The 72,089-nt window shown below is 48.4% G+C and overlaps 2 protein-coding genes across 2 annotated transcripts in view; both read left to right on the plus strand.

Annotated features, from left to right (window-relative positions):
- The first annotated feature begins 4,331 nt into the window (after window positions 1–4,331).
- Window positions 4,332–38,120, plus strand: LOC139233033 (uncharacterized). Its single transcript, XM_070863551.1, has 5 exons — window positions 4,332–4,367; window positions 26,825–27,132; window positions 28,187–28,231; window positions 31,414–31,461; window positions 35,300–38,120. Exons 2-5 carry the CDS (start codon window positions 26,829–26,831, stop codon window positions 36,946–36,948), a joined length of 2,046 nt encoding a protein of 681 aa, XP_070719652.1. The 5' UTR covers window positions 4,332–4,367; window positions 26,825–26,828; the 3' UTR covers window positions 36,949–38,120.
- A 21,129-nt stretch (window positions 38,121–59,249) lies between these two features.
- LOC139233034 (programmed cell death protein 10-like) overlaps window positions 59,250–72,089 on the plus strand; it is a 17,303-nt gene continuing 4,463 nt past the window's right edge. Inside the window, exons 1-6 of the mRNA XM_070863552.1 lie at window positions 59,250–59,338; window positions 62,229–62,444; window positions 67,989–68,042; window positions 68,700–68,823; window positions 70,350–70,479; window positions 71,495–71,573. Coding sequence (XP_070719653.1) covers window positions 62,361–62,444; window positions 67,989–68,042; window positions 68,700–68,823; window positions 70,350–70,479; window positions 71,495–71,573 — 471 coding nt within the window. The 5' untranslated portion in view covers window positions 59,250–59,338; window positions 62,229–62,360. The remainder of the gene's footprint in view (window positions 59,339–62,228; window positions 62,445–67,988; window positions 68,043–68,699; window positions 68,824–70,349; window positions 70,480–71,494; window positions 71,574–72,089) is intronic.

Consider the following 72,089-nt stretch of genomic DNA (forward strand, 5'->3'; position numbering starts at 1 on the left):
TGTTAACTGCCTCGCATTAACAGATGATGGCAGACTCTGGGTCAATTGAGGTCGGGCCACAACAGCCGGCATGTATGTTCTGCCATGTACATTTCTGCTCAAAACCGACTTAGCTTTATGCACAGTACTGGCCGAAACTTCCTTGTTCTGCGAAATCTGCTTGGTGTTGTCGCTGGTGGACATAAATGACTGGGCTATCGTTATGGCTTTACTCAGAGTTGGAATTTCTATGGTCAATAGTTTGCGAAGGATTGTCTCATGTCCGATGCCCAGTACAAAAAAAGTCTCTGAGCATTTGTTCTAGGAATCCCTCAAACTCACAATGTCCTGCGAGGCACCTTAGTTCGGCATCATAGCTCGCCATTTCCTGGCCCTCCGATCGTTGACACATGTAGAACCGATATCTCGCCATCAAAACGCTTTCCTTATGATTTAGATGCTTCTAGACCAGCGTACACAATTCTTCGTAGGATTTCTTTGTTGGTTTTGCCGGGGCCAAGAGATTCTTCATGAGGCCATAGGTTGTTGCCCCACAGACAGTTAGGAGGATCGCCCTTCGTTTGGTGGCATTCTCGTCCCCTTCTAGCTTGTTGGCCACAAAGTATTGGTCGAGTCTCTCCACGAAGGCCTCCCAATCATCCCCTTATGAGAACTTCTCCAGGACGACAGTTCTTTGCATTTTCGCATCGTTACCTTGTCGCCAATTGTTACACTCATAATAAATGGTGAGACTGATTACTATGTGTAATGAGCAAGTGTGACCTTAGCTCCTTTATTACGATTCCAGTAGGTGCCCTGCTTATCTGCTGGGATCCCTTGGGACACCAACAGGTGGGCCCTCTGGTGGTCAGGTGTGATGCAGGTTACAAAGGGTTAAATACGTAACACAGTCGAGCTGAAATCTAGGGGAGATGGCTGCTGCACCAATTCGCAGGCTAATAAATCAGGATTCACCAATGCTGCGCCACAGGAATGTCAAAAGCAGCAAGGAATGTTGGGGCCAGTGCATTTGGCTTTCGGATATCACCAGCTCCGAATGCATGGATCACATGCAGCCAACAGCACAAGAACAGCATCAAAACAGCGCAAGTGCGAAGTTCAATGAAAACTACTTTCTTTTCTTCATTCAGGTAAAGTAAACAGTTGACATGGTGCCACTACTAATAAGTCTCCGCAAGATCCTGCAAATCCCCTGGGAGGACAGGCGCACTAACGTCAGTGTCCTCGCCCAGGCTAACATCCCCAGTATTGAAGCACTGACCGCACTCGATCAGCTTCGCTGGGCAGGGCCACATTGTTCGCATGCCAGACACGAGACTCCCTAAGCAAATGCTCTACTCGGAGCTCCTTCATGACAAACGAGCCAAAGGTGGGCAGCGCAAACGTTACAAGGACACCCTCAAAGCCTCTCTGGTAAAGTGCGACATCACCACTGACACCTGGGAAACCCTGGCCGAGGACCGCCCTAAGTGGAGAAAGTGCATCCGGGAGGGCGTTGAGCTCTTCGAGGCTCAACACCGAGAGCGTGAAGAGGTCAAGCGCAGGCAGCGGAAGGAGCGTGTGGCAAACCTGTCCCACCCATCCTTTCCCTCGACAAATGTCTGTCCCACCTGTGACAGAGTCTGTGGCTCTCGTGTTGGACTGTTCAGCCACTAAAGAACTCACTTTAGGAGTGGAAGCAAGTTTTCCTCGACTCCGAGGGGCTGCCTATGATTGATTGACTACAAAATATACAACAGGACAATATTTCTGTAGGTTTTACAATTGCAATATACTGGCCACGGATTTCAAAAAGTTTGAATTTTCTTGGAATTTACAAAATATGAACCTTTCCCTCAGCAGCTTGTTAGGTCTTGTCATCCGTCCATGTCAGCGTTTCCAAACCATCTTTAAACATAGAAACAGAAAATAGGAGCATTTGTAGGCCATTCGGCCCTTCGAGTCTGCACCATTCAATATGATCATGGCTGATCCTCTATCTCAACACCATATTCCCACTTTCTCCCCATACCCCTTGATGCCTTGTTTCTAGAAATCTATCTATCTCCCTCTTAAATATATTCAGTGACTTGGCCTCCACAGCCTTCTGTGGTAGAGAATCCCACAGGTTCACCACCCTCTGAGTGAAAACATTTCTCCTCATCTCGCTCCGAAATTTCCGACCCCGTATCCTGAGACTGTGACCCCTTGTTCTAGACTTCCCAGCCCCGGGGAAACATCCTCCCCACATCCAGTCTGTCCAACACCGTCAGACCGGTTAGCCTGACATCAATAGTGGGGAAAATGTTGGAATCAATCATTAAAGATGAAATAGCAGCGCATTTGGAAAGCAGTGACAGGATCAGACCAAGTCAGCATGGATTTATGAAAGGGAAATCATATTTGACAAATCTTCCGGAATTTTTTGAGGATGTAACTAGTAGAGTGGACAAGGGAGAACCAGTGGATGTGGTGTATTTAGACTTTCAAAAGGCTTTTGACAAGGTCCCGCACAAGAGATTGGTGTGTAAAATCAAAGCACATGGTATTGGGGATAATGTACTGACGTGGATAGAGAACTGGTTGGCAGACAGGAAGCAGAGAGTCGGGATAAACGGGTCCTTTTCAGAATGGCAGGCAGTGACTAGTGGGGTGCCGCAGGGTTCAGTGCTGGGACTCCAGCTCTTTACAATATACATTAATGATTTGGATGAAGGAATTGAGTGTAATATCTCCAAGTTTGCAGATGACACTAGGTAAACTGGGTGGCGGCGTGAGCTGTGAGGGGGACGCTAAGAGGCTGCAGCGTGACTTGGACAGGTTAGGTGAGTGGGCAAATACATGGCAGATGCAGTATAATGTGGATAAATGTGAGGTTATCCACTTTGGGGGCAAAAACATGAAGGCAGATTATTATCTGAATGACGGCAGATTAGGAAAAGGGGAGGTGCAACGAGACCTGGGTGTCATGGTACATCAGTCATTGAAAGTTGGCATACAGGTACAGCAGGCGGTGAAGAAGGCAAATGGTATATTGGCCTTCATAGCGAGGGGATTTGAGTATAGGAGCAGGGAGGTCTTACTGCAGTTGTACAGGGTCTTGTTGAGGCCTCACCTGGAATATTGTGTTCAGTTTTGGTCTAATCTGAGGAAGGACATTCTTGCTATTGAGGGAGTGCAGCGAAGGTTCACCAGACTGATTCCCGGGATGGCTGGACTGACATATGAGGAGAGACTGGATTGACTGGGCCTGTATTCACTGGAGTTTAGACGGATGAGAGGGGATCACATAGAAACGTATAAGATTCTGACGGGACTGGACAGGTTAGATGCAGGAAGAATGTTCCGGATGTTGGGGAGGTCCAGAACCAGGGGACATAGTCTAAGGATAAGGGGTAAGCCATTTAGACCGAGATGAGGAGAAACTTCTTCACCCAGAGAGTTGTGAACCTGTGGAATTCTCTACCAGAGAGTTATTGAGGCCAGTTCATTGGATATAGAAACATAGAAAATAGGTGCAGGAGTAGGCCATTCAACCCTTCTAGCCTGCACCGCCAATGAGTTCATGGCTGAACATGCAACTTCAGTACCCCCTTCCTGCTTTCTCCCCATACCCCTTGATCCCCCGAGTAGTAAGGACTACATCTAACTCCTTTTTGAATATATTCAAGAGGGAGTTAGATGTGGCCCTTACGGCTAAAGGGATCAAGGGGTATGGAGAGAAAGCAGGAAAGGGGGTACTGAGGGAGTGATCAGCCATGATCTTATTGAATGGTGGTGCAGGCTCGAAGGGCCGAATGGCCTCCTCCTGCACCTATTTTCTATGTTCCTGTGCCATGTGCCTTCACCGCCTGCTGTACCTGCACCCCAACCTTCAATGACTGATGTACCACGGCAAGTTCCAATGCTGTTTGAATTTCAGGAATCATTTCTTGTGCTGTAACTTTGCCGGGCAGTGCAGCCAGGCTGTGTGTGTGTATAATGAACATACAGGATGTGTTATCCCACACCCGACTCCTGTCTCTGTTTATACACCACTCGCTCTCGCACTCACCAATCTGTGACGATGCCGGGAGCCGGTGTGTGTCCGTCCTGAAGCCGCAGGGACTTTGCACCGGTGGGGGGGGGGGGGGGGGGCTCGAGAAATGTTAAGCCAGAGCCGTGCTAACCGGGTCCGAGGATCGGGCCGGGCCGGGCCGACCGCCGCGGAGCCCGATGTTTGGGCAAGCTGAGGAAAGCCGCGGCGCTCGCGCCCTCCCGTCACTTTCAAGGATTGGCGCCCAGTCCCGGGAAAGGGATTGGCCCGGCTCGGTCACGTGGGGCGTGAATGATTGACAGGCGCGGGAGGGGCGGGGCCAAAACAACCATCCGCGGCGGCAACGGGAAAGGTGAGTGAGAAACACCTGGAAATGTGGGGTAAATACACCGGGAAATGTGAGGTAAAAACACCGGGAAACGTGAGGTAAAAACACCGGGAAACGTGAGGTAAAAACACCGGGAAATGTGAGTGAGAAACACCGGGAAACGTGAGGTAAAAACACCGGGAAATGCGAGGTAAAAACACCGGGAAATGTGAGTTAAAACACCGGGAAATGTGAGGTAAAAACACCTGGAAACGAGGTAAAAACAAACACCGGGAAATGTGAGGTAAAAAACCGGGAAATGTGAGGGAAAAACACCGGGAAATGTGAGGGAAAAACACCGGGAAATGTGAGTGAGAAACACCGGGAAATGTGAGGTAAAAACACCTTGAAATGTGAGGTAAAAACACCGGGAAATGTGAGGTAAAAACACCTTGAAATGTGAGGGAAAAACACTGGGAAATGTGAGGGAAAAACAGCGGGAAATGTGAGTGAGAAACACCGGGAAACGTGAGGTAAAAACACCGGGAAACGTGAGGTAAAAACACCGGGAAACGTGAGGTAAAAACACCGGGAAATGTGAGTTAAAACACCTGAAAATGTGAGGTAAAAACAAGGGAAATGTGAGTTAAAACACCGGGAAATGTGAGGTAAAAACACCGGGAAATGTGAGTTAAAACACCGGGAAATGTGAGGTAAAAACACCAGGAAACGTGAGGTAAAAACAAACACCGGGAAATGTGAGGTAAAAAAACGGGAAATGTGAGGCGAAAACACCGGGAAATGTGAGGGGAAAACACCGGGAAATGTGAGGGAAAAACACCGGGAAATGTGAGTGAGAAACACCGGGAAATGTGAGGGAAAAACACTGGGAAATGTGAGGGAAAAACACCGGGAAATGTGAGGGAAAAACACCTTGAAATGTGAGGTAAAAACACCTTGAAATGTGAGTGAGAAACACCGGGAAATGTGAGGTAAAAACACCTTGAAATGTGAGGTAAAAACACCGGGAAATGTGAGGTAAATACTCCGGGAAATGTGGGGTAAAAACACCGGGAAATGTGAGTGAAAAACACCGGGAAATGTGAGTTAGAAACACCGGAAAATATGAGGGGAAAACACCTGGAAATGTGAGGGAAAAACAAACACCGGGAAATGTGAGGTAAATACACCAGGAAATGTGAGGGAAAATACCGGGAAATGTGAGGGAAAAACACCGGGAAATGTGAGGGAAAAACGCTGGGAAATGTAAGGTAAAAACACCAGGAAATGTGAGGGGAAAACACCGGGAAATGTGAGGTAAATACACCGGGAAATGTGAGGTAAATACACCGGGAAATGTGAGGGAGAAACACCGGGAAATGTGAGGTAAAACACCGGGAAACGTGAGGTAAATACACCGGGAAATGTGAGGTAAATACACCGGGAAATGTGAGGGAGAAACACCGGGAAATGTGAGGTAAAACACCGGGAAACGTGAGGTAAAAACACCGGGAAATGTGGGGTAAAAACACCGGGAAATGTGAGGGGAAAACACCGGGAAATGTGAGTGAAAAACACCGGGAAATGTGAGGTAAAAATGCCGGGAAACGTGAGGTAAAAACAAACACCGGGAAATGTGAGGTAAAACACCGGGAAATGTGAGGTAAAAACACCGGGAAATATGAGGGAAAAACACTGGGAAATGTGAGGTAAAAACACCGGGAAATGTGAGTGAGAAACACCGGGAAATGTGAGGTAAAAACACCGGGAAATGTGAGGGAAAAAAATACCGGAAAATGTGAGGTAAAAACACTGGGAAATGTGAGGTAAAAACACCGGGAAATGTGAGGGAAAAAATACTGGAAAATGTGAGGGGAAAAACACTGCGAAATGTGAGGTAAAAACACTGGGAAATTTGAGGGAAAAACACCAGGAAATGTGAGGTAAAAACACTGGGAAATGTGAGGGAAAAACACCGGGAAATGTGAGGGAAAAACGCCGGGAAATGTGAGGGAAAAACACCGGGAAATGTGAGGTAAAAACACCGGGAAATTTGAGGGAAAAACACCAGGAAATGTGAGGGAAAAACACCGGGAAATGTGAGGGAAAAATGCCGGGAAATGTGAGTGAGAAACACCGGGAAATGTGAGGTAAAAACACCGGGAAATGTGAGGGGAAAACACCGGGAAATGTGAGGGGAAAACACCGGGAAATGTGAGGTAAAAACACCGGGAAATGTGAGGTAAATTCTCCGGGAAATGTGGGGTAAAAACACTGGGAAATGTGAGGGAAAAACACCGGGAAATGTGAGGTAAAAACACCGGGAAATGTGAGGCGAAAACACCGGGAAATGTGAGGTAAAAACACCGGGAAATGTGAGGTAAAAACACCGGGAAATGTGAGTGAGAAACACCGGGAAATGTGAGGTAAAAACACCGGGAAATATGAGGTAAAAACACCAGGAAATGTGAGGTAAAAACACCGGGAAACGTGAGGTAAAAACACCGGGAAATGTGGGGTAAAAACACCGGGAAATGTGAGGGAAAAACACCGGGAAATGTGAGGTAAATACTCCGGGAAATGTGAGGGAAAAACACCGGGAAATGTGAGGTAAAAATGCCGGGAAACGTGAGGTAAAAACAAACACCGGGAAATGTGAGGTAAAACACCGGGAAATGTGAGGTAAAAACACCGGGAAATATGAGGGAAAAACACTGGGAAATGTGAGATAAAAACACCGGGAAATGTGAGTGAGAAACACCGGGAAATGTGAGGTAAAAACACCGGGAAATGTGAGGGAAAAAAATACCGGAAAATGTGAGGTAAAAACACTGGGTAATGTGAGGTAAAAACACCGGGAAATGTGAGGGAAAAAAATACCGGAAAATGTGAGTGAAATACACCAGGAAATGTGAGGTAAAAACACCGATAATGTGAGGGAAAAAATACTGGAAAATGTGAGGGGAAAAACACTGCGAAATGTGAGGTAAAAACACTGGGAAATTTGAGGGAAAAACACCAGGAAATGTGAGGTAAAAACACTGGGAAATGTGAGGGAAAAACACCGGGAAATGTGAGGGGAAAAACGCCGGGAAATGTGAGGGAAAAACACCGGGAAATGTGAGGTAAAAACACCGGGAAATTTGAGGGAAAAACACCAGGAAATGTGAGGGAAAAACACCAGGAAATGTGAGGTAAAAACACTGGAAAATGTGAGGTAAAAACACTGGGAAATGTGAGGGAAAAACACTGGGAAATGTGAGGGAAAAACACCGGGAAATGTGAGGGAAAAACGCCGGGAAATGTGAGGTGAAAAACACCGGGAAATGTGAGGGGAAAACACCGGGAAATGTGAGGGGAAAACACCGGGAAATGTGAGGGGAAAACACCGGGAAATGTGAGGTAAAAACACCGGGAAATGTGAGGTAAAAACACCGGGAAATGTGAGTGAGAAACACCGGGAAATGTGAGGTAAAAACACCAGGAATTGTGAGGTAAAAACACCGGGAAATGTGAGGTCAAAACACCAGGAAATGTGAGGTAAAAACACCGGGAAATATGAGGTAAAAACACCAGGAAATGTGAGGTAAAAACACCGGAAATGTGAGGTAAAAAACCGAGAAATGTGAGGAAAAAACACCTTGAAATGTGAGGGAAAAACACCGGGAAATGTGAGGGAAAAACACCGGGAAATGTGAGTGAGAAACACCGGGAAATGTGAGGTAAAAACACCTTGAAATGTGAGGTAAAAACACCGGGAAATGTGAGGTAAATACTCCGGGAAATGTGGGGTAAAAACACCGGGAAATGTGAGTGAAAAACACCGGGAAATGTGAGGGAAAAACAAACACCAGGAAATGTGAGGGAAAACACCGGGAAATGTGAAGGAAAAACACCGGGAAATGTGAGGGAAAAACGCCGGGAAATGTAAGGTAAAAACACCAGGAAATGTGAGGGGAATACACCGGGAAATGTGAGGTAAATACACCGGGAAATGTGAGGTAAATACTCCGGGAAATGTGGGGTAAAAACACCGGGAAATGTGAGGTAAAAACACCGGGAAATGTGGGGTAAATACACCGGGAAATGTGGGGTAAAAACACCTTGAAATGTGAGGTAAAAACACCGGGAAATGTGAGGTAAAAACACCTTGAAATGTGAGGTAAATACACCGGGAAATGTGAGGTAAATACACCGGGAAATGTGAGGTAAAAACACCGGGAAATGTGAGGTAAAAACACCTTGAAATGTGAGGTAAAAACACCTTGAAATGTGAGGTAAAAACACCGGGAAATGTGAGGTAAAAACACCGGGAAATGTGAGGTAAATACTCCGGGAAATGTGGGGTAAAAACACCTTGAAATGTGAGGTAAAAACACCGGGAAATGTGAGGTAAAAACACCTTGAAATGTGAGGTAAAAACACCGGGAAATGTGGGGTAAATACACCGGGAAATGTGAGTGAGAAACACCGGGAAATGTGGGGTAAAAACACTGGGAAACGTGAGGTAAAAACACCGGGAAATGTGAGGTAAATACTCCGGGAAATGTGAGGTAAAAACACCTTGAAATGTGAGGTAAAAACACCGGGAAATGTGAGGTAAAAACACCGGGAAATGTGAGGGAAAAACACCGGGAAATGTGAGGTAAAAACACCGGGAAATGTGAGGTAAAAACACCGGGAAATGTGAGGTAAAAACACCGGGAAATGTGAGGTAAAAACACCGGGAAATGTGAGGTAAAAACACCGGGAAATGTGAGGGGAAAACACCGGGAAACGTGAGGTAAAAACACCTTGAAATGTGAGGTAAAAACACCGGGAAATGTGAGGGGAAAACACCGGGAAATGTGAGGTAAAAACACCTTGAAATGTGAGGGAAAAACACCGGGAAATGTGAGGGGAAAACATCGGGAAATGTGAGGTAAAAACACCGGGAAATGTGAGGTAAATACTCCGGGAAATGTGAGGTAAAAACACTGGGAAATGTGAGGTAAAAAACCGGGAAATGTGAGGGAAAAACACCGGGAAATGTGAGGTAAAAATGCCGGGAAACGTGAGGTAAAAACAAACACCGGGAAATGTGAGGTAAAACACCGGGAAATGTGAGGTAAAAACACCGGGAAATATGAGGGAAAAACACTGGGAAATGTGAGGTAAAAACACCGGGAAATGTGAGTGAGAAACACCGGGAAATGTGAGGTAAAAACACCGGGAAATGTGAGGGAAAAAAATACCGGAAAATGTGAGGTAAAAACACTGGGTAATGTGAGGTAAAAACACCGGGAAATGTGAGGGAAAAAAATACCGGAAAATGTGAGTGAAATACACCAGGAAATGTGAGGTAAAAACACCGGGAAATGTGAGGGAAAAAATACTGGAAAATGTGAGGGGAAAAACACTGCGAAATGTGAGGTAAAAACACTGGGAAATTTGAGGGAAAAACACCAGGAAATGTGAGGTAAAAACACTGGGAAATGTGAGGGAAAAACACCGGGAAATGTGAGGGGAAAAACGCCGGGAAATGTGAGGGAAAAACACCGGGAAATGTGAGGTAAAAACACCGGGAAATTTGAGGGAAAAACACCAGGAAATGTGAGGGAAAAACACCAGGAAATGTGAGGTAAAAACACTGGAAAATGTGAGGTAAAAACACTGGGAAATGTGAGGGAAAAACACTGGGAAATGTGAGGGAAAAACACCGGGAAATGTGAGGGAAAAACGCCGGGAAATGTGAGGTGAAAAACACCGGGAAATGTGAGGGGAAAACACCGGGAAATGTGAGGGGAAAACACCGGGAAATGTGAGGGGAAAACACCGGGAAATGTGAGGGGAAAACACCGGGAAATGTGAGGTAAAAACACCGGGAAATGTGAGGTAAAAACACCGGGAAATGTGAGTGAGAAACACCGGGAAATGTGAGGTAAAAACACCAGGAATTGTGAGGTAAAAACACCGGGAAATGTGAGGTCAAAACACCAGGAAATGTGAGGTAAAAACACCGGGAAATATGAGGTAAAAACACCAGGAAATGTGAGGTAAAAAACCGAGAAATGTGAGGAAAAAACACCTTGAAATGTGAGGGAAAAACACCGGGAAATGTGAGGGAAAAACACCGGGAAATGTGAGTGAGAAACACCGGGAAATGTGAGGTAAAAACACCTTGAAATGTGAGGTAAAAACACCGGGAAATGTGAGGTAAATACTCCGGGAAATGTGGGGTAAAAACACCGGGAAATGTGAGTGAAAAACACCGGGAAATGTGAGGGAAAAACAAACACCGGGAAATGTGAGGGAAAAACACTGGGAAATGTGAGGTAAATACACCAGGAAATGTGAGGGAAAACACCGGGAAATGTGAAGGAAAAACACCGGGAAAAACGCCGGGAAATGTAAGGTAAAAACACCAGGAAATGTGAGGGGAATACACCGGGAAATGTGAGGTAAATACACCGGGAAATGTGAGGTAAATACTCCGGGAAATGTGGGGTAAAAACACCTTGAAATGTGAGGTAAAAACACCGGGAAATGTGAGGTAAAAACACCGGGAAATGTGGGGTAAAAACACCGGGAAATGTGAGGTAAATACTCCGGGAAATGTGAGGTAAAAACACCTTGAAATGTGAGGTAAAAACACCGGGAAATGTGAGGTAAAAACACCGGGAAATGTGAGGTAAATACTCCGGGAAATGTGAGGTAAAAACACCTTGAAATGTGAGGTAAAAACACCGGGAAATGTGAGGTAAAAACACCGGGAAATGTGAGGGAAAAACACCGGGAAATGTGAGGTAAAAACACCGGGAAATGTGAGGTAAAAACACCGGGAAATGTGAGGTAAAAACACCGGGAAATGTGAGGGAAAAACACCGGGAAATGTGAGGTAAAAACACCGGGAAATGTGAGGGGAAAACACCGGGAAACGTGAGGTAAAAACACCTTGAAATGTGAGGTAAAAACACCGGGAAATGTGAGGGGAAAACACCGGGAAATGTGAGGTAAAAACACCTTGAAATGTGAGGGAAAAACACCGGGAAATGTGAGGGGAAAACATCGGGAAATGTGAGGTAAAAACACCGGGAAATGTGAGGTAAATACTCCGGGAAATGTGAGGTAAAAACACTGGGAAATGTGAGGTAAAAAACCGGGAAATGTGAGGGAAAAACACCGGGAAATGTGAGGGGAAAAAAATACCGGAAAATGTGAGGTAAAAACACTGGGTAATGTGAGGTAAAAACACCGGGAAATGTGAGGGAAAAAAATACCGGAAAATGTGAGTGAAATACACCAGGAAATGTGAGGTAAAAACACCGGGAAATGTGAGGGAAAAAATACTGGAAAATGTGAGGGGAAAAACACTGCGAAATGTGAGGTAAAAACACTGGGAAATTTGAGGGAAAAACACCAGGAAATGTGAGGTAAAAACACTGGGAAATGTGAGGGAAAAACACCGGGAAATGTGAGGGGAAAAACGCCGGGAAATGTGAGGGAAAAACACCGGGAAATGTGAGGTAAAAACACCGGGAAATTTGAGGGAAAAACACCAGGAAATGTGAGGGAAAAACACCAGGAAATGTGAGGTAAAAACACTGGAAAATGTGAGGTAAAAACACTGGGAAATGTGAGGGAAAAACACTGGGAAATGTGAGGGAAAAACACCGGGAAATGTGAGGGAAAAACGCCGGGAAATGTGAGGTGAAAAACACCGGGAAATGTGAGGGGAAAACACCGGGAAATGTGAGGGGAAAACACCGGGAAATGTGAGGGGAAAACACCGGGAAATGTGAGGGGAAAACACCGGGAAATGTGAGGTAAAAACACCGGGAAATGTGAGGTAAAAACACCGGGAAATGTGAGTGAGAAACACCGGGAAATGTGAGGTAAAAACACCAGGAATTGTGAGGTAAAAACACCGGGAAATGTGAGGTCAAAACACCAGGAAATGTGAGGTAAAAACACCGGGAAATATGAGGTAAAAACACCAGGAAATGTGAGGTAAAAAACCGAGAAATGTGAGGAAAAAACACCTTGAAATGTGAGGGAAAAACACCGGGAAATGTGAGGGAAAAACACCGGGAAATGTGAGTGAGAAACACCGGGAAATGTGAGGTAAAAACACCTTGAAATGTGAGGTAAAAACACCGGGAAATGTGAGGTAAATACTCCGGGAAATGTGGGGTAAAAACACCGGGAAATGTGAGTGAAAAACACCGGGAAATGTGAGGGAAAAACAAACACCGGGAAATGTGAGGGAAAAACACTGGGAAATGTGAGGTAAATACACCAGGAAATGTGAGGGAAAACACCGGGAAATGTGAAGGAAAAACACCGGGAAAAACGCCGGGAAATGTAAGGTAAAAACACCAGGAAATGTGAGGGGAATACACCGGGAAATGTGAGGTAAATACACCGGGAAATGTGAGGTAAATACTCCGGGAAATGTGGGGTAAAAACACCTTGAAATGTGAGGTAAAAACACCGGGAAATGTGAGGTAAAAACACCGGGAAATGTGGGGTAAATACACCGGGAAATGTGGGGTAAAAACACCTTGAAATGTGAGGTAAAAACACCGGGAAATGTGAGGTAAAAACACCTTGAAATGTGAGGTAAAAACACCGGGAAATGTGAGGTAAATACACCGGGAAATGTGAGGTAAAAACACCGGGAAATGTGAGGTAAATACTCCGGGAAATGTGAGGTAAAAACACCTTGAAATGTGAGGTAAAAACACCGGGAAATGTGAGGTAAAAACACCGGGAAATGTGAGGTAAATACTCCGGGAAATGTGGGGTAAAAACACCTTGAAATGTGAGGTAAAAACACCGGGAAATGTGAGGTAAAAACACCTTGAAATGTGAGGTAAAAACACCGGGAAATGTGGGGTAAATACACCGGGAAATGTGAGTGAGAAACACCGGGAAATGTGGGGTAAAAACACTGGGAAACGTGAGGTAAAAACACCGGGAAATGTGAGGTAAATACTCCGGGAAATGTGAGGTAAAAACACCTTGAAATGTGAGGTAAAAACACCGGGAAATGTGAGGTAAAAACACCGGGAAATGTGAGGTAAAAACACCGGGAAATGTGAGGTAAAAACACCGGGAAATGTGAGGTAAAAACACCGGGAAATGTGAGGTAAAAACACCGGGAAATGTGAGGGAAAAACACCGGGAAATGTGAGGTAAAAACACCGGGAAATGTGAGGGGAAAACACCGGGAAACGTGAGGTAAAAACACCTTGAAATGTGAGGTAAAAACACCGGGAAATGTGAGGGGAAAACACCGGGAAATGTGAGGTAAAAACACCTTGAAATGTGAGGGAAAAACACCGGGAAATGTGAGGGGAAAACATCGGGAAATGTGAGGTAAAAACACCGGGAAATGTGAGGTAAATACTCCGGGAAATGTGAGGTAAAAACACTGGGAAATGTGAGGTAAAAAACCGGGAAATGTGAGGGAAAAACACCGGGAAATGTGAGGGAAAAACACCTTGAAATGTGAGTGAGAAACACCGGGAAATGTGAGGTAAAAACACCTTGAAATGTGAGGGAAAAACAAACACCGGGAAATGTGAGGGAAAAACACCGGGAAATGTGAAGGAAAAACGCCGGGAAATGTAAGGTAAAAACACCAGGAAATGTGAGGGGAAAACACCGGGAAATGTGAGGTAAATACACTGGGAAATGTGAGGTAAATACACCGGGAAATGTGAGGGAGAAACACCGGGAAATGTGAGGGAAAAACACCGGAAAATGTGAGGGAAAAACACCAGGAAATGTGAGGTAAATACTCCGGGAAATGTGAGGGAAAAAATACTGGAAAATGTGAGGGAAAAACACCGCGAAATGTGAGGTAAATACACCGGGAAATGTGAGGTTAAAAACACCGGGAAATGTGAGGGAAAAACACCAGGAAATGTGAGGTAAAAACACCAGGAAATGTGAGGGGAAAACACCGGGAAACGTGAGGTAAAAACACCGGGAAATGTGAGGTAAAAACACCGGGAAATGTGAGGGAGAAACACCGGGAAATGTGAGGTAAAACACCGGGAAACGTGAGGTAAAAACACCGGGAAATGTGAGGGAAAAAATACCGGAAAATGTGAGTGAAAAACACCGGGAAATGTGAGGTAAATACACCGGAAATGTGAGGTAAAAACACTGGGAAATGTGAGGGAAAAAGTACCGGAAAATGTGAGGTAAAAACACCGGGAAATGTGAGGTAAAAACACTGCGAAATGTGAGGTAAAAACACCGGGAAATGTGAGGTAAAAACACTGGGAAATGTGAGGGAAAAAGTACCGGAAAATGTGAGGTAAAAACACCGGGAAATGTGAGGTAAAAACACTGCGAAATGTGAGGTAAATACATCGGGAAATGTGAGGTTAAAAACACCGGGAAATGTGAGGGAAAAATGCAGGGAAATGTGATGCCGGGAAATGTGAGGGAAAAACACCGGGAAATGTGAGGGAAAAACACCGGGAAATGTGAGGGAAAAACACCGAAAAATGTGAGGTAAAAACGCCGGGAAATGTGAGGGAAAAACACCGGGAAATGTGAGGGGAAAACACCGGGAAATGTGAGGTAAAAACACCTTGAAATATGAGGTAAAAACACCTTGAAATGTGAGGTAAAAACACCTTGAAATGTGAGGTAAAAACACCGGGAAATGTGAGGTAAAAACACCGGGAAATGTGAGGTAAAAACACCGGGAAATGTGAGGTAAAAACACCGGGAAATGTGAGGTAAATACTCCGGGAAACGTGAGGTAAAAACACCTTGAAATGTGAGGTAAAAATGCCGGGAAACGTGAGGTAAAAACACCTTGAAATGTGAGGTAAAAACGCCGGGAAACGTGAGGTAAAAACACTGGGAAATGTGAGGGAAAAAGTACCGGAAAATGTGAGTGAAAAACACCGGGAAATGTGAGGTAAAAACACTGCGAAATGTGAGGTAAATACATCAGGAAATGTGAGGTTAAAAACACCGGGAAATGTGAGGGAAAAACACCGGGAAATGTGAGGGAAAAACACCGGGAAATGTGAGGGAAAAACACCGAAAAATGTGAGGTAAAAACGCCGGGAAATGTGAGGGAAAAACACCGGGAAATGTGAGGGAAAAACACCGAAAAATGTGAGGTAAAAACGCCGGGAAATGTGAGGGAAAAACACCGGGAAATGTGAGGGGAAAACACCGGGAAATGTGAGGTAAAAACACCTTGAAATATGAGGTAAAAACACCGGGAAATGTGAGGTAAAAACGCCGGGAAATGTGAGGTAAAAACACCTTGAAATGTGAGGTAAAAACACCGGGAAATGTGAGGTAAATACACCGGGAAATGTGAGGTAAAAACACCGGGAAATGTGAGGTAAAAACACCGGGAAACGTGAGGTAAAAACACCGGGAAACGTGAGATAAAAACACCGGGAAATGTGAGGTAAATACTCCGGGAAACGTGAGGTAAAAACACCTTGAAATGTGAGGTAAATACACCGGGAAATGTGAGGTAAAAACACCTTGAAATGTGAGGTAAAAACACCGGGAAATGTGAGGTAAAAACGCCGGGAAATGTGAGGTAAAAACACCGGGAAATGTGAGGTAAAAACACCGGGAAATGTGAGGTAAAAACGCCGGGAAATGTGAGGTAAAAACGCCGGGAAATGTGAGGTAAAAACACCTTGAAATGTGAGGTAAAAACGCCGGGAAATGTGAGGTAAAAACACCGGGAAATGTGAGGTAAATACTCCGGGAAATGTGGGGTAAAAACACCAGGAAATGTGAGGGAAAAACACCGGGAAATGTGAGGGGAAAACACCTGGAAATGTGAGGGAAAAACAAACACCGGGAAATGTGAGGTAAATTCTCCGGGAAATGTGAGGGTGAAAAATACTGGAAAATGTGAGGTTAAAAACACCGGGAAATGTGAGGTTAAAAACACCGGGAAATGTGAGGGAAAAACACCGGGAAATGTGAGGGAAAAACACCGGGAAATGTGAGGGAAAAACACCGGGAAATGTGAGGGGAAAACACCGGGAAATGTGAGGTAAATACTCCGGGAAATGTGGGGTAAAAACACCGGGAAATGTGAGTGAAAAACACCGGGAAATGTGAGGGGAAAACACCTGGAAATGTGAGGGAAAAACAAACACCGGGAAATGTGAGGTAAATACACCAGGAAATGTGAGGTAAAAACACCGGGAAATGTGAGGTAAAAACACCGGGAAATGTGAGGGAAAAGCACCGGGAAATGTGAGGGAAAAGCACCGGGAAATGTGAGGGAAAAACACCGGGAAATGTGAGGGGAAAACACCGGGAAATGTGAGGTAAAAACACCGGGAAATGTGAGTGAGAAACACCGGGAAATGTGAGGTAAAAACACCGGGAAATTGCAGATTGGCGAATGATACTTAAGGGGTTGACAGTGGATGGGCAATGGCAGACATTTAGAGACCGCATGGATGAACTACAACAATTGTACATCCCTGTCTGGCATAAAAATAAAAAAGGGAAGGTGGCTCAACCGTGGCTATCAAGGGAAATCAGGGATAGTATTAAAGCCAAGGAAGTGGCATACAAATTGGCCAGAAATAGCAGTGAACCTGGGGACTGGGAGAAATTTAGAACTCAGCAGAGGAGGACAAAGGGTTTGATTAGGGCAGGGAAAATAGAGTACGAGAAGAAGCTTGCAGGGAACATTAAGACGGATTGCAAAAGTTTCTATAGATATGTAAAGAGAAAAAGGTTAGTAAAGACAAACGTAGGTCCCCTGCAGTCAGAATCAGGGGAAGTCATAACGGGGAACAAAGAAATGGCGGACCAATTGAACAAGTACTTTGGTTCGGTATTCACTAAGGAGGACACAAACAACCTTCCGGATATAAAAGGGGTCAGAGGGTCTAGTAAGGGGAGGAACTGAGGGAAATCCTCATTAGTCGGGAAATTGTGTTGGGGAAATTGATGGGATTGAAGGCCGATAAATCCCCAGGGCCTGATGGACTGCATCCCAGAGTACTTAAGGAGGTGGCCTTGGAAATAGCGGATGCATTGACAGTCATTTTCCAACATTCCATTGACTCTGGATCAGTTCCTATCGAGTGGAGGGTAGCCAATGTAACCCCACTTTTTAAAAAAGGAGGGAGAGAGAAAACAGGGAATTATAGACCGGTCAGCCTGACATCGGTAGTGGGTAAAATGATGGAATCAATTATTAAGGATGTCACAGCAGCGCATTTGGAAAGAGGTGACATGATAGGTCCAAGTTAGCATGGATTTGTGAAAGGGAAATCATGCTTGACAAATCTGGAATTTTTTTAGGATGTTTCCAGTAGAGTGGACAAGGGAGAACCAGTTGATGTGGTGTATTTCGACTTTCAGAAGGCTTTCGACAAGGTCCCACACAAGAGATTAATGTGCAAAGTTAAAGCACATGGGATTGGGGGTAGTGTGCTGACATGGATTGAGAACTGGTTGTCAGACAGGAAGCAAAGAGTAGGAGTAAATGGGTACTTTTCAGAATGGCAGGCAGTGACTAGTGGGGTACCGCAAGGTTCTGTGCTGGGGCCCCAGCTGTTTACATTGTACATTAATGATTTTGACGAGGTGATTAAATGTAGTATCTCCAAATTTGCGGATGACACTAAGTTGGGTGGCAGTGTGAGCTGCGAGGAGGATTTTATGATGCTGCAGAGTGACTTGGATAGGTTAGGTGAGTGGGCAAATGCGTGGCAGATGAAGTATAATGGTGAGCTTATCCACTTTGGTGGTAAAAACAGAGAGACAGACTATTATCTGAATGGTGACAGATTAGGAAAAGGGGAGGTGCAACGAGACCTGGGTGTCATGGTACATCAGTCATTGAAGATTGGCATGCAGGTACAGCAGGCGGTTAAGAAAGCAAATGGCATGTTGGCCTTCATAGCGAGGGGATTTGAGTACAGGGGCAGGGAGGTGTTACTACAGTTGTACAGGGCCTTGGTGAGGTCTCCTAACCTGAGGAAGGACATTCTTGCTATTGAGGGAGTGCAGCAAAGGTTCACCAGACTGATTCCCGGGATGGCGGGACTGACATATCAAGAAAGACTGGATCAACTGGGCTTGTATTCACTAGAGTTCAGAAGAATGAGAGGGGACTTCATCGAAACGTTGAAAATTCTGACGGGTTTAGACAGGTTATGTGGTGGTCTGGTGTAAATCTAACTGCTGTGACCTTCGTCCTTTATTGTTCAGCTCCAGAGTGCCTCTCAGATGTGGTGGTCAGCCTTATATAGTGCCTGTTCTAGGTACTTCCAGGTTTCCCACCACAACGCCCTCTGTGGTGTGGCATAGTGCTTACATTACATTTAAGGTACCAGGACGATACACACATCATTACATAACATCACCTTCACCCCCCCACCAGCACGCAGGACAACGATACATCATTACATAACATCACACTTGTCCGACGGAAGGCAGGTAGGCATAGACAGTGCGCTAGTATGGTATATATTATCTGGTACATTAACTAGTTATTGACTGGTAACGGATCCTTGATTTCCTTGTAGACCTTATCATTAATTGTACTTCATCCATTATTTTACACAAATACAGTGGCCATTCAGCATAAAAAAATTAATTCTTCTTATAAATTCGCCATCTCACATTAACAGCTCATTTTAGACTCGCTCTGCCTTACAGAAGTCCTTTGTGGGGACCACCTCATTGTAAGGCCCTTTTAAGACTCCCGGGTGAATTTCCTTTTTAAGGCGCCATCTTTGATGCAGGAGGATTCCACGAGGCTTCTCCTTGGGCGCCGCCATCTTTGATGCTCTGCTGCTCAACACGATGCCGCCGCCATCTTGCTCTCCGCCGCTCCGGATGCCCTCTGCCGCCGCAGCCTCCGCTCCCCTCCGCTGCCATCTGACTTGCCGCCTCTCCTGCGGCTGTCGTGGCCTCTCCAGCGGCCGCACTTGCACCTCCCCCATGGCCTCCGTAGCGGCCTCCCATGCAGCCGCCGACCTCCAGCTGCTGCTGCTGCCCGACACTAACAGCTCCTCGGCAGGGCCCGCCCAACAGCAACTTCCTCGGCGGGGCCCGCACAACGGCAACTTCCTTGGTGGGGCCCGCCCAACGGCAACTTCCTCGGCAAGGCCCACCCAACGGCAACTTCCTCGGCGAGGCCCGCCCGACGGCAACTTCCTCGGCGGGGCCCGCCCAGCGGAAACTTGCTCGGCGAGGCCCGCCCAACAGCAGGTTCCTCGGCGAGTCCCGCCCAACGGCAACTTCCTCGGCGGGGCTCTTCCGATCCGCCAGCCACCCTGGATCCCTCGCACCCCGCCGGCTCACCCCCGCCCCCTCCCCCCAGGCCCCTCTATGCAGGGCTGCTTGCCTGTGGGGGCTGAGGCTGCAGGATCTCTGTGGCTTGAGGTCCAGGCCTGGGGTTTGCCCGTGGGTGGATTGAGGCTGCAGCTCCAGCTCGGTCGGCGCTGCTCTCTGGGGACCCGGGGCACGGCAGCACCCCGGGGAGCAGCAGCCTGTGGAGTGATGAAGTCTTCCCAGTTCCCACGGACCGTCCCCATCCAACTCCGGCCGAGGAGTGTCGGCCCATCGCCTGCAATGACCCACAAAGGTAAATCGTGCATCTCGTCTCCGTGGGATACCTGCACCATCGCTCTGCCAAGAACAGGTATCAGTTCCCTGATGTAGGTACGCAGCTTCACCGGGACCAGCTTGGGTCATGCAGCTGGGTTAATCCACAGTTTATCAAAAGTTCTCTGACTCATCAACGACGGACCCGAGCCCGTGTCCACTTCCATACTCACTGGGACTCCATTGATTTTTACTTCCCTTATCACTGGGGGCGAATCGTCAGTGCATGTATACAGTCCAAACACCTCATCTTCTATCTGCTCCTCGCTGAACAGTAGATCATCCCCCATCTCCTCAGCCACATGGTGTGTCCGATTTCTTTTACACATACGCTGAAGGTGGCCTTTAACATGGCAGGTATTGCACATGTACTCCGCAAACCTGCACCGGTGAGCCCCATGGCTTCCTCCACAACGCCAGCATGGTGCTGCTTGATTGGCCCCCCTCAGCGGACTCTGAATTCCAGGATCCCGAGGTCCGTGCTCTCTGCCCCGGGCAGAGCCACGTTCTGCCGTGATGGGCGCTATCCTGTGGACAGTGCCTGCCGGGTTCGAGACTGTGGATTATTTGCTTGGTGCTGCAAGTCGAGGTCATATATGCCTGGCTGATGGTGATGGCCTTTGTCAGGGTGACTGTGAGTTCCATGGCTAGTAGCTTGTGAAGGAGGCACTCGTGGCCAATCCCCATAATGAAAACGTCCCGTAACGCCTTGTCAAGGTGTGCCCCAAAATCACACGGCGTCGCGAGTCTCCTGAGGTCCGCAGCATATTTGGTGATATCCTGGCCCTCGGGTCTGCAGTGATGGTAAAATTTGTATCTGGCCGTGAGGATGCTCTCCTTCGGTTTCAACTGGTCACGAATGAGTTCAGTCAGCTCCTCGTATGACTTGTCCCTGGCACTCCCGGGTGCCAGCAAATCCCTGACGAGACAGTAAACCTCACCTCCACAACTGGAGAGCAATATCGCTGTACGCTTATCTCTCATTGCGTCCGTGTCCTCCGTCAGGTCGTTTGCTGTGAAGTAGTACTCGAGCCTTTCCGTAAAGGCCTCCCAATCATTGCCCATGGTAAAATCCTTTAGCGAGCCCAGAGTAGCCATGGTTGCGTGGAGTTCGTCCGCTTCCTCATTGCCAATGTGGTGTATGTAGCACACAAATCACCGACTCCACACGGTCTGGTGTAAATCTAACTGCTGTGACCTTCATCCTTTATTGTTCAGCTCCAGAGTGCCTCTCAGGTGTGGCATAGTGCTTACATTACATTTAAGGTACCAGGACGATACACACATCATTACATAACAGGTTAGATGCAGGAAGAATGTTCCCAATGTTGGGGAAGTCCAGAACGAGGGGTCACAGTCTAAGGATAAGGGGTAAGCCATTTAGGACCGAGACGAGGAGAAACTTCTTCACCCAGAGAGTGATGAACCTGTGGAATTCTCTACCACAGAAAGTTGTTGAGGCCAATTCACTAAATATATTCAAAAAGGAGATAGATTTAGTCCTTACTACTGGGGGGGATCAAGGGGTATGGCGAGAAAGCAGGAATGGGGTACTGAAGTTGCATGTTCAGCCATGAACTCATTGAATGGCGGTGCAGGATCGAAGGGCCGTATGGCCTACTCCTGCACCTATTTTCTATGTTTGTATGAAATGTGGGGAAACAGCGGGAATTGTGAGAGGAAACTCCAGGAAATCTGAGGAAAACAGCGGGAAATGTGATGATAAACACTGAACCAGCAGCCCAGGAGCCAAATCCATAAGAAAACACCTGCATTGGACCGGTCAAACTAACCAAAATGGTTTTCTATAATAGGGCCAGATATAAATAGAGACTGGGGACACTATGTGAGCGTCTGTAGCGCACTGTGCTGTAACGTTGCCGTGCAGTGCAGCCATGCTGTGTGTGTATGATGAACATACAGGATGTGTTATCCCACACCCGACTCCTGTCTCTGTTTATACACCACTCGTTTTCGCACTCACCAAACTGTGAAAATGCCGGGAGCCGGTGTGTGTCCGTCCCGAAACCGCAGGGACTTTGCACCGGTGGGGGGGGGGGGGGGGGCTCGGCAAATGTCAGGCCAGAGCCGGGCTAACCGGGACAGAGGATGGGACCGGGCCTACCGCCACACTGATGTTTCGGGGCAGCGGACAGCATTGGAAGCTGAAGCAAATCTGCAGCGCTCCCGATCTCCGGTCAATTTAAATTACTCGCGCTCCCTCAGTACTGCCCCTCCGACAGTGCAGCACTCCCTCAGTACTGCCCTTCCGACAGTGCGACGCTCCCTCAGTACTGCCCCTCCAAAAGTGCGGCGCTCCCTCAGTACTGCCCCTCCGACAGTGCGGCGCTCCCTCAGTACTGCCCCTCCGACAGTGCAGCGCTCCCTCAGTACTGCCCCTCCGACAGTGCGGCGCTCCCTCAGTACTGCCCGTCCGACAGTGCAGCCCTCCCTCAGTACTGCCCCTCCGACAGTGCGGCACTCCCTCAGTACTGCCCCTCCGACAGTGCGGCGCTGCCTCAGTACTGCCCCTCCGACAGTGTGGCGCTCCCTCAGTACTGCCCGTCCGACAGTGCAGCCCTCCCTCAGTGCTGCTCCTCCGACAGTGCAGCGCTCCCTCAGTACTGCCCCTCCGACAGTACGGCGCTCCCTCAGTACTGCCCGTCTGACAGTGCAGCCCTCCCTCAGTACTGCTCCTCCGACAGTGCAGCGCTCCCTCAGTACTGCCCCTCCGACAGTACGGCGCTCCCTCAGTACTGCCCCTCCAACAGTGCGGCACTCCCTCAGTACTGCCCCTCCGACAGTGCGGCACTCCCTCAGTACTGCCCCTATACTGCCCTGGAGTGTCAGTCTAGATTCATGTGCTCAAGTTTCTGGAGTGGGACTTGAACCCACAACCTTCTGTCTCTGAGGCCAGAGTGCTGCCCACAGATCTGTGGTGAGGGAAGAGGTTGCAGAGAAGAGGGGTTTAAGGAGGCTGTGGGGAAAGGTATTAATGGACAAATGCTGTACCTTCGATACCATTCACCTCTCCGCTGTTGTAATGTATGGGTTAACTCCGACATTAATATAAGGTTTGGACGAATGGTGTTGGAGACATGTTAAGCATCCGTCTGTTAATATAGCTAAATTATATTCAGGCTTCTCTGTAGACACAAGAGTTCAACAATGCCATCAACCGGTTCCAAATTTCTTTTTAATTTATTTTCTTACAAAGTTCTCAGTCATAAGAACAGGAGAAGGCCATTCAGCCCCTCCAGCCTGTTCCGCCATTCAATTAGATCGTGGCTGACCTGTATCGTACAGCGAGTGAGGGATTTCAGCTACGTGAAGAGACTGGAGAAGCTGGGGTTGTTCTCCTTGGAGCAGAGAACGTTGAGAAGAGATTTGATCGAAGTGTTCATGATCATGAGGGGTCTGGACAGAGTCGATAGAGGGAAACTGTTCCCATTGGCAGAAGGGTCGAGAACTAGAGGACACAGATTTAAGGTGATTGGCAGAAGAACCAAAGGCAACATGAGGAAAAACCTTTTCACGCAGTGAGTGGTTAGGATCTGGAATGCGCTGCCTGAGGGGATGATGGAGGCAGATTCAATCGTGGCTTTCAAAAGGGAGCTGGATAAATATCTGCAGGAAATAAATTTTTCAGGGCTCTGGGGAAAGGGCGAGGGAGTGGGACTGGCTGAAGTGCTCTTGCAGAGAGCCGGCACGGGCTACTTCTGTGCTGTGACCTTTCAATGATTAACTCCAGCTACCCGCCTTGCTTCCATATTCCTTACTGAACAAAAATCTATCAATCTCAATTTTGAAATTTTCAGTTGACTTTAGTGACTGAATGAAGTAATGATTATAGCTTACCAGCTCTTGGTTTAAACCACTGCCCTAGCTTAAAGGGCGATAAAACAGTAATACTCTCGGTATCAATCACCTTTCTGTGGTCCTGTGACATCAGTCCCATACATTCTCTCTCTCTCTCTCTTCCTGTTGCTGCTCTCGGTCGCTGGTCCCAGCCGGAGAGGCTCCACCTCCACCGTTCACTGTTCATTCTTTGCTGACCCGACTGCCTCTTGACACCAGCTTTGCAAGTCCTGGGGACTCGATTGCATCTCGGGTTTCTGTCCTGTCTCTCACCTTTTTACCATCGAGTGCTGAAAGTGAAACTGCAACTTGTGGATAATGCTGTTTAATTTGTTTTCAGCCGGCGGGAGTGGGAAAATGCCAGGAGGGAACTGTAGGGTGTTGGTTTCCCACTCTACTTTGATTCATAGACCTTTGGAATTACAGGAAGGTCTCTATGTTGTGCGAAGTTTAGGCTTAAACCCAACTGTTAGTTTATTACACAAGAACTAACTAAAAATTACAGAACAAGACTTCTTAGAGATTGACCGAAGACATACAATCACCCATCCAACCAGTTGCTGCTGTTGTCGATTGTAGGCTCATGGTCATTGTTCCTCGACCGGCTGTTCCTCTACAATGTTCTCTCCTCGTCCTGCTTGTCGATTATAGTCTTCCTTGTTCTTCTTGATCTTTTTCCTTCTGAGCTGTTGTTCTCAGCTCTTACATATATATCCATTTGATGAACATATCTCTTGCTGGGCTGGTTTTCAGCTAATGCGTCTGCATGGGTCTCGATGGCTGTGATGATGGGTCTGGGTCTGTTTGGATGGCCACAATTCACACACGGAATCGACAGGGCAAAAAATAACTCCTGGTGCCTCGTTATCCAACAATGCATGCCTTGTGGGATCCTTTGTTCTGGGTTTTCCCCCTCCGGCCAATCAATCCAGGGGCTCCTCTGCACGATTGTATCAAACCCTTTGTCTCAATGTTTAATCGGGTCTCGCTCCTGACCGCAGAGATTGCATTAATCGGTGATGAGTCACAACCTGCCCCAGGCTGGCGCCCTTTTTCCAGTTCCAACAGTCCCAAAGGTTTCTTTTAAACCATTTTAGTTCCTGGCCTCTTGCAGTGCCTTTCGTGAAAATGTGTAAACCTTACATAACGGGTAAAATGTCGGGAGGAAGTGGGCTGTGAGGAAAAATGCCGGTCACAAATGCTCTGAGGGGAAAAAAAGGATTTTCCGGTTCCAGATGAATGCGCAGTACGCTTCTGCACAGCTTCCGGCTGTTGGTCGGAGTCACTCGGGCTGGATAAACACATGAGGGAGAAGGAATAGAAGGATACTCTGATAGGTGAGATGTAGAGGGGTGGGAGGAGCGTCGTGTGGAGCATAAACCCCAGCATGCACCTGTCGCGCCTGTTCCTGTGTTGTATGTTCCATATAATGTAATTTTACTAGTTGGAGGGAGGTTGCTGTAATTAATGGGTGAGGTTACTGATGTGGAAATGCAGACCTGTGCTGCTAAATTCTGTGAGTATTGTTACCTAATCTCTAGGTTTAGCTTCTGTCTCTCTCTCATTAACCTGCATTAAAGGTGGCTCACATAACCAACTCGCCTTTAATGTAGTAAAACGTCCCAAGGCGCTTCATCAGCGTGTAAACAGAGATAAAACTGACACTGAGCCAAAGAAGGAGAGAGAGAGAGAGAGGCTTGTTGGGATCCTCTTCATTTGTGAGTTCCTGTTTTCCATTTCCCCGTTTACCTTTCACCTCGCCGACAGCCATGAGGAGCAGCGTGTTTTCTTTCGTTTTAATCGGATCCGATTCAGGTGGAGTGAGCCCATTTGCTGATGACGGGTCACTCCCTCCATCATTGGTGACTGGGCCCAGATCAGATACCCGAGCCCTGGCCCAGATTCCAACCTGGGACCTCCACTCGCCCCCGCTCTTCCTGATTTCCTCCTTGAGCCACTTCCGATCTGTCCCTTTCTGACCTCTGGACTCGACTATTCCAACACTCCCCTGGCCGGCCTCCCATCTTCCACCCTGCCTAAACTTGAGCTCATCCAAAACTCGGCTGCCCCGTGTCCTAACTCGCACCGAGCCCCGCTCACCCATCCCTGTGCTCACTGCCCCGTGTCCTAACTCGCACCCAGTGCCGCTCACCCATCGCCCCCTACATTGGCTCCCAGTGCAGCAACGCCTCGATATTAAAGTTCTCAATCTGTGTTCAAGCCCCTCCATGGTCTCAACCCTCCCTATCTCTGTGACCTCCTCCAGCCCGACAACACCCCCCCCCCACCCCGAGATCTCTGCACTCCTCCAATTCTTGCATCTTGAATATCCCCCGATTTCCATCATTCCACCGTAGGCGGCCGTGCCTTCAGCTGCCTGGGCCCTAAGCTCTGGAATTCCCCCCCTAAACCTCTCCGTCTCTTTCTTGATGAAGCTTTTGGTCAGCTATCCTATAATCTCCTTATTTGGCTCGGTGTCACATTTTGTTTGCCAATGCTCCTGTGAAGCGCCTTGGGATGTTTTACTACATTAAAGGTGCTATTTAAATGCAAATTGTTATGGCAATCTCCCGACCTGTTAACCTCCCATGCAGAACTGATCATTGTTAACCTTCTCCTCTATCCTTAACAGTTGGTGTGCGAGAGTTCGAACACAGTGTTTCCCGCTAAATGTGAGTAGCTTTTTCTCTTGAGCAGCCCCGATTTTAATCGCTCCACCTTTAGTGGCTGTGCCTTCAGCTGCCTGGGCCCCAAGCTCTGGAATTCCCTCCCTAAATCTCTCCACCTCTCTCTCCTCCTTTAAGACACTCCTTAAAACCTACCTCTTTGACCAAGCTTTTGGTCATCTGTCCTACAATCTCCTTATGCGGGTCGGCGTCAAATTTTGCGTAGCTTTTTCTCCCGAACTGCATCCACCCATCGTAAAATAGTACGCTGAAAAATGTCACACCGTGAGGTGACACAATTGAAAATGTGTTCATCTCCATGGAGGCTCTGTGCTTAACCCCGCTTTCTCCTTTCAGACTGATGGCCCTCTTGCATCCTGAGAATCCCACGATGACCCCGACCATCAGAGATTGTTTAGTCCATGCACTGGAAGATCTGGGTCAGAATGACCTGAAGAGTTTTATTCATAAGCTCTGTGAATATAAGCTTGCAAACTTAGACCCGATAGGGTATGGATGCCTTGAAGGCAAAATTGTGTGGGAAATTATCGACATGATCATCCGCCACTACAGTGAAGAAATTGCCGGCAAGGTGACAGTAGACGTTCTGACGGCAATTCAGCAAAGAAATACTGCCGATAAATTGTCCACGGATTTAGTGAATAGTAAGTATGGGGAGATCTAGTGACTTCAGCATTACCCATTTCCTGTGAAGACTCTTGCTGGGGTACAGGTTCCACGGGCACCAAACGCCCTCAGACATGTCGTGCCGATGGCTGTAACTCATGTAGCAATGTCAGGATGTTCAAGGGGTTCCGGCCCTTGAACCCCAGGCAAGATGGTCCTACTTTCTCTCGTGTTCCTGTGTTGTGGGCCGACAGGTTTGGAAAGGGCTGTTTCTTACTGTCATTGCCTCGTTGCTGGATACATTCTAAAATCAGGGAATTCATGGGAACAGAGATTGAGATTTTAGCTTTGAGACTTGAGTGTCAGCCGTGGCTCAGTGGGTTACACTCTCTCTCTTTCTCGCCTCTGAGTCGGAAGGTTGTCGGGTCAAGTCCCACTCCACAGACTTCAGCACAAAACCTAGGCTGAAAGAGTGCAAGGGAGTTTTCCCTGGTGTCCTGGGGCCAATATTTATCCCTCAATCAACATCACTGAAACAGATGATCTGGTCATTATCACACTGCTGTTTGTGGGAACTTGCTGTGAGCAAATTGGCTGCTGCGTTTCCTACATTATAACAGTGACTACACTTCAAAAGTACTTCATTGGCTGTAAAGATCTTTGAGACATCCGGAGGTCATGAAAGGCTCTATAAATGCAAGTCTTTCTCTCTTCACTCCCGGCCCCTGTGAATTCAGGGCAGGCACCTATGAAGTGTAAAGCTCGGACAACCTGCGGACTGCAGTAGGCGGGGGGGGGCGGCATGGGGAGGGAGGGAAGACTTGGCCCGGGAAGCAGCAGTTCACCATTACCTAACAGAGAGGGATGAATATTCTGGGTTTTGCTCGATAATCTTCGGGGAGGATGATGTAGAATTTCCTCTCACCGGATTGAGTGGGTGGGACTAGAGCCCACAATATTGAACAGGTTCAAGGAGCAGACCTGATGGGCCAACCCACGATTTCTCATCCCTTGGATCCTTATCTTCAGGGTCTGTGTCCAGTCTTCATGTTTATAGCATTTTGAAAGTTCTTTAATTTCGTCTTTTTCCAGTACAGCCTGATGAGAACGATGCAGCAGATGAGGTTAATGCACCAGGTAATTAGTTAATTATTAATTAATTAATGCATATATATATGTATATATATGTGCACATGCATGTGTTTGTGTACGTGTATGTATATTTGTGTATATGTGTGTATATGTATGTATATGTGTGTGTGTGTATGAATTTATGTATGTATGTGTGTGTGTGTGTGTATATGTATGTGTGGTGGTGTCCTTTTGCAGGTCGGGGTGGCCCACGATGATTGAGGCGGAGGAGCGGCGAGAGATCGAGGCAGAAATGCGGTAGGTGATTGGGACGGAGGAGCGGTGAGGGATCGTGGCTGAGATTCGGCAAGTGATCGCGGCGGAGGTGCGGGAAATGTTTGGTGGCGGAGGAGCGGCGAGAGATCGTGGCGGAGGAGCGGCGAGAGATCGTGGCGGAGGAGCGGCGAGAGATCGTGGCGGAGGAGCGGCGAGAGATCGTGGCGGAGGAACGGCGAGAGATCGTGGCGGAGGAGCGGCGAGAGATCGTGGCGGAGGAGCGGCGAGAGATCGTGGCGGGAGGCGTGGCGAGAGATTGTGGCGGAGGAGCGGCGAGAGATCGTGGCGGGAGGTGCGGCGAAAGATCGTGGCAGAGGAGCGGCGAGAGATCGTGGCGGGAGGCGCGGCGAGAGATTGTGGCGGAAGGTGCAGCAAATGAGGGTGCGGGGCCGAGAAGAGGCGAGGGCTCAGGGGCAGCACGGGCCAGCCCACACTGCGATATGTGTGCGCACTAAGTCCGTGCAGCAGAGCAGGTCTCCAGTCGTCCTTGGTACTGGGTAAAGGCCCAACTCTGTCAAGCCCGTGTGGTGGCTGGTATGCAATGGTCACCACACGTTAAAAAAAAAATCCACGCACAGGCATCTTTCAGGACTGGAATATTAGGTCCTTCATTGAAACATCTGTGAACTCATCCTTTTGGTGTGGAAGCAAGTCATCCTCATTCAAGGGACCGCCTATGATGATGATGATGTATTTGTGTGCGTATATATATGTATGTATGTGTGTGTACATGTTTATATTTATTTATATTATATATATAATATATATATATATTAAGCATACTAAGGCTTACCTGCTACGCCTGTGCTTACAGTGTGTGATGCTGTAGCTCCCACTTTTGCTCAAAGTGCCCGTGCGGCCCAACATGCTGGTGTGGAACTCCATGGCCCACCCTGAGCGTGGGGGTCGAGCGGCCCCTTTCTGTGTACAAAATCCTCTGTAAACGGCACCAAAACAGCGCTGGGTTTAGTGAGTTTGGCGTCCGATGACTCATGTCAGTTCCGAGCTTTTGTCAAATGTGAGACTGTTGACCCAACACTGTGAGCAATGGTTCTGTGCCATGTGTATATTTATTTATATTATATATATTATATATATTAAGCTTGCTAAGGCTACTCTACTAAGGCTAATTAGTAATGGGGAACATGGAGATGGCAGAAACTCTGAACAAATATTTTGTATCAGTCTTTACGATAGAGGACACAAACAATATTCCAACAGTGGATAGTCAAGGGGCTATAGGGGGGGGAGGAACTTAACACAATCACAATCACTAAGGAGGTGGTACTCAGTAAGATAATGGGACTAAAAGCGGATAATTCCCTTGGACCAGATGGCTTGCATCCCAGCCTCTTAAGAGAAGTAGCAGCAGGGATTGTGGATGCATTGGTTGTAATTTACCAAAATTCCATGGATTCTGGGGAGGTCCCAGCAGATTGGAAAACTGCAAACGTAATGCCCCTATTTAAAAAAGGAGGCAGACAAAAAGCAGGAAACCAGTTAGCCTAACATCTGTGGTTGGGAAAATGTTGGAGACCATTATTAAAGAAGCAGTAGCGGGACATTTGGAAAAGCATAATTCGGTCAGGCAGAGTCATCATGGATTTATGAAGGGGAAGTCATGTTTGACAAATTGCTGGAGTTCTTTGAGGATGTAACGAACAGGGTGGATAAAGGGGAACCAGTGGATGTGGTGTATTTGGACTTCCAGAAGGCATTTGACAAGGTGCCACATAAAAGGTTACTGCACAAGATAAAAGTTCATGGGGTTGGGGGTAATATATTAGCATGGATAGAGGATTGGCTAATGAACAGAAAACAGAGAGCAGGGATAAATGGTTCATTCTTTGGTTGGCAACCAGTAACGCAGGGGGTGCCGCTGGGATCAGTGCTGAGACCCCAGCTATTTACAATCTATATTAACGACTTGGAAGAAGGGACTGAGTGTAACGTAGCCAGGTTTGCTGATGATACAAAGATGGGAGGAAAAGCAATGTGTGAGGAAGACACACAAAATCTGCAAAAGGACATAGACAGGCTCAGTGAGTGGGCAAAAATTTGGCAGATGGAGTATAATGTTGGAAAGTGTGAGGTCATGCGCTTTGGCAGAAAAAAAATCGAAGAGCAAGTTATCACTTAAATGGAGAAAAATTGCAAAGTGCCGCAGTACAGCCGGACCTGGGGGTACTTGTGCATGAAACACAAAAGGATAGTATGTAGGTACAGCAAGTGATCAGGAAGGCCAATGGTATCTTGGTCTTTATTGCAAAGGGGATGGAGTATAAAAGCAGGGAAGTCTTGCTACAGTTATACAGGGTATTGGTGAGGCCACACCTGGAATACTGCGTGCAGTTTTGGTTTTGATATTTACGAAAGGATATACTTGCTTTGGAGGCAGTTCAGAGAAGGGTCACTAGGTTGATTCTGGGGATCAGTGGATTGACTTATGAGGAAAGGTTGAGTAGGTTGGGCCTCTACTCATTGGAATGCAAAAAAATGAGAGCTGATCTTATCGAAACATATAAGATTATGAGGGGGCTCAACAAGGTAGATGCAGAGAGAATATTTCCACTGATGGGGGAGACTAGAACGAGAGGGCACGATAGAATAAGGGGCTGCCCATTTAAAACAGAGATGAGGAGGAATTTCTTCTCTCAGACGGTTATAAATCTGTGGAATTCGCTGACTCAGAGAGCTGTGGAAGCTGGGACATTGAATAAGTTTAAGACAGAAATAGACAGTTTCTTAAACGATAAGGGGATAAGGAGTTATGGGGAGTGGGCAGGGAAGTGGGCCTGAGTCCATGATCAGATCAGTCATGATCTTATTGAATGGCGGAGCAGGCTCGAGTAGCCGTATGGCCTACTCCTGCTCCTATTTCTTATGTTCTTATATTTTTGTTTCCATGTCAGCGAGCAAGAAAATGAAATACTCCGAGGACAAGGCAAGTTCCACCCGGGGTAGGTATTCAGTTAAAAAGGAGTGTGGTGAGTAGAGCGGGGTGTATTTTGAATACTCATTGAGTTGAACATTAACAGTACAAGTATGGGAGGTTGTATACACAGTAATATTCCCTCTACCCTGTCCCCCTCCAAAAGGCAGAGCAAAGAATTCATAGAATCATCGAAAATATCGGCACAGAAGGAGGTCATTCAGCCCATCATGTCCGTGTTGGTTGACAGAGCTATCCAACCTAATCCCACCTTCCAGCACCAGGTACTTAGTCCTGCAGGTTATGGCATTTACAGTACTTTTTAAATGTGGCGAGGGTTTCTGCCTCCCCCACCCCCCCCCCTTCTTTTCAGGCAGTGAGTTCCAGACCCCCACCACCATCTGGGTGAAAACATTTCCCCTCAAATCGACTCTAAACTTTCTACCAGATACTTTAAATCTATGCCCCCTGGTTGTTGACCTCTCTGCTAAGGGAATTTTCCCTACGGGAATTTTCACTCCACCTTGGCCCCTCAAAGATTCATAGGAACATGGGGAATAGTAGCAGGAGACGGCCATTTGGCCCCTCGAGCCTGCTCTGCCATTCAATAAGATCATGGCTGAGCTGATCTTGGGCCCAGCTCCACTTCCCCGCCCGCTTCCCATAACCCTTGACTCCCTTATCGTTCAAAAATCTGTCTCTCTCCACCTTAAATATATTCAAAGACCCAGCCTCCACAGCTCTCTGGGGCAGAGAATTCCACAGATTTACGATTCTCAGAGAGAAGAAATTCCTCCTCATCTCCGTTTTAAATGGGCGACCCCTTATTCTTAAACTATGCCCCCAGTTCTAGATTCCCCCACGAGTGCATTTGCATCCAACTTGTCAAGCCCCTTCATTATCTCATATGTTTCAATCAGATCACCTCTCATTCTTTTGAACGCCAATGAGTATAGGCCCAGCCTACTCAACCTGTCTTCCTAAGTCAATCTCCTCATCTCAGGAATCAACCGAGTAAACCTTCTCTGAACTGCCTCCAATGCAAATATATCCCTCATTAAATAAGGAGACCAAAACTGTACACAATACTCCAGGTGTGGTCTCACCAATACCCTGTACAGTTTCATCCCCCTTGCAATAAAGGCCAACATTCCATTTGCCTTCCTGGTTACTTGCTGTACCTGTATACTAACTTTTTGTGTTTCAAGCACAAGGACCTCTCTCCATTTAAGTAATAATTTGCTTTTTTATTTTTCCTGCCAACCTCACATTTTCCCACATTATACTCCCATCTGCCAAATGTTTGCCCACTTACTTAGCCTGTCTATATCCCTTTGCAGATTCTTTGTGTCCTCCTCGCAACTTGCTTTCCCACCCATCTTTGTATCAGCAGCAAACTTGGCTACATTACACGCGGTCCCTTCATCCAAGTCATTAATGTAGATTGTAAATGGTTGAGGACCCAGCACCGATCCCTGCGGCACCCCTCTAGTTACTGTTTGCCAACCGGAAAATGACGTATTTATCCCGACTCACTGATTTCTGTTAGTTAGCCAATCCTCTATCCATGCTAATATATTACCCCCAACCCCGTGAGCTTTTATCTTGTGCAGTAATCTTTAATGTGGTACCTTATTGAATGCCTTCTGGAAATCCAAATACCCCACATCCACTGGTTCCCCCTTATCCACCTTGCTCGTTACATCCTCAAAGAACTCCAGCAAATTTATCAAATATGATTTCACTTTCATAAAACCATGCTGACTCTACTTGACTGTATTATGCTTTTCCAAATGTCCTGCTACTGGACTCCAGCATTTTTCCAACAACAGATGTTAGACTAACTGGTCTGTAGTTTACTGCTTTTTGTCCGTCTCCTTTATTAAATAGGGACATTATATTTGCAGTTTTCCAATCTGTTGGGACCTCCCCAGAATCCAGGGAATTTTGGTAGATTACAACCAATGCATCCACTATCCCTGCCACTACTTCTCTTAAGACTCTGGGATGCAAGCCATCAGGTCCAGGCGACTTGTCTGCCTTTAGGCCCATTATTTTACCGAGTACTTTTTCTTTAGTGATAGTGATTGTTTTAAGTTCCTCCCTCCCTATAGCCTCTTGATTACCCACTTTTGGAATATTTTTAGTGTCTTCCACCGTGAAGACCGATACAAAATATTTGTTCAAAGTCTCTGCCATTTCCCTGTTCCCCGTTATTCATTCCCCAGTCTCATCCTCTTAGGGACCAACATTTACTTTAGCCACTCTTTTCTTTTTTATCTACCTGTAGAAACTCTTACTATCTGTTTTTATATTTCTTGCTAGGTTGCACTCATAATCTATTGTACCCTCTCTATAATTTTTTTAGTCATTCTTTGCTGGTTTTTAAAAATTTCCCAATCCTCTTACCTCTCACTAATCTTGGCTACTTTGTATGCCATTATTTTCAGTTTGATATCACCCTTTACTTCCTTAGTTAGCCACGGATGGTATTCCCTTCTCTTAAAGTCTTTCTTCTCACTGGAATATATTTTACTTGAAAGTTATGAAATATCTCCTTATTTGTCTGTCACTGCTTATCAACTTCCCACACTTTAACTAACCTATTTTCCCAGTCCACTTTAGCCAACTCTGCCCTCATACCTTTGTAATCGCCTTTACTTAAGATCAGGACACTGGTTAGAGATCCAACTTTCTCACCCTCCAACTGAATTTGAAATTCAACCATGCTATGATCACTCTTTCCTAGAGAATCCTTTACTAGGAAATAATTTATTAATCCTGTCTCATTAAACAGCACCAGATCCAGGATAGCCTGCTCCCTGGTTGGTTCCGCAACGTACTGTTCAAGGAAACTATCCCGAATACATAGTAACATAGAAATTTACAGCGTAGAAGGAGACTATTTCGGCCCATCGTGACTGCATCGGCCGACAAAGAGCTGCAGGGCCCTTTGTCAGCAGCCTTCAATAAACTCTTCCTCAAGGCTACCTTGGCCAACTTGATTTGTCCAATCAATATGAAAATTAAAATCGCCCATGATTATTGCCATACCTTTCTTACAAGCCTCCATCTGAGTGAAGAAATGTCTCCTCATCTCCGTCCTAAAAGACCAACCCATTACCTGGAGGAATTTTACAGATTTTATTCCCTAATTGGTTCAGGCTTTTTTCAAATCTGTTCTTCGCCTCTCCCAGGAGATCACATGGATCAGTGAGCACAGCTGTGAGGGACGTGCTCGATGGACCATTGGGTCGTTTCCTGGCCATCATTTTCCATGTGTTTGTACAACTGATCTGGAAATGTAAAAGATCTCACGGCACTATTTCGAAGAAGAGCAGGGGAATTATCCCTGGTGTCCTGGGACCAATATTTATCCCTCAATCAATATAACAAAAACAGATGATCTGGTCATTATCACATCGCTGTTTGTGTGAGTTTGCTGTGCGCAAATTGGTTGCCACGTTTCCCACATTTCAACAGCGATTAAACTTCAAAAGTACTTCATTGGCTGTAAAGTGCTTTGAGACGTCCGGTGGTCATGAAAGGCGCTATGTAAATGCAAGTCTTTCTTTATGTTGAGACCATGAATTTGTGTAATCAGGGAAGGGATGGCCAATGGCAAAGTAGAAAAAGATTTTAAGTTGATGATCACTGAAACGGTTAAGTCAATGTCGAACAGCTATATAGATGTCTCATCAGGTAGTGGGTAGCTAGCCTACCTTTCAAGAGCAGAAAGGCAAAATGTCCGACATTACATCAGTGACTACACTTCAAAAAGTGCCTTGCTGGTTGTGAAGCGCTTTGTGACGTGCTGAGATGGTGAGAGGCGCTATATAAATGCAAGTCTTCCTTTCTTGTAATAGGCTTATGGACCCTTCCGGCGATGGAGAGGCATGCCAAAGAGAACATGGATAAACTGTACATCTCACTAAGAGACAAGATTGGAGCCGAAGAGATGAAAACGATTGAAGCCGGGGTATGGGGAAGGAAAATGAAAGCATCATTTTCCATCACGGCCAAGGGAGCTCATGATATAGTCAGCAACAAAATGTTCAAAACATTCCGCTCCCAAGCTACGGGAAGCTTCAAATCCTTTCCTTGGAATCTTGCGGCCAATTATTTATTTGAAGGGGTGAGAGGTCAAAGAGCAGGCGAAGGTCACAGATCAGACGCAGATGTTGGTGGCGCTCCTGTAGATGTGACAATGGATAATGAGTCTGAGAAAGAATCTTCTGCTACATTTGTACAAATATCATTGCCCAATGAAGATTCTTTAGATGTGTCAGAGAATAAAGGAATAGATAACGATAATGACATAAAACTGCCCGGAGAGGATTCGGGATTTGAGGCAAATCTTTCTGCCGATGATCTGACCCAGATCAAAGATGGGGAGGAGGAGGAGGGTAATGATAGAGGAGACTTCAAAACATTCTGCTCCCAAGCTAAGGGATACTTCAACTCCTCTCCTGTGAATACTGCGGCAAATGATTTATTGCAAGGGATGGCCCCTAGAGGTCAAAGAACAAGTGAAGGTCAAAGATCAGTGGCGTATGCTGGTGGCTCTCCTGTAGACGTGACAATGGATAATGAGTCTAAGAAAGAACCTTCTAGTATACTTGTTGATAGTCTGATGGACCGCACTGGGGTGGACTTAAGAAAGGTACAAATCTCAGGGCTCACTGAAGATTCTGTAGATGTGGCAGAGGATAAAGGAATAGATAACAAAAAAGACATAAAACTGCCCAGACGGGATTCGGGATTTGGGCCAAATCTTTCTGCCGATGATCTGACCCAGATCAAAGATGGGGAGGAGGAGGAGGGTAATGATAGAGGAGAGTCACTGAGTCAAAGTCCACCCCAAGTGACTTCCTCGGCGACCTCCGAGGCTGCCAGCCGATTGGCTAACAGCGTGATGTCTCAGGGGCCACCCAGCAGAGCCAGGACCATTGCGAAGCGACCGAGGAGGAAGGATGTGTGGACTGTGGAGGAAGAGATAAAAGCCAAAAGAGCTGCCATGAAACAATGGGTTCAGGAGCAGGTGGACCAGATACTGAGAGACGGAGACTCACGAAGCCGGGAAGAAGTGATGAACGAGCTGGAAGCGAGTCTGGAGCAGGTCCACATCGGGGAACACCCAGAATGCAGTGCTCTGAGAGCCCGGAACTGCCTGGCGTGCACGGTTCAGAAGGTGAAAGTGGCCGTCTTCCTGCAGCTCCCCACCAAACCAGGAGGCAACACCTTCGCCTCGCGCATGAAGAGCGGCGGACTGAAAAAGGTCCACCTCTCCTGTGTCCAGTACAACATGGGGGTCCTGGGAGGGATTTCGCGAACTGACGCTGTCTTTTACAGTCAGGGTCGCGCAGATATCCACAAGTACGACTATAATGAAAATGAGTTTAACAGCATCAGGACCACCCTGGAAGGATTTATTACAGAGGCTGTCCTTCCCCTGCTGGCCGTATACTTCAGGGAGCAGAGAAAGCTGGGTGTGTTTTTGGAGGCACAGGGTTAGAGTTAGAATCCAGGGGGTGGGCATGTCTTCAATACCAACCCTGGACACGGTGGGCCAACTTTGAGCCTTGAGGTGGAACATAACATAAGAAATAGAAATAGGTGTAGGCCATTTGGCCCCATCGAGCCTGCTCTGCCATTCAATACGATCATGGCTGATCTAATCATGGACTCAGCTCCACTTCCCTGCCTACTCCCCATAACCCTTGACTCCCCTATAGTTCAAAAATCTATCTATCTCCACCTTAAATATATTCAATGACCCAGCCTCCACAGCTCTCTGGGGCAGAGAATTCCACAGATTCACCACCCTTTGAGAGAAGAAATTCCTCCTCATCTCCATTTTAAATGGGCGACCCCTTATTCTGAAACTATGCCCCCTAGTTCTTGATTCCCCCACGAGGGGAAACATCCTCTCTGCATCTATCCTGTGAAGCCCCCTCAGAATCTTATACGTTTTAATAAGATCACCTCTCATTCTTCTAAACTCCAATGAGTATAGGCCCAACCTTTCTTCATAAGATACCTCCTCATCTCAGGAATCAACATGTGAACCTTTTCTGAACTACCTCCAATGCAAATATATCCCTCCTTAAATACGAGACCAAAACTGCATGCAATACTCTGGGTGTGGTCTCACCAACGCCCGGTACAGTTGGAGCAGAACTTCCCTACTTTTATACTCCATCCCCCTTGCACTAAAGGCCAACATTCCATTTGCCTTCCTGATCACTTGCTGTACCTGCATGCTAACATTTTGTGTTTCTTGCACAAGGACCCCCAGGTCCCTCTGTACTGTAGCATTTTGTACAAAATAATTTGCTTTTTTATTCTTCAAAACCTCACATTTTCCCACATTATACTCCATCTGTGAGTGGACAAATCTTTGCCCACTCACTGAGTCTGTCTATATCCCTTTGCAAACTCTGTGTCCTCACAACTTGCTTTCCCACCCATCTTTGTATCATCAGCAAACTTGGCTATGTTATACTTGGTCCCTTCATCCAAGTCATTAATATAGATTCTTTTGGTTGAAAGAATCGAACCACGTTGAAGTGGGCATTCGGTTGGCTGCGAGCCTTGAGGCAGTGGCAGGTGACCATAATGGCACAGGAGCATGAGATTGATGGGACATTGAAGAAGATAAATTGAACCGGCTCCAAGAGATCAGGAAAAGAGTTATTCTGCACAGAGTAGTTGCTGTGTGGGGTGGTGGGGGGGGGGACAAGACGCTCACTAAAAGTACTCGATGCCGAGACATTAGCTCCACAAAAAGAACTGGATCATAAAGAAAGACATTGGTCATGGCTAGAATTCGAGACATCTGGTCCAACCCTTGACCTCACGATTGAATGAGCCGTGGCTCCCTCTGGAAGTCCGCTGGTCAGGTGACCCAACTCCTCAGATAATGGAGCAGTCCGTGCCCGCGTGCGATGACCCAACTCCCCAGATAATGGAGCAGTCCATGCCCGCATGCGGTAGCCCAACTCCCCAGATAATGGAGCAATCCGTGCCCACATGCGGTAACCCAACTCCTCAGATAATGGAGCAGTCCATGCACGCTTGTGGTAAGATCCGGACATCATTCAGGCTTGGGTCGATAGGTAGAAACAACATTCACGTCACACCTGTGCCAGGCAATGACTATCTCCAACAAGCGAGAGTCTAACCACCACCCTTTGACATTCAACGTCATTACCATCGCTATGAGGCTGCAGAGTGACTTGGATAGGTTAGGTGAGGGGCAAATGCGTGGCAGATGAAGTATAATGTGGATAAATGTGAGGTTATCCACTTTGGTGGTAAAAACAGAGAGACAGACTATTATCTGAATGGTGACAGATTAGGAAGGGGGAAGGTGCAGCGAGACCTGGGTGTCATGGTACATCAGTCATTGAAGGTTGGCATGCAGGTACAGCAGGCGGTTAAGAAAGCAAATGGCATGTTGGCCTTCATAGCGAGGGGATTTGAGTACAGGGGCAGGGAGGTGTTGCTACAGTTGTACAGGGCCTTGGTGAGGCCACACCTGGAGTATTGTGTACAGTTTTGGTCTCCTAACTTGAGGAAGGATGTTCTTGCTATTGAGGGAGTGCAGCGAAGATTCACCAGACTGATTCCCGGGATGGTGGGACTGACCTATCAAGAAAGACTGGATCAACTGGGCTTGTATTCACTGGAGTTCAGAAGAGTGAGAGGGGACCTCATAGAAACGTTTAAAATTCTGACAGGTTTGGACAGGTTGGATGCAGGAAGAATGTTCCCAATGTTGGGGAAGTCCAGAACCAGGGGTCACAGTCTAAGGATAAGGGGTAAGCCATTTAGGACCGAGATGAGGAGAAACCTCTTCACCCAGAGAGTGGTGAACCTGTGGAATTCTCTACCACAGAAAGTAGTTGAGGCCAATTCACTAAATATATTCAAAAGGGAGTTAGATGAAGTCCTTACTACTCGGGGGATCAAGGGGTATGGTGAGAAAGCAGGAATGGGGTACTGAAGTTTCATGTTCAGCCATGAACTCATTGAATGGCGGTGCAGGCTAGAAGGGCTGAATGGCCTGCTCCTGCACCTATTTTCTATGTTTCTATGTATCCTCCACCATCAACACCCTGGGAGTCACTATTGGCCAGAAACTTAACTGGACCAGCCACATAAATACTGTGGCAACAAGAGCAGGTCAGAAGCTGGGTATTCTGCGGCGAGTGTCTCACCTCCTGACTCCCCAAAGCCTTTCCACCATCTACAAGGCACAAGTCAGGAGTGTGATGGAATACTCTCCACTTGTCTGGATGAGCGCAGCTCCAACAATACTCAAGAAGCTCGATGCAATGCAGGACAAAGCAGCCCGCTTGATCAGCAGCCCATCCACCACCTTCAACATTCACTCCCTCCACCACCGGCGCACCGTGGCTGCAGTGTGCACCGTCTACAAAATGCACTGCAGCAACTCGCCAAGGCTTCTTCGGCAGCACCTCGAAGTCCGCGACCTCTACCACCTAGAAGGACAAGGGCAGCAGGTGCATGGGAACACCACCACCTCCACGTTCCCCTCCCAGTCACACACTCCATCCTGACTTTGGATAATGCTCCTGACATTTAATGTAGTAAAATGTCCCAAGGCACTTCACAGTAGTGTAAGACAAAGAAATTTGACACCAAGCCACATAGAGATATTAGGGTAGGTGACTAAAAGTTGGGTCAAAGATGTAGGTTTTAATGGGTGTCTTAAAGGAGGAAAGAGAGGCGGAGAGGTTTAGGGAGGCAATCCCAGAGCTTGGGACCCAGGCAGCTGAAGGCACGGCCAATGGGGGAGCGATGGAAATTGGGGATGAATCACCTTTGCCGTTGAGCTGGGGATGTTCACCCAGCTTTATAATCCAGGAAACCCAGCCAATGGGGAATTAGTGAACCGGAAGGCCATTGTTGGGCCAATCATGTGCCACACTCAATATTTTCCAATCTGCCATATTATGTCTGCTTGCTGACTGAGGTAGCTTGTTTAGTGTTTTCAGGGAGGGCTGTGGCTTCAGGGGAGGGGCTGTCGTATATTTGTGGCACAAAAATAAATAACGACTCGATCTAATTCTACTAACTGTGCTATTGTGTTTCTTCTCCCCGGTGCGTACACCTGCTGACAGTGATAGAGCACGCAAACCTAGGCATGAGTCCTTTTGTGCTGCTTGAACAGAGGAAAAAGCTTACATTTATACACTGTTTATCACACAGGAGCAGGCATTGCCTAATATGTAGTATCTGACTACTGCATAGTCCCGAGACACAAGTCTACATTTTCTTCAACGTACATCAACAACGTTACAAGCGCAAAAAAACATGGTGCACTTGCTGCGGTAGGCATTAACATTCTAGTCACTAGAGTTTCTTACCCTGACATAATATTTCTAATCTAAACAGTCTGACCTGGATTTTCGCTGGTCTAACACCTCCGTTAGCAGCCAGAGGGCACGTTAATGGGAGTGTAAGAGGTTACTGATCGGGAGTGCAGCATTTAGCGGCCCTGGCGGAAAATTCATTAGCGGTTCACCGGGGGCGCAAACCATTAGCACTCGGCTTCTGACGATCGCTCCGATCCTGATGTATTCCTGGTGCAACGCCCACGCTTGCGCCCGGTCGGTAAATTTGATGCAGCCGCCTCATTGAGCGCCCGCCAAAAAAAACGTCTGGAAAAACAGTCAGTCCAGGCTTGCAGAGTCATTGACTGGTGACTACTTAAAGGAACGAGGAAACGCTTCCCTCGGAGGTCACACTCAGTGCAATGTTTACACACAGCATAGTGGGTGAGCCTCCGAGTTTGCAGCAGGAAGACAGACATAACGGTGCAGACTGGAAAGTAGTGATTTTGAAAACTTTAAAGGGTGCGTTACTATGCCGCGCCTTTTAAGACTCGGCTTTTCCCGGGATCACAATCGGAGTTCCGAGCATGCGTGATGGGTCTGCAAAATGTACTGAGCAAACTTTCGTTATCGCTTCCCCCCCACCCCTCCCTCAGCTCGGGTGTGCAACGCCTGATTTATTGCCCCTGTCAGCTCTTCGAGCAATTCTGATGAATTTCTGGCGTAATGTTTTTCAAGGCGCTAAAAATACCGCTCCGCCTGGATTAACGCCACAACAGAACCACGGCCAAATTTCTCACCCTCTATTCTGAAAATACCTAAGGCCAGTTAATTGCAAACACCACCTGTCGCTAAGTGACATCGCTATCTCTCCCTCTCTCTAATGGCACCAACCACATTTTTCCTGTATTGAATGCTCTAAACATGATCACCATTCAGAAGCTGAATGAACCAAGTTCCATCTGCCAACACAGACAATGAGATAATGACCAAATAAGCTGTTTTTTAGTGATGTATGGTTGAGGGGATAAAGATTGGCCCCAGGACACCCGGGGATAACTCCTGAGCGCAGCACCATTGACCGTCAAAGCCAGTCTTTCTCCCCTGCCTACAGTTCTGTTAGCTCATAATCTTATATGAGGCTTGTCTGCGGTGGCTCAGTCAGAAAGTCGCAGGTTTCTGAGAAGTCCCATTCCAGAGACTTGATCACAAAAATCTAGGCTGACACTCCAGTGCAGTGCTGAGGGAGTACTGTGCTGTCGGAGGTGCCGTCTTTCGGATGAGATGTTAAAACGAATGGATGAAAATGATTCAAAGGCACTATTTCGAAGAAGAGCAAGGGAGTTCTCAACACTGTCCCATCAAACACTCCCTGGGCAGGTACAGCACGGGATTAGATACAGAGTAAAGCTCCCTCTACACTGTCCCATCAAACACTCCCAGGGCAGGTACAGCATGGGTTAGCTACACAGTCAAGCTCCCTCTACACTGCCTCATCAAACACTCCCAGGGCAGTTGCAGCATGGTTTAGATACAGAGTAACGCTCCCTCTACAGCAAAATTCTAAAGGGGCAAAGTGTGTTAAAAAGACAAGCCTGAAGGCTCTGTGCTTCAATGCGAGGAGTATTCGGAATAAGGTGGACCAATTAACTGCGCAGATAGCAGTTCATGGATATGATGTAAGTGGCATCACGGAGACATGGCTCCAGGGTGACCAAGGCTGGGAACTCAACATCCAGGAGTATTCAACATTTAGGAAGGATAGACAGAAAGGAAAAGGAGGCGGGGTGGCGTTGCTGGTTAAAGAGGAAATTAATGCAATCGTAAGGAAGGACATTGGCTTGGATGATGTGGAATCGGTATGGGTGGAGCTACGGAATACCAAAGGGTAGAAAACGCTGGTGGGAGTTGTGTACAGGCCACCAAACAGTAGTAGTGAGGTTGGGGACAGCATCAAACAAGAAATAAGGGATGTGTGCAATAAAGGTACAGCAGTTATCATGGACGACTTTAATTTACATATAGATTGGGCTAACCAAACTGGTAGCAATGCGGTGGAGGCGGATTTCCTGGAGTGTATTTGGGATGGTTTTCTTGACCAATATGTCGAACCAACTAGAGAGCTGGCCATCCTAGATTGGATGATGTGTAATGAGAAGGGACTAATTAGCAATCTTGTGCGACGCCCCTTGGGGAAGTGTGACCATAATATGGTAGAATTCTTTATTAAGATGGAGAGTGACACAGTTAATTCAGAAACTAGAGTTCTGAACTTAAGGAAAGCTAACTTTGACGGTATGAGGCATGAATTGGCTAGAATAGACTGGCAAATGATACTTGAAAGGTTGACGGTGGAGAGTCAATGGCAAACATTTATAGATCACATGGATGAACTTCAACAATTGTACATCCCTGTCTGGAGTAAAAATAAAACAGGGAAGGTGGCTCAACCGTGGCTAACAAAGGAAATTAAGGATAGTGTTAGATCCAAGGAAGAGGCATATAAATTGGCCAGAAAAAGCAGCAAACCTGAGGACTGGGAGAAATTTAGAATTCAGCAGAGGAGGACAAAGGGTTTAATTAGGAGGGGGAAAATAGAGTACAAGAGGAAGCTTGCCGGGAACATAAAAACTGACTGCAAAAGCTTCTATAGCTATGTGAAGAGAAAAAGATTAGTGAAGACAAATGTAGGTCCCTTGCAGTCGGACTCAGGTGAATTTATAAAGGGGAACAAAGAAATGGCAGACCAATTGAACAAATACTTTGGTTCTGTCTTCACGAAGGAAGACACAAATAACCTTCCGGATGTACTAGGGGACCGAGGGTCTAGTGAGAAGGAGGAACTGAAGGATATCCTTATTAGGCGGGAAATTGTGTTGGGGAAATTGATGGGATTGAAGGCCGATAAATCCCCGGGGCCTGATTGTCTGCATCCCAGAGTACTTAAGCAAGTGGCCCTAGAAATAGTGGATGCATTGGTGATCATTTTCCAACAGTCTATCGACTGTGGATCAGTTCCTATGGACTGGAGGGTAGCTAATGTAACACCACTTTGTAAAAAAGGAGGGAGAGAGAAAATGGGTAATTATAGACCGGTTAGCCTGACAAATAGTGGGGAAAATGTTGGAATCAATTATTAAGGATTGAAATAGCAGTGCATTTGGAAAGCAGTGACAGGATCGGTCCAAGTCAGCATGAATTTATGAAGGGGAAATCATGCTTGACAAATCTTCTCGAATTTTTTGAGGATGTAACTAGTAGAGTGGACAAGGGAGAACCAGTGGATGTGGTGTATTTGGACTTTCAAAAGGCTTTTGACAATGTCCCGCACGAGAGATTGGTGTACCAAATTAAAGCACATGGTATTGGGGGTAATGTACTGGCATGGATAGAGAATTGGTTGGCAGACAGGAAACAGAGAGTCGGGATAAACGGATCCTTTTCGATTTGGAAATTGGTGGTTAGTGGTGTGCCACAGGGATTGGTGCTGGGACCACAACTGTTTACAATATACATAAATGACCTGGAAGAGGGGACAGAGTGTAGTGCATCAAAATTTGCAGATGACACAAAGATTAGTGGGAAAGCGGGTTGTGTGGAGGACACAGAGAGGCTGCAAAGAGATTTAGATAGGTTTAGCGAATGGGCTAAGGTTTGGCAGATGGAATACAATGTCGGAAAATGTGAGGTCATCCACCTTGGGGAAAAAAAACAGTAAAAGGGAATATTATTTGAATGGGGAGAAATTACAACATGCTGCGGTGCAGAGGGACCTGGGGGTCCTTGTGCATGAATCCCAAAAAGTTAGTTTGCAGGTGCAGCAGGTAATCAGGAAGGCGAATGGAATGTTGGCCTTCATTGCGAGAGGGATGGAGTACAAAAGCAGGGAGGTCCTGCTGCAACTGTACAGGGTATTGGTGAGGCCGCACCTGGAGTACTGCGTGCAGTTTTTGTCACCTTTCTTAAGAAAGGATATACTAGCTTTGGAGGGGGTACAGAGACGATTCACAAGGCTGATTCCGGAGATGAGGGGGTTACCTTATGATGATAGATTGAGTAGATTGGGTCTTTACTCGTTGGAGTTCAGAAGGATGAGGGGTGATTTTATAGAAACATTTAAAATAATGAAAGGGATAGACAAGATAGAGGCAGAGAGGTTGTTTCCACTGGTCGGGGAGACTAGAACTAGGGGGCACAGCCTCAAAATATGGGGGAGCCAATTTAAAACCGAGTTGAGAAGGAATTTCTTCTCCCAGAGGGTTGTGAATCTGTGGAATTCTCTGTCCAAGGAAGCAGTTGAGGCTAGCTCATTGAATGTATTCAAGTCACAGATAGATAGAGATTTTTAACCAATAAGGGAATTAAGGGTTATGGGGAGCGGGCGGGTAAGTGGAGCTGAGTCCACGGCCAGATCAGCCATGATCTTGTTGAATGGCGGAGCAGGCTCGAGGGGCTAGATGGCCTACTCCTGTTCCTAATTCTTATGGGAGGCAGTGACTAGTGGAGTGCCGCAGGGCTCAGTGCTGGGAACCCAGCTCTTTACAATATACATGAATGATTTGCATGAAGGAACTGAGTGTAATATCTCCAAGTTTGCAGATGACACTAAACTGGGTGGCGGTGTGAGCTGTGAGGAGAACGCTAAGAGGCTGCAGGGTGACTTGGACAGGTTAGGTGAGTAGGCAAATGCATGGCAGATGCAGTATAATGTGGATAAATGTGAGGGTATCCACTTTGGTGGCAAAAACACGAAGGCAGAATATTATCCGAATGGCGGCAGATTAGGAAAAGGGAAGGTGCAATGAGACCTGAGTGTCATGGTTCATCAGTCATTGAAAGTTGGCATGCAGGTACAGCAGGCGGTGAAGAAGGCAAATGGCATCATGGCCTTCATAGCTAGGGGATTTGGGTATAGGAGCAGGGAGATCTTACTGCAGTTGTACAGAGCCTTGGTGAGGCCTCACCTGGAATATTGTGTTCAGTTTTGGTCTCCTAATCTGAGGAAGGACGTTCTTGCTATTGAGGGAGTGCAACGAAGGTTCACCAGACTGATTCCAGGGATGGCTGGACTGATATATGAGGAGAGACTGGATCAACTGGGCCTTTATACACTGGATTTTAGACAGATGAGAGGGGATCTCATAGAAATGTATAAGATTCTGACGGGACTGGACAGGTTAGATGCAGGAAGAATGTTCCCGATGTTGGGGAAGTCCAGAACCAGGAGACACAGTCTTAGGATAAGGGGTAGGCCATTTTAGGACTGAGATGAGGAGAAACTTCTTCACTCAGAGAGTTGTTAACCTGTGGAATTCCCTGCTGCAGAGAGTAGTTGATGCCAGTTGATTGGATATATTCAAGAGGGAGTTAGATATGGTCCTTACAACTAAAGGGATCAAGGGGTATGGAGAGAAAGCAGGAAAGGGGTACTGAGGGAATGATCAGCCATGATCTTATTGAATAGTGGTGCATGCTCAAAGGGCCGAATGGCCTACTCCTGCACCTATTTTCTATGTTTCGATGTACGCTGTCCCATCAAACACTCCTGGGGCAGGTACAACACTGGGTTAGATACAGAGTAAAGCTCCCTCCTTCGAAATAGTGCCTTTGGATCTGATACATGTCATGTATACAACTGCAACCTTCATGTAACTGTAACCTTCATGCAACCACACTGTACACTGTATATATGTCCTGGAAATGCACACCTTGACCACAGGGGGTGAACTTGTGGGAGACACTCCTCACCTGGGCACTCGGGTATGAAAAAGGGAGGTCCCATGCAGGGTCATCACTTCTAGCCCTGGGAATAAAGGAAGGTCACGCAGTGACCGTGTCTGCAATATATGCCTCGTGTGATAGAAACATAGAAACATAGAAAATAAGTGCAGGAGTAGGCCATTCGGCCCTTCTAGCCTGCACCGCCATTCAATGAGTTCATGGCTGAACATTCAACTTCAGTACCCCATTCCTGCTTTCTCGCCATACCCCTTGATCCCCCTAGTAGTAAGGACCTCATCTAACTCCTTTTTGAATATATTTAGTGAATTGGCCTCAACAACTTTCTGTGGTAGAGAATTCCACAGGTTCACCACTCTCTGGGTGAAGAAGTTCCTCCGCATCTCGGTCCTAAATGGCTTACCCCTTATCCTTAGACTGTGACCTCTGGTTCTGGATTTCCCCAACATTGGGAACATTCTTCCTGCATCTAACCTGTCTAACCCCGTCAGAATTTTAAATGTTTCTATGAGGTCCCCTCTCATTCTTCTGAACTCCAGTGAATACAAGCCCAGTTGATCCAGTCTTTCTTGATAGGTCAGTCCCGCCATCCCGGGAATCAGTCTGGTGAACCTTCGCTGCACTCCCTCAATAGCAAGAATGTCCTTCCTCAGGTTAGGAGACCAAAACTGTACACAATACTCCAGGTGTGGCCTCACCTCAGTAGCAAGGTGCAGGGACACTACATTTGGCAACGAGAAACGGGAATCACCGAACCACGAGGGTGGCCACCGGTAGCATGGAGGAACATTACTGTGTGAGGACTGGGACGACTTCGTTGAGAGACTCCAGCAGAGTTTCGTCATGAAGGACTGGCTGGGAGCGGCAGCGGCTGACAAGCGGAGGGCGCATCTACTGACCAACTGTGCACCAAAGACGTATGCGCTGATGAAAGTCCTGCTCGCACCCAAGAAGCCGGTGGACAAATCCTTCGAAGAGCTCAGCCAGCTGATCAGTGAGCATTTCAAACCGGCAAGTACCATACACATGGCCCGGCACCGGTTCTACACACCGGCGTCGGGAGGGACAAAATATCTCGGACTTCATTACAGACCTGCGGCGCTTGGCCAGCCTCTGTCAGTTCACAGACGTCTGCGGGGGGGAGATGTTAAGGGATTTCTTCATTGAGGGCATTAGTCATGCCGGGATTTTCAGGAAGCTCATAGAGGCCAAGGACTTGACTTTAGAAGGGGCGGCGTTGATAGCTCAGACCTTCATGGCAGGGGAAGAGGAGACCAAGCAAATTTACGCGCGTAGCTCTGGTTCCAACGTGGCGATGGACCAGGGAGTTAACATTGTGAACGCGGCTTGGGACCCCGCAGGCAGGCAAGGGCATTTTGAAACTGGCCAGGCAGCAACAGACGCTAGGGTGGGCCTGCAACAGGGACAATGGAAAGGGGATCGGCAATTCACGCCTTCTCGAGGAACAATGCGTCCCATGGGACCATTGACACCCACCATCAAGGCGCTTAGAAACAACCAAAAGGACAATCAGAGAGGAATGCCTGGTAACAGCCCTTTTAACAACAACCTCAGCTTATGCTGGAGGTGTGGGGGTAGACATACTGCGAAAAGCTGCAAGTTCCAGCAATTTATCTGTAGGAATTGCAACATCAGTGGACACTTGGCCAGAATGTGCAGGAAGGCTGTAGCGAGGCTAATCTACGAGACAGAGGAACCAGACGAGGGGTCTGCAATGCAGGATGATGCTTGGGGCAAAGCCATGGATGCTGAAGTTCAGCGGGTCCATGCGGCTGACGTCCACAGCTCATATACCAAAATGCCACCCATGATGATGAAAGTTTTATTGAATGGCATGGAGCTAGACACAGGAGCTAGCCCATCCCTTATGAGCGTCCAACAATTTGAGAGACTATGGTCACACAGAGCTAGCAGGCCCAAACTGGAACGCATTGACACGCAGCTACGGACGTACACCAAAGAGATCATCCCAGTGCTAGGCAGTGCAAACTTGGTGGGAACACATAATGGATCACAGAACCGGCTGCCACTCTGGATCGTCCCGGGAAATGGCCCCGCACTTTTGGGGAGGAGCTGGCTAGCCGAGATGAACTGGAAATGGGGAGATGTGCACGCTATTTCATCTGTGGAGCGAAGCTCATGCTCACAGGTCCTACAGAAATTCGGGGCGCTGTTTCAACCAGGTGTCGGGACTTTCAAGGGCACCAAAGTAATGATACGCATCACTCCGGACGCACTACAAAGCCAGAGCGGTATCGTATGTGGTGCGTGAGAAAATTGAAAGTAAATTGGACAGGCTGCTCAGAGAGGGCATAATCTCGGCAGTTGAATTCAGTGACTGGGCAAGCCCCATCGTTCCTGTCCTTAAAGCCGATGGCTCGGTCAGGATTTGTGGCGACTACAAGGCCACCATCAACCGAGTGTCACTACAGGACCAATACCCGCTTCTGAGAGCGGAGGACCTCTTTGCCATGCTGGCAGGTGACAAGCTGTTCACCAAGTTGGACCTCACTTCGGCCGACATGACCCAGGAACTGGCTGAAGAATCGAAGCTTCTGACCATCATCACTACGCACAAGGGGCTATTTATATGCAACAGGTGTCCGTTTGGCATTCGTTCGGCGGCCGCTGTCTTTCAGAGGAACATGGAAAGCTTGCTTAAATCCATTCCTGGAATGATCGTATTCCAAGACGACATCCTAATAACGGCTCGAGACACCGAGGAACACCTCCACAACCTGGAGGAGGTGCTACGCCGACTGGATCGGGTAGGCTTGCGTTGAAAAAGCCCAAGTGTGTGTTTTTGGCCCCAGAGGTTGAGTTTTTGGGCAGGAGAGTTGCCGCAGATGGGATTCGGCCCACCGTTGTGCCAGGCCCGGCAACACATCGGAGTTGCGATCATTTCTGGGACTATTGCACTATTTTAGGAACTTTCTGCCAAACGTAAGTACATGGTTGGAGCTGTTACACGTGCTCTTGCATAAAGGTTGTGAATGGTTTTGGGGGGACGGTCAAGAACGGGCTTTCATTAGAGCGTGGAACCTCCTTTGTTCTAACAAGCTGTTGACCTTGTACGACCCCTGTAAAGAACTGGTTTTAATGTGTGATGCATCATCTGATGGGGTTGGGTGTGTGTTGCAGCAGAGTAATGATGATGGCCGACTCCAACCGGTGGCTTACGCCTCCAGATCGCACTCCCAGGCAGAGCGTGGATACGGCATGGTCGAAAAGGAAGCACTCGCGTGTGTTTACGGTATGAAAAAGATGCACCAGTACCTTTTCGGTAGGCGGTTCGAGCTAGAGACGGACCACAAGCCGTTAACATCCCTGTTGTCTGGCTGCAACGCTGTCAATGCCAATGCGTCAGTTCGCATACAGCGATGGGCCCTCACGCTGGCTGCGTATGACTACACCATGTGGCACCGGCCAGGCACCAAGAATTGCGCTGACGCACTCAGCAGGCTCCCACTGGCCACCACCGAGGGGGCGTTGGAGCAAAGCGCTGAGATTGTCATGGCCGTTGAGGCTTTTGACACCACAGGCTCCCCCATCACAGCCCGCCAGATCAAAATCTGGACCAACAGAGACTCTCTTGTGTCCATGATAAAGAAATGTGTTCTGACTGGGGATTGGCCACCCGCACACGGGGCGTGCCCCGAGGAGGTTAGACCATTTCACAGACGGATGGATGAGCTCTCCATCCAAGCCGACTGCCTGCTATGGGGCAGCCGGGTAGTCATGCCCCAGAGGGGCAGGGAAGCATTCATCAGGGAACTCCACAGCGAGCGCCCTGGCATCGTGCTAATGAAGGCCATTGCCCGGTCACATGTATGGTGGCCGGGAATTAACTCAAACCTGGAACACGGTTCGCAGGTGCACGACGTGTGCCCAGTTGGGCAATGCCCCCAGGGAGGCCCCCCTCAGTCCGTGGCCCTGGCCCACCAGGCCATGGTCATGCTTTCACGTAGACTACGCGGGCCCGTTCATGGGAAAAATGTTCTTGATCGTTGTCGATGCATACTCGAAATGGATCGAGTGCATCATATTAAACTCGTGCACGACATCCATCCCAGTGGAGAGTCTGCGCACGGTTTTCGCGACCCACGGCTTGCCGGACATTCTGGTCAGCGACAATGGCCCGTGCTTCATTAGCCTTGAATTCCTGGAGTTTATGTCGCTTAATGGACTCAAACACGTCCGGACAGCGCCGTTCAAGCCGGCTTCCGACGGCCAAGCGGAACGTGCGGTCCAAGTCATAAAGCAGGACATGCTCCTTATCCAAGGACCCCCCCTTCAGCACCGCCTATCGCGCCTCCTACTGGCCTACAGGACCTGCCCGCATTCGCTCACGGGAGTCCCGCCAGCGGAACTACTCATGAAACGCACGCTAAAAATGCGGCTGTCCCTCATTCATCCAGCCCTGGCAGACATTGTTGAGGGCAAGCGCCAGTTCCAAACTGAGTGCCATGATCGTAACGCAAAGGGGAGGTGTATAGAAATTGATGACCCGATATTTGTTCTTAATCATGCTTTGGGACCCAAATGGCTTGGGGGCACTGTAATCGGCAAAGAGGGGAATAGGGTCATAGTGGTCAGACTCAACAATGGGCAGATATGCCGAAAACACTTGGACCAAGTAAAGAAAACGTTCAGCATAGACACTGAGGAACCTGAGGAAGAGCATGAGATGTTACCTACACCACTGCTAGTGGGCAAGCAACAAGGACATTCACCAACATGCACAGTCCCTGCGGCCAGCACGGACAGGCCGGAATCACCTCAGGTGACAGAGATGCATGCCAAGGCTCAGCCACCAGAGCCCCAACTGTGGCGCTCCACGAAAGAGCGTCGACCGCCTGAAAGACTTAACCTTTGACACAAGAAGACGTGAGGGGGGAGGTGATGTCATGTATGCAACTTTCATACAACTGTAACCTTCATGTAACTGTAACTTTCAAGCAACCACACTGTACATTATATATATGTCCTGGAAATGCACACCTTGACCACAGGGGGTGAACTTGTGGGAGTTACTCCTCACCTGGGCACTCAGGTACGAAAAAGGGAGGTCCCACGCAGGGTCATCACTTCTTGGTCCTGGGAATAAAGGAAGGTCACGCAGTGACCGTGTCTGCAATACATGCCTCGTGTGATTCAGTAGCAAGGTGCAGGGACACTACAATACGTCCACTCGGTTTAACGTCGCTTCTGAAAGACCACACCTCCGGCAGTGCAGCGCTCCCTCAGCACCGCCCCTCCAACAGTGCGGCATTCCCTCAGTACTGGCACTCCAACAGTGCGGCATTCCCTCAGTACTGCCCCTCCAACAGTGTGGCACTCCCTCAGTACTGCCCCTCCGACAGTACGGCATTCCCTCAGTACTGCCCCTCCAACAGTGCGGCATTCCCTCAGTACCGCCCCTCCAACAGTGCGGCATTCCCTCAGTACTGACCCTCCAACAGTGCAGCATTCCCTCAGTACCGCCCCTCCAACAGTGTGGCACTCCCTCAGTACTGCCCCTCCAACAGTGTGGCACTCCCTCAGTACTGCCCCTCCAACAGTATGGCATTCCATCAGTACTGCCCCTCCGACAGGGCGGCATTCCCTCAGTACTGCCCCTCCAACAGTGTGGCACTCCCTCAGTACTGCCCCTCCGACAATGTGGCGCTCCCTTCGTACTGCCCCTCCGACAGTGCGGCGCTCTCTCAGTACTGCCCCTCCGACAGTGCGGCACTCCCTCAGTACTGCCCCTCCGACAGTGCGGCACTCCCTCAGTACTGCACTGCAAGTGTCAGCCTAGATTTTTGTGGTCAAGTCTCTGGAGTGCGACTTGAAGCCACGATATTCTGACTGAGAGGCGAGAGTGCTACCCACTGAGACACAGCAGACAAGCCTTACACAAGAACGGATTATGAGCTAACAGAACAACAGTAGGCCGGAGAGAAAGACTGGCGTTGACAGTCGATGGTGCTGTGCTCGGGAGTTAACCCCGGGTGTCCTGGGGCCAATCCTTATCCCTCAACCAACATCACTAAAAAAAAATGTATTTAATCATTATCTCATGTCTGTGGGTGTTTGCAGATGGAACTCGGTTAATTCAGATTCTGAATGCTGGTCATGTTTAGTGCATTAAATATGTGGAAAACGTGGTTAGTTTCATTAGAGAGAGAGGGATACAGATGTCACTTAGCAACAGATGGTGTTTGCAACCAACCGGCCTTGGATATTTTCAGAATAGAATGTTTAGATTGGAAATATTATGTCAGGACAAGGAAGGCTAGAGACTAGAAGGTTTATGCTTGCCACAGCAAGGGCTCAATGTTTTTATGAGCTTCTAACATTGTTGATGTACGTTGAAGAAAATGAAGACTTGTGTCCTTGGACTATGCAGTAGCCAGATATGACCATATTAGGCAATGCCTGCTCCAGTGTGATAAGAAAATAGAATATAAGCTTCTTCCTTTGCTCAAGCAGCACAAAAGGACCCAGGCCTGGGTGTGCATGCTCTATCTGGGACTATACTCTGCCTGTAAATTGCTTTCTGTGCTGAAGCTAAATGTTAAAATGATCATAACCAGAAGATAGTCATCAAGTGAACAAACAAAAGTAGGTTTAAGACAGCAATGGGAGCTTGCTGTGCGCAAATTGGCTGCCGCGCTCGCTACATCACAACAGTGTCCACACTTCTAAAGCTTTCCCTTGGCTGTGAAGCACTTTGGGTTTTGAAAGGTACTATAGAAATGCAAATGTAAACCCTGAGCCTCGAGCTATGACCAGGTGAGTCAGCGCGTGTGCGCACCGGGGAGAAGAATCACAACAGCACAGTTCATAGAATTAACTTGAGTCTTTATTTTGTTTGTGCCACAAATATACGACAGCCCTTCCCCTGAAGCCGCAGCCCTCCCTGAAAACACTAAACAAGCTACCTCAGTCAGCAAGCAGACATAATATGGCAGATTGGAAAATATCGAGTGTGGAATACGAGGCCTTCCGGTTCACTGATTCCCCATTGGCTGGGCTTCCTGGATTATAAAACTGGGTGAACATCCCCAGCTCAACGGCAAAGGTGATTCATCCCCAATTTCCATCGCTCCCCCATTGGCCGTGCCTTCAGCTGGGCCCCAAGCTCTGGGATTCCCTCCCTAAACCTCTCCGCTTCGCAATGGTCCTGGCTCTGCTGGGTGGCCCCTGAGACGTCACGCTGTTAGCCAATCGGCTGGCAGCCTCGGAGGTCGCTGAGGAAGTCACTTGGGGTGGACTTTGACTCAGTGACTCTCCTCCATCATTACCCTTCTCCTCCTCCCCATCTTTGATCTGGGTCAGATCATCGGCAGAAAGATTTGGCTCAAATCCCAAATCCCGTCTGGGCAGTTTTATGTCTTTTTTGTTATCTATTCCTTTATCCTCTGCCACATCTACAGAATCTTCAGTGAGCCCTGAGATTTGTACCTCTCTCAAGACCACCCCAGACTACCAACAAATATACCAGAAGGTTCTTTCTTAGACTCATTATCCATTGTCACGTCTACAGGAGAGCCACCAACATCTGCGTCTGATCTATGACCTTCGCGTGCTCTTTGACCCCTAGGGGGTCACCCCTTCAAATAAATAATTGGCCGCAAGATTCCAAGGAAAGGATTTGAAGCCTCCCGTAGCTTGGGAGCGGAATGTTTTGAACATTTTGTTGCTGACTATATCATGAGCTCCCTTGGCCGTGATGGAGAATGATGCTTTCATTTTCCTTCCCCGTACCCCGCCTTCAATCATTTTCATCCCTTCGGCTCCAATCTTGTCTCTTAGCGAGATGTACAGTTTATCCATGTTCTCTTTGGCATGCCTCTCCATCGCCGGAAGGGTCCATAAGTCTATTACAAGAAAGGAAGACTTAGGAACATAGAAACATAGAAATTAGGTGCAGTAGTAGGCCATTCGGCCCTTCGAGCCTGCACCACCATTCAATAAGATCATGGCTGATCATGCAACTTCAGTACCCCATTCCTGCTTTCTCTCCATACCCCTTGATCCCTTTAGCTGTAAGGGCCACATCTAACTCCCTTGTGAATATATCTAATGAACTGGCCTCAACAACTTTGTGTGGTAGAGAATTCCACAGATTCACAATTCTCTGAGTGAAGAAGTTTCTCCTCACCTCGGTCCTAAATAGCTTACCCCTTATCCTTAGACTGTGACCCCTGGTTCTGGACTTCCCCAACATCGGGAACATTCTTCCTGCATCTAACCTGTCCAGTCCCGTCAGAATTTTATATGTTGCTATGAGATTCCCTCTCATTCTTCTAAACTCCAGTGAATACAGGCCCAGTCGATCCAGTCTCTCCTCATATGTCAGTCCTGCCATCCCGGGAATCAGTCTGGTGAACCTTCGCTGCACTCCCTCAATAGCAAGAACGTCCTTCCTCACATTAGGAGGGGCAGTACTGAGGGAGTATTGCACTGCCGGAGGTACTGTCTTTCAGATGAGACGTTAAACCGAGGCCCCGTCATGCACTCTCAGGTGGATGTAAAAAATCCCACCGCACTATTTCGAAGAAAAGCAGGGGAGTTATCCCCCGTGTCCTGGACAATATTCATCCCTCAATCAACATAACAAAAAACCAGATGATCTGGTCATTATTACGTTGCATTTATATAGCGCCTCTCACCATCTCAGCACGTCACAAAGCACTTCACAGCCAGTAAGGCACTTTTTGAAGTGTAGTCACTGATGTAATGTCAGACATTTTGCCTTTATGCTGTTGAAAGATAGGCTAGGTACCCACTACATCATGAGACATACATCATATAGCTGTTCAACATTGATTGGACCATTTCAGTGAATGGCCAATGATCACACTCCCTCTATCTACGATTCCATCTGATTCGCTGGGCATACATATCTGAAAATGAGTATGATCAATAATCAAAATAAGTCAATACAGTTCAATACCCTTGGCTAAATAAAAGCTCATTCATTTGCAGCGTTATTCATCGCTTGAGTGGTTTAGTTCAAGTTCACTTCAGTCTTCGCTCTCTGACGGAGTGTATGCTTATCAGCACATGGGATGTCTGCCCTGGGAATGGGATATTTTTCCAAATTGTGGTCCCAGTATCTGCGCTCAGAATTCCCAGATTAGTTATACAAACACAAGGAAAACGATGGGTGGGAAAAGACCCATTGGTCCATCCAGCAACTCCCTCACAGCTGTGCTCGCTGCTGCATCATAATACAGATAGCCCCTCGCCTACCTGGAAGCCGTGTGATCTCCTGGGAGAGGCGAAGAACACCCAGGCCAATTAGGGAATAAAATCTGGAAAATTTCTCAGGATAAGGGGTCGGAGATGAGGAGACATTTCTTTACTCAGAGGGTTGTGCATCTTTGAGAGACCTGGATAGAGTGGACAGGAAGGAGCTATTTCCCTTAGAAGAGACATCAATAGCCAGGGCCCATAGATTTATAGTAATTGGTCGAAGGATTAGAGGGGAGATGAGGAAAATAAAATTTCACCCAGAGGGTGGTGGGGGTCTGGAACTCACGGCCTGAAAGGGTGGTAGAGGCAGAAACCCTCACCACATTTAAAAAGTACTTGGATGTGCACTTGAAGTGCCGTAACCTGCAGGGCTACGGACCCAGAGCTGGAAAGTGGGATTAGGCTGGGTGGCTATTGGTTGGCAGGCACGGACACGATGGGCTGAAATGGCCTCCTTCTGTGCCGATATTTTCTATGATTCTATGAAGCCTCTGCTCTACCTATATACCTTACCCCACATCGTACACTGTTACGGGCAGAAGCAGTTCCTGGCCATTGGGATTTAAGGTGCCTTTTGGAGGGGGACAGGGTAGAGGAAATATTACTGTGTATACAACCTCCCATACTTGTACTGTTGGTGTTCAACTCAATAAGTATTCAAAATACACCCCGCTCTACTCACCACACTCCTTTATGACTGAATACCTGCTCCGGGTAGAACTTGCCTTGTCCTCGGAGTATTTCGCTTTCTTGCTCGCTGACATGGAAACAAAAACATGTCACAGAACCATTGCTCACAGTGTTGGGTCAACAGTCTCACGCTTGACAAAAGCTCGGGACTCGCTTCAGTCATCGGACGCCAAACTCACTAAACCCACCGATGTTTTGGTGCCATTTACAGAGGATTTTGAGCACAGAAGGGGCCGCTTGACCCCCTCCCCCGCCCCCCCATCCCCCTCTGCTCGGGGTGGGCCATGGAGCTCCACACCAGCATGTTGGACCGCATGGGCACGTTGAGCAAAAGTGGGAGCTGCAGCGTCACACACTGTAAGCACAGGCGCAGCAGGTAGAGTAGCCTTAGTAAGCTTATTAGTATATATATAGCATAATTATACACGTTTATACACACATGTACACACAATGACCAGATCATCTGTTTCAGTGATGTTGATTGAGGGATAAATATTTCCCCAGGACACCAGGGAAAACTCCCTTGCACTCTTTTGGGTTTTGTGCTGAAGTCTGTGGAGTGGGACTTGACCCCACAACCTTCTGACTCAGAAGCGAGAGAGAGAGAGTGTGTAACCCACTGAGCCCCGGCTGACACTCAAGTCTCAAAGCTAAAATCTCAATCCCTGTTCCCATTAATTCCCTGATTTTAGGATGTATCCAGCAACGAGGCAATGACAGTGAGAAACAGCCCTTTCCAAACCTACCGGCCCACAACACAGGAACACGAGAGAAAGTAGGACCACCTTTCCTGGGGTTCAAGGGCCGGAACCCCTTGAACATCCTGACATTGCTACAAGAGTGAAGAGGGCCCAGTGCAGCAGGGATAAAAGGGTGTGCAGCAGAGAGAGAGGGAGAGAGAGAGAATGTATGGGACTGATGTCACAGGACCACAGGATGGTAGGAAGGTGATTGATACTGAGAGTATTACTGTTTTATCGCCCTTTAAGCTAGGGCAGTGGTTTAAACCAAGAGCTGGTAAACTATAATCATTACTGTATTCAGTCACTAAAGTCAACTGAAAATTTCAAAATTGAGATTAATAGGTTTTTGTTCAGTAAGGTCAGTAAGGGATATGGAAGCAAGGCGGGTAGATGGAGTTAATCATTGAAAGGTTACAGCACAGAAGTAGCCCGTGCTGGCTCTCTGCAAGAGCACTTCAGCCAGTCCCACTCCCCCGCCTTTTCCGCTGCAATTTTTTTATCCTTCAGGTACTTATCCAACTCCCTTTTGAAAGCCACGATTGAGTCTGCCTCCATCACCCTCTCAGGCCGTGCATTCCAGATCCTAACCACTCGCTGCGTGAAAAGGTTTTCCCTTGTGTCGCCTTTGGTTCTTCTGCCAATCGCCTTAAATCTGTGTCCTCTGGTTCTCGACCCTTCCACCAATGGGAACAGTTTCTCGCGATCTACTCTGTCCGGACCCCTCCTGATTTTGAACACCTCGATCAAATCTCCTCTCGACCTTCTCTGCTCCGAGGAGAACAACCCCAGCTTCTCCAGTCTCTCCACGTAGCTGAAATCCCTCACTCGCTGTACAATACACGTCAGCCACGATCTAATTGAATGGCGGAACAGGTTGGAGGGGCTGAATGGCCTTCTCCTGTTCTTATGACTGAGAACTTTGTAAGAAAATAAATTAAAAGGAAATTTGGAACCGGTTGATGGCACTGTTGAACTCTTGCGTCTACAGAGAAGCCTGAATATAATTTAGCTATATTAACAGATGGATGCTTAACATGTCTCCAACACCATTCGTCCAAACCTTATATTAATGTCGGAGTTAACCCTTACATTACAACAGCGGAGAGGTGAATGGTATCGAAGGAACAGCGTTTGTCCATTAATACCTTTCCCCACAGCCTCCTTAAACCCCTCTTCTCTGCAACCTCTTCCCTCACCACAGATCTGTGGGCAGCACTCTGGCCTCAGAGACAGAAGGTTGTGGGTTCAAGCCCCACTCCAGAAACTTGAGCACATGAATCTAGACTGACACTGTCGGAGGGGCAGTACTGAGGGAGCGCTGCTCTGTCGGAGGGGCAGTACTGAAGGAGTGTTGCATGTCGGAGGGGCAGTACTGAGGGAGCGCTGCACTGTCGGAGGGGCAGTACTGAGGGAGTGTTGCACTGTCAGAGGGGCAGTACTGAGGGAGTGCTGCACTGTCAGAGGAGCAGTACTGAGGGAACGCTGCACTGTCGGAGGGGCAGTACTGAGGGAACGCTGCACTGTTGGAGGGGCAGCACTGAGGGAGTCCCGCATTGTTGGAGGTGACGTCTTTCAGGTGAGACGTTAAATCGAGACCCCGTCTGCTCTCTCAGGTGGACGTAAAAGATCCCATGGCACTATTTTGAAGACGATCAGGGGAGTTCCCCCCGATGTCCTGGAGCCAATATTTATCCCTCAATGAACTGAATAAAAACATATGATCTGGTCATTATCACATTGCTGATTGTGGGAGCTTGCTGTGCGCAAATTGGCTGCCGCGTTTCCCACATTACAACAGTGACTACACTTTGATAAAGTACTTCATTGGCTGTAAAGCGCTTTGGGATGTCCAGTGGTCGTAAAAGGTGCTACAGAAATACAATTCTTCCTTTCTTGCTGCTGAGCTCTCTCTCTCTCTCTCCTCCCCACCGCCACTCCCTGCCGCACTCGTTCATGATCTCCTGCCTTGAGCCGACGCTGGTGTACGGGAGGCAGGTTCCTGACCAGCCACCAAAGTCCAGCTCCGCCCTGCTGATCCGTTAATGATTAACCTCCTGCTCCATTTGCCAGTGCCAGGGTTCGACCTCAGCATTGCCCGCCAAAGGTGAGTGTCGTCTTTCTTCAGAACCTTAGTCCCTAAGGAAGAGTAACAATTAGAGATACCCCCTCCCCAGGCCAGCCCAAAATCAAGAGTCTCAGGAGTGGGGTATGTGTGTGATTGGCGATCTTCTCCCCCAGGGATGGTGGGGGCAGCTGCTTCAAGGGGAGGTGGGGGTGAACAGGAACAAAGACCTGCACAAACCCCAATGGCGATTGATCCCACTGAGGGGTTTCCACAGGGTGGCCAATTCTGTTGGACCTAACCCTGGAGGTTTCATCCCATGATTCCTGGCCTCTCACTGCCCCGCCCCATTGGATCAGACTTTCCCCCTCCGCCTCCCCCATTGCCAAAGTGTTCAAAGAAAGTGAAAAAAACTCAGGGGTCGAAATTCAGTTTCTAACGCTCCCTCAGTACTGCCCCTCCGACCTTGCGGTGCTCCCTCAATATTGCCCCTCCAACAATGCGGCACTCCCTCAGTACTGCCCCTCCAATAGTGCGACGCTCCCTCAGCACTGTCCCTCCGACAGTGCGACGCTCTCTCAGCACTGTCCCTCTGACAGTGCGGCGCTCCTTCAATACTGTCCATCTGACAGTGCGGCGCTCCCTCAGCACTGCCTCTCCGACAGTGCGGCGCTCCCTCAGTACTGCCCCTCTGACAGTGCGGCGCTCCCTCAGCACTGCCCCTCCGACAGTGCGACGCTTCCTCAATACTGCCCCTCTGACAGTGCAGCGCTCCCTCAGTACTGCCCCTCCGATACTGCGGCGCTCCCTCAGTACTGCCCCTCCGACAGTGCAGCGCTCCCTCAGTACTGCCCCTCTGACAGTGCGGCGCTCCCTCAGCACTGTCCCTCCGACAGTGCGGCGCTCCCTCAGTACTGTCTCTCCGACAGTGCGGCGCTCCCTCAGTATTGTCCCTCAGACAGTGCAGCACTCCCTCAGGACATATACAGGCTAAGTGAATGGGCAAAAATGTGGCAGATGGAGTATAATGTTGGAAAGTGTGGGGAGGTCATGCACTTTGGCAGAAAAAAATCAATGACCAAGTTATTATTTTAATGGAGAAAGTGCTGCAGTACAGCGGGACCTGGGGGTTACTTGTGCATGAAACACAAAAGGTTAGTATGCAGGTACAGCAAGTGATCAGGAAGGCCAATGGAATCTTGGCCTTTATTGCAAAGGGGATGAAGTATAAAAGCAGGGAAGTCTTGCTCCAGTTATACAGGGTATTGGTGAGGCCACACCTGGAGTACTGCGTGCAGTTTTGGTTTCCATATTTACGAAAGGATATATTTGCTTTGGAGGCAGTTCAGAGAAGGTTCACTCGGTTGATTCAGGGGATGAGGGGGTTGACTGATGAGGAAAGGTTGAGTAGGTTGGGCCTCTATTCATTGGAATTCAGAAGAATGAGAGGTGATCTTATCGAAATGTATAAGATTATGAGGGGGCTCGACAAGGTGGATGCAGAGAGGATGTTTCCACTGATGGGGGAGACTAGAACGAGAGGGCATGATCTTAGAATAAGGGGCCACCCATTTAAAACTGAGATGAGGAGAAATTTCTTCTCACAGAGGGTTGTAAATCTGTGGAATTTGCTGCCTCAGAGAGCTGTGGAAGCTGGGACATTAAATAAATTTAAGACAGAAATAGACAGTTTCTTAAACGATAAGGGGTTATGGGGAGCGGGCGGGGAAGTGGAGCTGAGTCAATGATCAGATCAGCCATGATCATTTTAAATGGCAGAGCAGGCTCGAGAGACCGTATGGCCTACTGCTGCTTCTCATGTTCTTATGAACTGCCCTTCCGACAGTGCGGCACTCCCTCAGTACTGCCCTGTCTTTTAATTTGTAACCAGGCTGACACTGCAGTGCAGTACTGAGGGAGCGCCACACTGTCGGAGGGGCAGTACTGAGGGAGCGCTGCACTGTCGGAGGGGCAGTGCTGAGGGAGTGCCGCACTGTTGGAGGGGCAGTACTGAGGGAGCGCCACACTGTCGGAGGGGCAGTACTGAGGGAGCGCTGCACTGTCGGAGGGGCAGTGCTGAGGGAGTGCCGCACTGTTGGAGGGGCAGTACTGAGGGAGCGCCACACTGTCAGAGGGGCAGTACTGAGGGAGCGCTGCACTGTCGGAGGGGCAGTACTGAGGGAGCGCCGCACTGTCGGAGGGGCAGTACTGAGGGAGCACCGCACTGTCGGAGGGGCAGTACTGAGGGAGCGCTGCACTGTTGGAGCGGAAGTACTGAGGGAGCACCGCACTGTCGGAGGGGCAGTACTGAGGGAGCGCTGCACTGTCGGAGGGGCAGTACTGAGGGAGCGCTGCACTGTTGGAGGGGCAGTACTGAGGGAGCACCGCACTGTCGGAGGGGCAGTACTGAGGGAGTGCCGCACTGTCAGAGGGGCAGTACTGAGGGAGTGCTGCACTGTTGGAGGGGCAGTACTGAGGGAGCGCTGCACTGTCGGAGGGGCAGTACTGAGGGAGCGCTGCACTGTTGGAGGGGCAGTACTGAGGGAGCACTGCACTGTCGGAGGGGCCGTCTTTCGGATGAGACATTAAACCGAGGCCCCGTCTGCCCACGTAAAAGATCCTATGGCACTATTTCGAAGAAGTGGCCTGGGCCAATATTTATCCCTCAATCAACATAACAAAAAAAAACATTATCGGGTCATTATCGCATTGCTGTGTGTGGGAGCTTGCTGTACGCAAATTGACTGCTGCGTTTCCCACATTACAACAGTGACTACACTCCAAAAAGTAGTTGCGGCAAATGCTGGAAATACTCAGCAAGTCAGCCTATTCTGACGAAGGGTCATCGACCTGAAACATTAGCTCTGTTTCTCGCTCCACAGTTGCCGCCTGATCCGTTGAGTATTGCCAGCATTCTCTGTTTATATTTCAGACTTCCAGTATCCGCCCTGTTTAGCAGTTGCTTCAAACGTACGTCATTGGCTGTGAAGGGGTTTGGGACGTCCGGAGGTCGTGATAGGCGCCGTATAAATGCAAGTTGGTTCCTTCTTCTGACAGTGGCACCATGGAGAAGACAGACACTGTTTCGGTTGCTAACCGCACCGTCTCCATGGCTCTCTACACCGTGATGTACCCGGTCTTTGGTGAGGTGGGTTCCATCAGAACTGTCGTCAATCGAAGGATAAATCGTGAACACGATGCACGCAAAGATTGGTGCTGTCCGCCGGTTGTCAATCCCCCGTATTGCCCGCCCCTTCTTCCTGCACATACTGCATGGGAAGATCCCACCGCGGTAACCGATTGGCAGCCAGCGTTTGCAGGCAGATTGTTATGTGTCTATTCTGTTTGAGAATTGGAATTCAGTTTAAAGTAAAGATTGTTGTTAAAAATACAACTGGTCCCTCCAGGTAAGGAAGGCTGCTGTCCTTAGAGTCTCGACCTCTCTGAGAGTCCACTGCCCCTCTCCGAAGTGGCCTCGTAAGCCACTCAGTTGGATCAACGCCACTGCACATTAACATCATCCTCGGAGCATCTTCACCACATGATTCAAGGCGGCTCACCACCTCCTTCTCGGGACAACTCGGGACGGGCAACAAATGCCGGTCCTGCTGGTAACGCCGACATGCCCGAGAATGAATTCAAACTGGAGTCTTGGCTGATTCTCCCGCACTCCGCCTCATCATCCATTTCTCGAGGGCTGAGGGGTGACCTGATAGAGGTATTTGAGATTATGAAAGGGTTCGATCGGGTAGACATTCTTGTGGGGGAGACCAGAACTAGGGGCCATAAATATAAGAACATAAGAATTAGGAGCAGGAGTCAGCCATTTGGCTCCTCGAGCCTGCTCCGCCATTCAATGAGATCATGGCTGATCTTCGACCTCAACTCCACTTGCCTGCACTATCCCCATATCCCTTGCTTCCCTTAATATCCCAAAATCTATCGATCCCTGTCCTGAATATACTCAAAGACTGAGCCACCACAGCCCTCTGGGGCAGAGAATTCCAAAGATTCACCACCCTCCGAGTGAAGAAATTTCTCCTCATCTCAGTCCTAAATGGCCGAGCCCTTATCCTGAGACTGTGACCCCTGGTTCTAGACTCCCCAGCCCGGGGGAAACGTCTTCCCTGCATCTATCCTGTCAATCCCTGTAAGAATTTTGTATGTTTCAAAGAGATCACCTCTCATTCTTCTAAACTCTAGAGAATATCGGCCCAATCTGCTCAATCTCTCCTCATAGGACAATCCTCCCATTCCAGGAATCAGTCTGGTGAACCTTCGTTGCACTCCCTCCATGGCAAGTTTATCCAATAAATCTAATGGGGAATTCAGGAGAAACTTCTTTACCCAGAGAGCAATGAGAATGTGGAACTCGCTGCCACAGGGAGGGGTTGAGGTGAAAAGTAGTAATCTCGGGATTGCTACCAGTGCCACGTGCTAGTCAGAGTAGGAATCGCAGGATAGCTCAGATGAATACGTGGCTTGAGCAATGGTGCAGCAGGGAGGGATTCAAATTCCTGGGGCATTGGAACCGGTTCTGGGGGAGGTGGGACCAGTACAATCCGGACGGTCTGCACCTGGGCAGAATCGGAACCAATGTCCTCGGGGGAGTGTTTGCTAGTGCTGTTGGGGAGGAGTTAAACTAATATGGCAGGGGGATGGGAACCAATGCAGGGAGATAGAGGGAAACAAAAAGGAGGCAAAAACAAAAGACAGAAAGGAGATGAGGAAAAGTGGAGGGCAGAGAAACCCAAGGCAAAGAACAAAAAGGGCCATTGTACAGCAAAATTCTAAAAGGACAGAGGGTGTTAATGCAAGGAGTATCCGCAATAAGGTGGATGAATTAACTGTGCAAATAGATGTTAACAAATATGATGTGATTGGGATTACGGAGACGTGGCTCCAGGATGAGCAGGGCTGGGAACTCAACATCCAGGGGTATTCAACATTCAGGAAGGATAGAATAAAAGGAAAAGGAGGTGGGGTAGCATTGCTGGTTAAGGAGGAGATTAAGGCAATAGTTAGGAAGGACATTAGCTTGGATGATGTGGAATCTATATGGGTAGAGCTGCAGAACACCAAAGGGCAAAAAACGTTAGTGGGAGTTGTGTACAGACCTCCAAACAGTAGTAGTGATGTTGGGGAGGGCATCAAACAGGAAATTAGGGGTGCGTGCAATAAAGGTGCAGCAGTTATAATGGGTGACTTTAATATGCACATAGATTGGGCTAACCAAACTGGAAGCAATACGGTGGAGGAGGATTTTCTGGAGTGCATAAGGGATGGTTTTTTAGACCAATATGTCGAGGAACCAACTAGGGGGGAGGCCATCTTAGACTGGGTGTTATGTAATGAGAAAGGATTAATTAGCAATCTCGTTGTGCGAGGCCCCTTGGGGAAGAGTGACCATAATATGGTGGAATTCTGCATTAGGATGGAGAATGAAACAGTTAATTCAGAGACCATGGTCCAGAACTTAAAGAAGGCTAACTTTGAAGGTATGAGGCGTGAATTGGCTGAGATGGATTGGCGAATGATACTTAAGGGGTTGACTGTGGATGGGCAATGGCAGACATTTAGAGACCGCATGGATGAACTACAACAATTGTACATTTCTGTCTGGCATAGAAATAAAAAAGGGAAGGTGGCTCAACCGTGGTTATCAAGGGAAATCAGGGATAGTATTAAAGCCAAGGAAGTGGCATACAAATTGGCCAGAAATAGCAGCGAACCTGGGGACTGGGAGAAATTTAGAACTCAGCAGAGGAGGACAAAGGGTTTGATTAGGGCAGGGAAAATGGAGTATGAGAAGAAGCTTGCAGGGAACATTAAGACGGATTGCAAAAGTTTCTATAGATATGTAAAGAGAAAAAGGTTAGTAAAGACAAACGTAGGTCCCCTGCAGTCAGAATCAGGGGAAGTCATAACGGGGAACAAAGAAATGGCGGACCAATTGAACAAGTACTTTGGTTCGGTATTCACGAAGGAGGACACGAACAACCTTCCGGTTATAAAAGGGGTCGAGGGGTCTAGTAAGGAGGAGGAACTGAGGGAAATCCTTATTAGCCGGGAAATTGTGTTGGGGAAATTGATGGGATTGAAGGCCGATAAATCCCCAGGGCCTGATGGACTGCATCCCAGAGTACTTAAGGAGGTGGCCTTGGAAATAGTGGATGCGTTGACAGTCATTTTCCAACATTCCATTGACTCTGGATCAGTTCCTATGGAGTGGAGGGTAGCCAATGTAACCCCACTTTTTAAAAAAGGAGGGAGAGAGAAAACAGGGAATTATAGACCGGTCAGCCTGACATCGGTAGTGGGTAAAATGATGGAATCAATTATTAAGGATGTCATAGCAGTGCATTTGGAAAGAGGTGACATGATAGGTCCAAGTCAGCATGGATTTGTGAAAGGGAAATCATGCTTGACAAATCTGGAATTTTTTGAGGATGTTTCCAGTAGAGTGGATAAGGGAGAACCAGTTGATGTGGTATATTTGGACTTTCAGAAGGCGTTCGACAAGGTCCCACACAAGAGATTGATGTGCAAAGTTAGAGCACATGGGATTGGGGGTAGTGTACTGACATGGATTGAGAACTGGTTGTCAGACAGGAAGCAAAGAGTAGGAGTAAATGGGTACTTTTCAGAATGGCAGGCAGTGACTAGTGGGGTACCGCAAGGTTCTGTGCTGGGGCCCCAGCTGTTTACACTGTACATTAATGATTTAGATGAGGGGATTAAATGTAGTATCTCCAAATTTGCGGATGACACTAAGTTGGGTGGCAGTGTGAGCTGCGAGGAGGATGCTGTGAGGCTGCAGAGCGACTTGGATAGGTTAGGTGAGTGGGCAAATGCATGGCAGATGAAGTATAATGTGGATAAATGTGAGGTTATCCACTTTGGTGGTAAAAACAGAGAGACAGACTATTATCTGAATGGTGACAGATTAGGAAAAGGGGAGGTGCAAAGAGACCTGGGTGTCATGGTACATCAGTCATTGAAGGTTGGCATGCAGGTGCAGCAGGCAGTTAAGAAAGCAAATGGCATGTTGGCCTTCATAGCAAGGGGATTTGAGTACAGGGGCAGGGAGGTGTTGCTCCAGTTGTACAGGGCATTGGTGAGGCCACACCTGGAGTATTGTGTACAGTTTTGGTCTCCTAACCTGAGGAAGGACATTCTTGCTATTGAGGGAGTGCAGCGAAGGTTCACCAGACTGATTCCCGGGATGGCGGGACTGACCTATCAAGAAAGACTGGATCAACTGGGCTTGTATTCACTGGAGTTCAGAAGAATGAGAGGGGACCTCATAGAAACATATAAAATTCTGACGGGGTTAGACAGGTTAGATGCAGGAAGAATGTTCCCAATGTTGGGGAAGTCCAGAACCAGGGGTCACAGTCTAAGGATAAGGGGTAAGCCATTTAGGACCGAGATGCGGAGGAACTTCTTCACCCAGAGAGTGGTGAACCTGTGGAATTCTCTACCACAGAAAGTTGTTGAGGCCAATTCACTAAATATATTCAAAAAGGAGTTAGATGAGGTCCTTACTGCTAGGGGGATCAAGGGGTATGGCGAGAAAGCAGGAATGGGGTACTGAAGTTGAATGTTCAGCCATGAACTCATTGAATGGCTGTGCAGGCTAGAAGGGCCGAATGGCCTACTCCTGCACCTATTTTCTATGTTTCTATGTTTCTATGAATAGTATCAAGGCATTTAAGGGGAAGCTGGACAAACATATGAGGGAGAAGGGAATAGAAGGATATGGTGATGGAGTTTGAGGAGGGGTGGGAGGGGGCTGGTGTGGAGCATAAACCCCGGCACGGAGCGGTGGGCCCAATGGCCTCTTTCTGTGCTGTAAACACTCTGTAAGCAGATCACCAATTATAGCCCCTCCCCTCACCCACCGCCCCCATCAGAGTCCAGCCCACTCAGCACGGCCCGGGACCTTCGGCCCGTAGGGCTCCGATCCACATGAGGCCACTTACCCACTGGCTCAACAGCTCAGCTTTCAAGGAACATTAGTAGTATTGGTGAGGCCACACCTGGAGTACTGCATTCAGTTTTGGTCTCCTTATTTAAGGAGGGATATACTTGCATTGGAGGCAGTTCAGAGAAGGTTCACTAGGTTGGTTCCTGAGATGAAGGGGTTGTCTTATGAAGATAGGTTGGGCCTCCACGCATTGGAGTTTAGAAGAATGAGAGGTGATCTTATTGGAACGTGTAAGATTCTGAGGGGGCTTGACAGGGTAGATGCAGAGAGGATGTTTCCTCTTGTGGGGGAATCTAGAACTAGGGGCGTAGTTTCAGAATAAGGGGCCGCCCATTTAAAACAGAGATGAGGAGGAATTTCTTCTCTCAGAGGGTTGTAAATCTGTGGAATTCTCTACCCCAGAGAGCTGTGGAGGCTGGGTCATTGAATATATTTAAGGTGGAGATAGACAGATTTTTGAGCGATAAGGGAGTGAAGGGTTATGGGGAGCAGGCGGGGAAGTGGAGCTGAGTCCATGATCAGATCAGCCATGATCGTATTGAATGGTGGAGCAGGCTTGAGGGGCCGAATGGCCTACTCCTGCTCCTATTTCTTATGTTCTTATGTTAAGAGGGAGGGGGAAGGGGGGGGGGAAGTGCTGAGAGAGTTTGAAGGTCAGCGATGGTTGTATCTGTCTTGACATCTCACGGTCCTTTGTTCCAGCTGGAGGAAGTCAATGCTGTCGCTGCTCAACAACTGAAGGCTGTTTTTACCAAGGTAAGAGTAAAAAGTCTCTGGCATTGCGCTGTCGGAGTGCTCCCATCTCCCTCACCATCCGCCCGCCGCCCCCACACCGTACCACAAGCCCCCAATAGCTGCATCACTCTGGGGGCAGAGGGAGGGCCAAGAAGAAACCAAGTGTTTTTTCACAAGGAATGGGGACAATTGGAACCTCTCGCCCATCCTAAAGGCACTGGGGCGCCCCGTGGATCAGTCCACCCCTTGCCCCTCCCCCATCCCCCACCTCGCCCCGCTCCACAGTACGTCTGTGGCAGAGGAACCAGGGTCCATTGGGGAAACGTGGAGGGACTTTATCTCAGATAACTGAAAAAAGGATGAGAGAGCACTCCTCTCCTGGGCCTGTAACTCCATCATTCTCTCTGTACCTCACTCCCAGGCCCCTCTGTACCTCACCCCTAGGCCTCTCTCTCTAATTCACCCCCAGGCCCCTCTCCTTGTACCTCACTCCCTGGCCCCTCTCTGTATCTCACACCCAGGCCCCTCTCTCTAACTCAAGCCCAGGCCTCTGAGACTCCCCTCACAATAAGTTATTTTGCATGTAACGAAAGGACAGGGAAGGTAACAAGAGTATTTATTACTGTTGATTCGTGACAGAATGTGGTTGATTGGAGCTGTTTTCTGTGTTGATTCAAGGCTGAGTTGGAGAAACCAGGCCTCTGCCAGAATCTGATCCTGAAAATTCTGGAACAGGAGTCTGTAGATGTGGACGTTAGTTATACCGAGGCCCTGCTTCGCATGTCCGGGCGGGACGCTGGGGGTAGGTTTGTGTTTGTCCTCACTGCACAGGTGGCCGTGGAATGTCAGAACAAGCAAAGGCCATTGGGCCCATCAAGCCTGCTCTTTCCACTGTCGGAGGGGCAGTACTGAAGGAGTGCTACACTGTCGGAGGGGCAGTACTGAGGGAGTGCCGCACTGTCGGAGGGGCAGTACTGAGGGAGTGCCGCACTGTCGGAGGGGCAGTACTGAGGGAGTGCCGCACTGTCGTAGGGGCAGTACTGAGGGAGCGCCGCACTGTCGGATATGACATTAAATGGGGATCCCCTCTGCTCCCGCAGGTGGATGTAAAATATCCCATGGCATTATTTTGAAGAAGAGCAGGGGAGTGATCCCTGGTGCCTTAGCCAATATCACTAAAACAGATTATCTGGTCATTATCACATTGCTGTTTGTGGGAGCTTGCTGTGCACAAATTGGCTGCCGAGTATCCTACATTACAACAGTGACTACACTCTGAAAATTAATTCATTGGCTGTAAAATGCTTTGGGATGTGCTGAGGCTGCCCCGTGTCCTAACTCGTACCGAGTCCCGCTCACCCATCACCCCCTGTGCTCGCTGCCCCGTGTCCTAACTTGCACCGAGTCCCACTCACCCATCACCCCCTATGCTCACTGCCCTGTGTCCTAACTCGCACCGAGTCCCACTTGCCCATCACCCCCTGTGCTCGCTGCCCCGTGTCCTAACTTGCACCGAGTCCCACTCACCCATCACCCCCTCTGCTCACTGCCCTGTGTCCTAACTCGCACCGAGTCCCACTCACCCATCACCCCCTGTGCTCACTGCCCCGTGTTCTAACTCACACCGAGTCCTGCTCACCCATCACCCCCTGTGCTCACTGCCCCGTGACCTAACTCGCACCGAGTCCCGCTCACCCATCACCCCCTGTGCTCGCTGCCCCGTGTCCTAACTCGCACCGAGTCCCGCTCACCCATCACCCCCTGTGCTCACTGCCCCGTGTCCTAACTCGCACCGAGTCCCACTCACTCATCACCCCCTGTGCTCGCTGCTCCGTGTCCTAACTCGCACCGAGTCCCGCTCACCCATCACCCCCTGTGCTCGCTGCCCCGTGTCCTAACTCGCACCAAGTCCCACTCACCTGTCACCCCCTGTGCTCACTGACCTACATTGGCTCCCGGTTAAGCAACGCCTCAATTTCAAAATTCTCATTCTTGTTTACAAGTCCCTCCATGGCCCTCACCCCTCCCTATCTCTGTAATCTCCTCCAGCCCCACAACCCCCCGAGATGTCTGCACTCCTCTAATTCTGCCCTCCTGGGCATCCCTGATTATAATCGCTCCACCATCGGTGGCCGTGCCTTCTGTTGCCTGGGGACAAGCTCTGGAACTCCCTCCCTGAACCTCTCCGCCTCTCTCTCCTCCTTCAAGACGCTCCTTAAAACCGACCTCTTTGACCCAGCTTTTGGTCACCTGCCCTAATTTCTCCTTATGCGGCTACGTCACTCCGTTAAAGGCGCTATATAAATACAAGTTGTTGTTGTTATTTAGGCCCCTTGGACCAGGGTGGAGAAGACAAAGTTTTATCAGAGTTGCGAGCGAAAGGACAGGTACTGAGGAAGGTCCTCAGCGAGATTGCAGATAACATCAACAGCCGGAAAGAGTTTATTGAGACCATCAGGTCAGTACCCCCCAGTGCATCAGTCAATGACACCATACTTGCAGTGCCCTACACAATGGCCTCTGGTTTGGGTTCCACGCGGACGTGTGTGGGTGAAGCGTTGAACGGCGTGAGCCCGTGTGCACAGAGGAAGCCACGTGGTCATCACATTGGTCGGCAGAGCCGCTCAAAATACCGTGGCAACAAGAGCGGGTCAGAGGCTGGGTCTTCTGTGGCCAGAGTCTCACCCCCTGAGCCTTTCCACCATCTACAAGACACAAGTCAGGAGTGTGATGGAACACTCTCCACTTTGCCTGGATGAGTTGCAGCTCCAACAACACTCGAGAAGCTCGACACCATCCAGGACCAAGCAGCCACTTGATCGACACTCTACCCACCACCTTCAACATTCACTCCCTCCACCACCGGCGCCCCCTGGCTGCAGTGTGTACCATCTACAAGATGCACTGCAGCAACTCGCCAAGGCTTCTTCGGCAGCACCTCCCAAACCCGCGACCTCTACCACCTAGAAGGACAAGGGCAGCAGGCGCATGGGAACACCACCACCTCCACGTTCCCCTCCCAGTCACACACCATCCCGACTGGGAAATATATCGGCCGTTCCTTCATCGTCGCTGGGTCACAATCCTGGAACTCCCTCCCTAACAGCACTGTGGGAACACCTTCACCACACGGACTGCAGCGGTTCAAGAAGGCGGCTCACCACCACCTTCTCAAGGGGCAATTAGGGGGATGGGCAATAAATGCCGGCCTTGGCCAGCGACGCCCACATCCCAGGAACTAATAAATTAAAAAAAATAAGGAGACAGTGCTGTTTGTGGGAGTTTGCTGTGCGCAAATTGAGCTGCCGTGTTTCCCACGTTACAACAGTGACTACACTCCAAAAGTACTTCGTTGGCTGTAAAGCGCTTTGGGCAATCCTGAGGTTGTGAAAGGCGCTATAGAAATGCAAGTTCTCCCTTTGCAGTTTGCTGCTAATGCTGTGCTAATGAATGTGTTTCGATTGTTTCTGTAGGGAGTCAGCTTTAGCTATCAAGAATCTGCTGAACACAGTTTCTGATCTGATCAAGAAATTTCCCCCACAGACCCATCAGGTAAGGTATTACAAACCAGAGTATTACATGCCAAAAATGTTACAAATCCATGTGTTACAAATGATTGTATTGCAGTCTCGTCCCAGTAGAAATTGCTTTCGCCAGGCATGCTAAGTTTAGTAGAGAACGCCTTGCACACAATGCAGGTAAATGTACTTCATGTGTAATTGTAATTCACTCGCCTCTGAGTCAGAAGGTCGTGGGTTCAAGTCCCACTCCAGGCACTTGAACACAAAAATCCAGGTTGACACTCCAGTGCAGTACTGAAGGAGTGCAGCACTCCCTCGGTACTGCCACTCCGACAGTGCAGCACTCCCTCGGTACTGCCCCTCCGACAGTGTGGCTCTCCCTCAGTACTGCCCCTCCGACAGTGCAGCACTCCCTCAGCACTGCCCCTCCGACAGTGCGGCTCTTCCTCAGTACTGCCCCTCTGACAGTGTAGAGCTCCCTCAGTGCATCCCCTCCAACAGTGCGGCTCTCCCTCAGTACTGCCCCTCCGACAGTGCGGCACTCCCT

This window comes from Pristiophorus japonicus, chromosome 20 (genome assembly GCF_044704955.1).
Source record: "Pristiophorus japonicus isolate sPriJap1 chromosome 20, sPriJap1.hap1, whole genome shotgun sequence".
NCBI lineage: Eukaryota > Metazoa > Chordata > Chondrichthyes > Pristiophoridae > Pristiophorus > Pristiophorus japonicus.

Excerpts from the sequence above, each read along its gene's own strand:
- LOC139233033 (XM_070863551.1), top strand. The coding sequence starts at position 26,829 with ATGGCCCTCTTGCATCCTGAGAATCCCACGATGACCCCGACCATCAGA. Across the intron at positions 27,133-28,186 it reads GTCCACGGATTTAGTGAATA|TACAGCCTGATGAGAACGAT; the intron begins GTAAGTATGGGG and ends GTCTTTTTCCAG. Across the intron at positions 28,232-31,413 it reads AGATGAGGTTAATGCACCAG|CGAGCAAGAAAATGAAATAC; the intron begins GTAATTAGTTAA and ends TTTCCATGTCAG.